The sequence below is a fragment of the Lithobates pipiens genome, unplaced genomic scaffold, assembly GCF_037356315.1.
Source record: "Lithobates pipiens isolate NorthernLeopardFrog02 unplaced genomic scaffold, aLitPip1_a1.2 Scaffold_19, whole genome shotgun sequence".
Taxonomy (NCBI): Eukaryota; Metazoa; Chordata; class Amphibia; order Anura; family Ranidae; genus Lithobates; species Lithobates pipiens.
Window position 1 is genome coordinate 509748951 of NW_027507764.1, and position 72089 is coordinate 509821039.

The following is a 72089-nucleotide window of genomic DNA, read 5'->3' on the forward strand; positions in this document are numbered from 1 at the left end:
AAAGCACTACTGGCAGATGGATGCAGCGGGTGTGCAGTAACCTCCAGAAGGAGACAGGTTGAATAAACAGCCAGCTCCGAATGGGGGATGTATATATATGCCACCAACGCCACACGGTGGGCCAATGGGGGAGATGGAACTGCACCTGGGCTGAATGACCACGGTAACCGGTGCTGAAACTCATCTGTGGGGACACAAGATTTATATGTACAAGGATTGTATTTTGTTTCATGCTTGAGCTTGTGCTAGGAGCTTTAACCACTTGCCGCCCGCCCTATAGCAAATAGATGGCGGCAAAGTGGTTGCATAATCCTGACCGGACGTCATATGACGTGATCAGGATTATGAGCCGCTGCGGCGATCGTTGTTGCGGGGTGTCAGTCTGACACCCGGCAACTAAGATCTCGGTAAAGAGTCTCCGACGGAGACTCTTTACCACATGATCAGCCGTGTCCAATCACGGCTGATCACAGTGTAAATAGGAAAAGCCGGTGATCGGCTTTTCCTCACTCGCGTCTGTCAGAAGCGAGTAGAGGAGAGCCGATCGGCTGCTCCTCTGACAGGGGGGGTCTGTGCTGATCGATTATCAGCACAGCCCCCCCGAGGATGCCCACACTGGACCACCAGGGATGCCACCAGACCACCAGGGATGCCAAGGACAAGGTATGCCACCCTAGACCACCAGGGATTCCAGTCAGTGCCACAATGGATGCCAATCAGTGCCCATAATGGATGCCAATCAGTGCCCACAATGGGCATCACTGATTGGCATGCATTATTGATTGGCACTGATTGGCATCCATTAGTACAATATATTATAATACAATGCCGCCTATCAGTTCCTATCAGTGCCTACCCATGCCCACCTGTGCCGCCTACCCATGCCCACCTGTGCCGCCTACCCATGCCCACCTGTGCCACCTACCCATGCCCACCTGTGCCGCCTACCCATGCCCACCTGTGCCGCCTAACCCATGCCCACCTGTGCCATCTATCCATGCCCATCCATGCCAATCTGTGCCACCTATCAGTGCCCATCCGTGTCGCCCATCAGTGCCACCCATCAGTGCCGCCTATCAGTGCCACATGTCGGTGTCCATCAATGCCACCTCATCAGTGGCACTTCATTGGTGCCACCTCATCGGTGCCCATCAGTGCCGCCTTATCATTGCCCATCAGTGTAACCCCATCAGTGCCCATCAGTGAAGGAGAAAACTTACTTATTTGCAAAGTTTTGAAACTGAAACAAAAAAAAACATTTTTTTTTTCAAAATTTTCGGTATTTTTTTATTTAGCAAAAAATAAAAAACGCAGAGGTGATCAAATACCACCAAAAGAAAGCTCTATTTGTGGGAAAAAAAATGATAAAAAATTTCATTTGGGTACAGTGTAGCATGACCGTGCAATTGTCATTCAAAGTGCGACAGCGCTGAAAGCTCAAAATTGGTCTGGGCAGGAAGGTGTTTAAGTGCCCGGTATTGAAGTGGTTAAGGAAAGCGGTATGATGATACAATGATCCCTGCAGAGTCACTATGGCAACCGCACATCAAAAAGCGGCTTAAAAGTCCCCCACGAGCGTCACCAGGCTCATTTCCCTTGAGAATGTCACGTGACCTGTGACGCAACGCGTCGGGGGAGGAGCCAGTGACACCAATCCCATGGTGTCCAGAAGCACGGGGAGGCTGTGAGGAGGAGTACAATCTGATATTTGCCGTAATTTCATGCTCTAAATAGAGAGGTTTTGTGAGTGGATCGATGTGTATTTATTAGTCTACTTGTGACTGCAGTAGCACACTATGCCTTGTCTTTTCTCTTTCATGGTAAATGTAAATTAAGAAGAGAAAGAGCTAAGAGAGCAAAAGATAAGAGATATACGTAGAACAGCGATTAGAGTTTGTTTGGGTATGGTGTTTGCGGACTTGATATAGGAGACTGCAGGATAGGTCTATGTGAAGTTTTTATTTTGATTGGAAGTCATTATACTAAAGCTTTTTAATCATGTGTATGCGGCATGAGATACATGTAGCACTGACTCCCGAAGGAGCGGCTGATTTAATTGGGCTTACCGTTACCTTCTTAACCTCGTGTGCGTCTAGGGGTTTCCTGAGGTAGATGGCCCAAGAACTGTGAAGGTATCCAGGAGAGGACTCTTCTGGAGAAGGGCACGCAAAGGTTGGCTTCTCAGCAAGAGCCTGGACCAGTTGAAGGACCCCAAGTGAATCTGGTCTCGTGTGGTATCGCCGGACCGGCTGCAAGACACTGGTACCATACGAGGATTCTCCGAGTTGTCTACACCTTTCAGCTTTATTCAAGTGTTCTACAACAAGTCTGTGGCAGAGACTTGGTTTGATTTAAGCACCCTGTTGGCTGCTAGGCCTGGTGAGAGAAGGACTATCCGATAAGGGTGAGGATCCAGTTGTGAATGCCTATTCTCTGGATTTCCTAAGTGAGAGACTTTTTTCCTATTTGACTTAGCACTAAGAGTACCTGGACGTTCCTACCTGAACCCTCTAACCCTATGTTGAGAGACTGTGTTTGTTAACTATTTTTGCAAATAAAAATCTGGCGTCAGTCTCTACAGTTCTTGGGCCATTTACCTCAGGAAACCCCTAGACGCACACAAGGTCAAGAAGGTAAAGGTAAGCCCAATTAAATCAGCTGCTCCTTCGGGGGTCAGTGCTACATACATAAAAGAAAAAAATATCTTATTCACCATTACTCCCTTCCTGCCTCCACGTCCATATAACTTGAATGGGTCGTATACCATGTAGACCCCTTTTATACATACTTACACATACAAGACGGTTGTCTTAGTATTTACTTGATTACCTAAATACAAACCGCTGTTACAGCTGCCAATCAGGTTGGACATTTTAGGGACACCATCACTACTCCCTTTCTGTCTCCATGTCCATATTATTACCTGAATGGGTTGTATACCATGCAGACTCTTTTATACATACTTATACGTACAAGATGGTTTTCATAGTATTTACTTGATTACCTAGATACACACTTCTGTTACAGTTGTCAACCAGGTTGGAAATTGAGAGACACCGAGGGATCCACCATTTGGCTCCCATGTCATGCTTGCCCTCTATTAGTTCCCCAGAGGGTATTCGCTGGTTCCTCTCCTTCAGCTCCCGGATAGGGATGAGCTTCGTGTTCGAGTCGAACGTACGTTCGACTCGAACATTGGCTGTTCGTCCGTTCGGCGACGTCCGAACATTTTGGTCCGTTCGTGCCAAATTCGTGTGGCGCTCACGGCCCACAATGCACTGCGATGGCGCAGTGCATTGCTGGCTCATGATTGGCCAAGCATGCACTGTGACCCCGCATGCTTGGCCAATCGCAGCGCCAGCAGCGAGGAGAGCCATGATTGGCCACAGGCAGGATGCCTGTGGCCAATCATAGCTCAGGCTGTGTAGTGCACGCCCCACACTATATAAGGCCGCCAGCGCCTGTAGTGTGTTGGCGTCTGAAGCAGTGGGTGTTCTGTGTACCTTCAACACAGTACACACCGATCGTTTTCGGCCGATTTTCGATCTTGCTGTTGTGTAGTGGTTATTGTCTGCGTGCCCTGACCGCAGTATACACCGCTATATTCACCTCACCTATATAGCTAGTGATCTATCTTTTATAATAGAGCTTGCAGTCAGTAGTGTTAGGAGTGCGTGCTGTCTGCGTGCTCTGTACCCAGTACATACCGCTATATCCACCTACATAGCTGTTCTCTATTTGAGCCCACTTGCCATCTGCAGGAGTTATTGGAAGTTGTGTGTGCCTCCAGCACTGCACAGTATACATCTGTATATACCCCTTTATCTCTGGTGTTCTCTGGTTATTGTCTGCGTGCCCTGACCGCAGTATACACCGCTATATTCACCTCACCTATATAGCTAGTGATCTATCTTTTATAATAGAGCTTGCAGTCAGTAGTGTTAGGAGATAGTGCGTGCTGTCTGCGTGCTCTGTACCCAGTACATACCGCTATATCAACCTACATAGCTGTTCTCTATTTGAGCCCACTTGCCATCTGCAGGAGTTATTGGAAGTTGTGTGTGCCTCCAGCACAGCACAGTATACATCTGTATATACCCCTTTATCTCTGGTGTTCTATAATAAAGGCATCTGCAGGAGTTAGTGGGTGTTGTGTGCCTCTAGCACAATATACACTACCCAACTGCTTTTTTACCCAACTCCCTTCAGGCCATTACCATGTCTGGAAGGCCAGCAAGGAGAGGCAGACAGGCGCGAGCCGATAAAAGAGGGCAAGCAGGCTCTGTGTCTAGAGATAACAGTGCTGGTCGTGGACGCGGTGCATTGTCATCAGCACGTGGCCATGTCCTTCTTTTCGGCAGCTGGACATGTTGAACCGCAACATGCCAACGACTTGGTAGAGTGGATGACCAAGCCCTCTTCATCCTCCTCATCCTCTCTCACCCAGTCTCAGGGTACTAGCAAAGCAGCTGCCAACGCATCGTCTTCCCTCCTCTCAATGTCATCATCAGTGACTCCTTCCCTAGACCCACCACGTCCTCCTGAGGAGTCTCCTGAACTCTTTGAGCACAGTGTTGGGTACATGCTCCAGGAGGATGCCCAGTGTTTTGTGGGCTCTGATGATGACACTCAGCTAGAGGAAGGCAGTAGCGTGAGCGCAGAGAGAGGGGATGCTCAAGAAGGACAGCAATCTGGCAGTCATGTTCCACAAGCTGCAGCATACTGCCAGGTTTGCTACAGCGATGAAGAGGGAGGGGATGATGAGGGCACTGACTCCACGTGGGTGCCTGGAAGGAGGGAGGAGGAGGAGGAGGCACATGTCCAACGAGGCAGGATGCCCTCCGGGGGCCAGCTTAGGGACAGCACACCGACTGAATCACACCGCAGAGCTCCGCCTGTGCAGAGCGCTGCCTCTGCGCGTTATTCTAAAAGTTCTTTGGTGTGGGCCTTTTTTGAGACGAGTGCATCAGATCGCACCGCTGCTATTTGCAACATATGTCTCAAGCGTATCTCACGTGGCCAAAACATCAGCCGCTTGGGCACCACATGCTTGACCAGACATATGTTGACCTGCCATGCAGCTCGTTGGCAAGCGTACCTCAAAGACCCACACCAAAGAACAAAGCGGACCTCTCCTTGCTCCTCATCAGCTGGCATCTCCAACCCCACTAGACCTTCAGTCCTCTCTGAAACCTGCTCTGAGAGGAATGAAGGTGTAGAATTAGGTGTGTCACAGCCAAGTGCTTCCGGGAACTCTGCTAGCGGTACACCCACGTCCGATTATAGCAGGCAAATGTCCCTGCCCCAGCTGCTGGACCGGCGGAAGAAGTTCACTCCCAGCCATCCACATGCCCAGCGGTTGAATGCTAGCTTGGCTAAATTGCTAGCACTTCAACTGCTGCCTTTTCAGTTGGTAGACTCGGCCCCCTTCCATGAGTTTGTACAATGTGCGGTTCCTCAGTGGCAGGTCCCCAAACGCCACTTTTTCTCACGGAAGGCGATTCCGGCTCTCTACCGGCATGTGGAAGGCAATGTCCTTGCCTCGCTGGACAGGGCGGTCAGCGGTAAGGTGCATATTACCGCTGACTCATGGTCCAGCAGGCATGGACAGGGACGTTACCTGTCTTTCACGGCCCATTGGGTCACTCTTCTGGCAGCTGGGAAGGATGCAGGACAAGGTGCAGAAGTGTTGGAGGTTGTTCCGCCACCACGCCTCCAAAATGCTACTATTGGTTGTGACACACCTCTCTCCTCCACCCCCTCCTCTTCTTCTTCCTCCATGGCCTCTTCCAGTGCTCTGTCCTCAGAACCAGCGGTGTTTCGTAGGCGTTCCAGGGGCTACGCAAGTACGCAGGCAAAACAATGCCATGCCGTGCTTGCGCTGGTTTGTTTGGGGGACAGGAGCCACACTGGGGCGGATGTTTTGTCAGCTCTGCAGGGGCAGGCCGAGAGGTGGTTGACGCCACGCCAGCTTAAGCCAGGAATGGTGGTTTGTGACAATGGCACCAACCTCCTCTCCGCCCTCCGACAGGGACAACTGACCCATGTGCCCTGTGTAGCTCACGTCCTTAACCTGGTGGTGCAGCGGTTCTTGGGCAGGTACCCCGGTTACAGGATGTCCTGAAGCAGGCCAGGAAAGTCTGTGTGCATTTCCGCCAATCATTTAATGCCTGTGCTCGGCTGGCTGAGCTCCAAAAGGAGTTGAACCTGCCCAAGAACCGCCTTATATGTGACATGCCCACCAGATGGAACTCAACATTGGCCATGCTGCAGCGGCTGCACACGCAGCAGAGGGCCATCAATGAGTACCTGTGCGACTACGGCACCAGGACAGGGTCAGGGGAGCTCGGTTTTTTCTCACCACGCCAGTGGGGCATGATCAGGGATGCATGCACTGTCCTGTCACCGTTTGAGGAGGCCACAAGGATGGTGAGCAGTGACAGTGCATGCATCAGTGACACTGTACCTCTTGTCCACCTCTTGGAGCATACGCTGCGTGGAATAATGGACAGGGCACTTGAGGCAGAACAGAGGCAGGAAGAGGAGGACTTCCTTGCCTCTCACGGCCCCCTTTATCCAGACAGTGTTCCTGCTGTGCCACCCATCACACAGGAAGAGGATGAGGAGGAGGAAGAGGAGGAGGAGGAGGATGATTGTATCAGCATGGAGGTGGAGGCTGGCACTCAGCATCAGCAGCAGCAGCAGCAGCAGTCTTGTAGGGATGATTTACAGTCCCAAGAAACACGTGGACTTGTACGTGGCTGGGAGGAGGTAGCTGCGGATCATGTTGTCCTTAGTGACCCAGAGGACTCCGGACCGAATGCCTCAGCTAACCTACGCTGCATGGCCTCCCTGATCCTGCAAAGCCTGCGGAAGGATCCTCGTATTCTTCGGATCAAGGAGAGGGACCATTACTGGCTGGCCACTCTCCTTGATCCACGGTACAAGGGTAAGGTTGCCGACCTTATCTTGCCATCGCAGAGGGAGCAGAGGATGAGACATCTCCGGGAGGCCTTGCAGAAAGGTCTGTGCAACGCGTTCCCAGAGACTGGGAGGTTACAAACTCCTGGTCCTGGACAACGTGTTGCTGAGGCATCGGTCAGAAGGAGCGGTGGAGAAGGTGGCCGTCTGACTGATGCTTTCAGACAATTTTTTAGTCCGCAGCCCCAAGGTATGATCGGTTCCAGCACCCATCGCCAGCGTCTGATTTACATGGTGCAGGAATACCTAGGGGCAAGGTCAGACTTGGACACCTTTCCCACCGAAAATCCTCTGGCTTACTGGGTCTTGAGGATGGATCACTGGCCAGAGCTTGCACAGTATGCAATTGAGCTACTGGCCTGTCCTGCATCCAGCGTTCTTTCGGAACGCACCTTCAGTGCTGCTGGTGGCTTTGTTACCGATCACAGGGTGCGCCTGTCCACCGAATCAGTTGATCGACTGACCTTCATCAAGATGAATCAGTCTTGGATCACCCACAGCTACCAAGCACCTGAAGCTGATGTAACAGAATATTTTTTTTTGAAATATCACATCCCTTCAAGACTGCCTATGCTGATGCTGAGTGACTGTCCTGTTATGTTGATTGTCTATCCTCTTCCTCCTCCGCTGATATGTTGGAAGAACATTTCTGGTTCTGGGTGATGCCTAAGGCCCAATTTTTCTGCCCCTGTTTCACAGGGGCGTTTAAGTACAATTTTTGATGCAATGCTTTGCAGCAGGGCTAATTCCTGCAATCAAACAAGAGTATATGGCAGAGGTTGCAGTGTGGTGGCACCAGCACCAGTGCCTAAGGCCCAATTTTTCTGCCCCTGTTTAACAGGGGCGTTTAAGTACAATTTTTGATGCAATGCTTTGCAGCAGGGCTAATTCCTGCAATAAAACTAGAGTATATGGCAGAGGTTGCAGTGTGGTGGCACCAGCACCAGTGCCTAAGGCCCAATTTTTCTGCCCCTGTTTAACAGGGACATGTAATTACAATTCTTGATATAATATTTCACAGGAGGGCCCCTTCCTGTGCCCACCCAGAGTAACGGTGAGGACTTATAGTGTTGTGGCACCAGCACCACAACCACCAAAGGTCAATTTTTCTACCACTGTTCAACAATGGCATGTAATTACAATTCTTGATATAATCATTCACAGCAGGGCGCTCCAGCGCCCACCAAGAGTCACTTTGAGGGCTTACAATGTTGTGGCAAAACCAACACCTTGTTCCGCCATTTCTGCAGAGCATATAGGGCAGGCCCCTACTTTCAAACATCCAATTTACAAACATCTCCTACTTGCAAACGGAAGGAGACAACAGCAAGTGAGATGAAAAAAGATGGAGGACAAAACAAATTATACAGGGGTGATAACCCTTCCCTATGTTTTCCAAAAAGCTTAAAAATAGTTTTTTTGACTGGAGCTACACTTTAAAAATGTACCAGTTGAAAATTACAAACAGATTCAACTTAACACAACAAACCTACACAGTCCCTGTCTTGTTTGCACCGCCTGTATACTGCTGTTCTGAGTATATAGGGTATGGGGGCCACACGCATTTCCTTTTTTTAATATGGGTACAGGGTTCCCCTTAATATGCGTACAAGACCCAAATAGGCTGGTAATGGGCAGGGAGGGCTACCCATGCCATTTTTCTCAATGATTTTCAACCATATTGCAGGAACCAGATATAACATTAAAACCGCAAGCAGTTTTAAATGGTGTTATTTCCGTTTAATGTCATTTTGTGCAGGGACTGTTCTAAACACGGGAAACACGTGGCACTTCACAGGCATACTACAGACACCCCCCAGGCACCATATTTAAAGGAATATTTCACTTTTTTTTTTCACTTTAATCGTCATTAAAATCAGTGCTCCCGCCAAAACGGCCATTTTAAAAAACATTTTAGGCATTGACCCATGTCCCCTGGGGCAGGAGCCAGGTCCCCAAACCCTTTTTAGGACAGTATCTTGCATATTAGCCGTTAAAAATAGCACTTTTCATTTCGAACGTTCGAGTCCCATAGACTTCAATGGGGTTCTAACGTTCGTACGAATTTGGGGTCCGTTCGAAAGTTCTGGTGCGAACCGAACCGGGGGGGTGTTCGGCTCATCCCTACTCCCGGGATAGACACATCTCGCCGCCACCCTTTGGGAAGCTGCCTTTTTAGACTTTTTTTAGCCTATTTGTAAGAATGGGATCTTTCTGCACAAGGTCCCCAACTATTTTTTTAAATATTTACTATCAAGTTACATATCGCTAATTGACATCTTTATCCTGTACACTGCATATACATCTACTCCTGAAAAAGCGAGCAGTCACTCGCGAAATGCGTCGAGTTTCATGATTCCTGTGTATTATTTTACATTTATCACTGTAACCTATATGAATGTATTTTTGTAGTATTTCATTACCAAGTGGTTTGACACCCTTGTTTATGTCATACGATTTTAATAACTCTATAAACCATGCTTATTTTATATATTCTATATACTTTTATTTGATCTCCCTGTACTCACCTCATTCAAAGTCCCGCGGGCTAAATTTTGTTTGTTTTATTGTCTGAGATATGCTTTATTGCCACATCTGGGAACTCTCCAGATCACCCCAGAGAATCCAAATAATCAATTGGTCTCTTAAGTCTCTGGGCTGCCAAGAGTTCCCCTCCAGCTCTTCCAATACAGACAGACAGGAATATTTATAGCAGTGTTACCTTCTCTGTCCACTAGGAGCCAGGAGCAGCCTGTTATTCTTAACAGCCTCCCTACGCTCCCCTTTACAGTCCATAGCCTGCCCCCCTCTTGCCATTGAGAAAGGGAGGATGCACTAGCTCACTCCCCCCCCCCCCCCGGCGCTCCCCAAATACAGCCACACAAGAGAATTGTAGTGTCTTGGTCAGTGACCGATCTACTTGTCAAAATTTTAATCGAGATGTCAATTTGCAGATATGGAAAACAAGGAGCAGATTGCACTGTAAGTACATAAAAGATGCTGTGCTGGTCTGATAAGGACTGCTGTTAGGATGCAGCTTCTCTAGAAGATTAAGCAACTGTGAGGAAAACCTATTCAATTTCTACCAGAATACTGCCCTTCTAGTGGAGTGCACCCCGTGTCCTCTGGTCTGGGATTCCTGCAGTTGTTTGCCTGTATTACCGAAGCTACTCTGAACTTTGATAGGGCGAATGCTGTTTATGACGATAACAGCAAGAAACTTTTTGTGTTCTGAACTGTTTTTACTGATTCTCAGCTAGAACCTTTGTTGCTATAGAATCTTACAGAAACTATGGCATGCAGCCAACATGTTACCAGCATTGAAGCACAGAGACATTGCTGTGAAGAGTCCATGTTTATACAGCTTTCATACTCTGTTTTGCATTATTCTCTAGTGTATGCATTTTCTTTTTCATTCTGACCCTGTTTTGCATTGTTGATTCTAACTTTGCACCTGTTTAGTAACCCTGCCATGTTATGCTTGGCTGCATTCCCTAGAGGCAATAGATCTATGGGCCACAGTGCTGAAAAGAAGAACTTAAACACATTACAAGTTTCAACAGTTTGTAAAGGACCAGTCAAAGGTGGAACAAGGATAGTTGGAAGCATCAGACTTTGACCATCAACTTGGGGACAGTGCTATTACAATGTAAAGATGCACACTACCTAGGAAAATTGCAAATGCCATTAAAAGAAGTCCATAGAGTTGTCCTACAACAGCCTATTTCAGGTGTGCCAATCCATGATATTCAGAGAGAAGGGATACAAGAAAAAATGATAAGCCTAAACTGTAAACTCACTCCATTGGGACCCACAGAGAGTCCCATAAAAGGGGTTTGAAGAACCTGTCAAGTAAATGTGCCACAAACATCTCTGTCTCTGCCATCTGCTGATGCATTTGAAGTAGACATGTGCATTTTGTTTCGTTACGAAATAAAATTCGGACGAATTTTCATTATTCGGACATTCGGATGCATCCGAATTACCGAATTGCAATGCTAACAAATTCAAACAAAATTCGACCCGAATTTTGGGGCCATGTATCTCGGGGCCACTTATAGCTAGGAACCCCAAATTTGGTATGCAAACACAGTAGAACTAGCACTACAACATATCCATATATGGGGTTTCTAGCTCCAATTGACCCCAAGTTACGGGGCCCCAAAGTCTGGTCGCAAAATGTCATTCTCTTCTGCAGAAAAGTAATATAAATGAAATAAGATGTTGCAACCCGAATTTGGGGCCCCATAACTCGGGGTCACTTGGAGCTAGAAATAAAATAAAATTTGGGGTTGCTAGCTATAATTGGCCCCGAGATACGTGGCCCCAAAGTCGGGTCACAAAATGTCACTCTCTTCTGCAGAAAAGTAATATAAATGAAATAAGATGTGTGTGTTTTTTTGCACTGGTACACTGCAAGTATGAGAAGTTGATGTGACAGATATATATAAGTAACTAACCATCTTCCAAAATGTATAATTCAAATAGAAAAGATTAGAAAAAAATATAATTTAATAGAATGATATAGAAAGAATATACAACCATCTTCTGAAATTCAAATTTCAAATAGAATAAATTTGAATTTCAAATAGTATGAATTCAAAATTTTTAATTAATTAATTTTAAATTTGGATAGAAAAGATTATAATAAAATAGAAAATAGACAAGAAAAATTATAGAACAGAACAGAATATAATATATTATATTTTATTCTGTTCTACTGTTTTTATAGTCTATTCTTTTATATTCTATTAAAATCTTTTCTATTAAAATCAAAATCATTATATACTAAATTCGAATTTCAGAAGATGGTGGTTTTATAATATATATATATTTCTTTCCGACAATCGAATTTCGTATAGAATGAATTCGAATTTGAATAGAAAAGATTAGAATGGAATATAGATACTATCTATTTCATTTTTTATTTCTTTTGCAGATTACTATTTGTTTCCATACGATCTCCTGCAGACTATTAGCATCTATTTTTTTTAGCAGATCTCCTGTAGACTATTAACAGCCATTTCAATTCTTTTTTTTTTTTTTTGCAGATCTCCTGCAGACTGTTTGAATCAATTTCATTTTTTTTTTGGAGATTACTATTTATTTCCATCAGATTTCCTGCAGTATAATAACATATATTTCATTGTTTGCAGATCTCCTGCAGACTATTAGCATCTATATCTAAAGTAAATGGCTGTTCTAATGCAAAAAAATAAAAATGAAATAGATGCTAATAGTCTGCAGGAGATCTGCAAAAAATGAAATAGATGTTAATATACTGCAGGAGATCTGATGGAAATAAATAGTAATCTGCAAAAAAAAAAGAAAAATGAAATTGATTCTAACAGTCTGCAGGAGATCTGCAAAAAAATAAGTGAAATGGCTGTTAATAGTCTACATGAGATCTGCTAAAAAAGAATAGATGCTAATAGTCTGCAGGAGTTCTGCTAAAAAAAATGAAATAGATGCTAATAGTCTGCAGGAGATCTGGTGAAAAAACTAAATAGATACTAATAGTCTGCAGGAGATCTGCAAAAAAATGAAATAGATGCTAATAGTCTGCAGGAGATCTTCTTAAAACAAATTTTAATCTGCAAAAAAATTAAAAATGAAATAGATAGTATCTATATTCTATTCTGTTCTATTGTTCTAGTCTATTCTCTATTTCTATTCTAATCTTTTCTATTCAAATTCAAATTCATTCTATACGAAATTAAAATGTCGGAAATATATAACCATCTTCCGAAATTCGAATTTAGTATGTAATGATTTCGATTTTAATAGAAAAGATTTTAATAGAATATAAAAGAATAGACTAGAAAAACAATAGAACAGAACAGAATAAAATATAATATATTCTATTCTGTTCTGTTCTATCATTTTTCTAGTCTATTTTCTATTTTATTATAATCTTTTCTATCCAAATTTAAAATGAATTCATTTAAAAATTTGAATTCATACTATTCGAAATTCAAATTTATTCTATTCAGATTTGGATTTCAGAAGATGGTTGTATATTCTTTCTATTTTATTCTATTAAATTATAATTTTTTCTATTCTGTTCTACTCTTTTCGATTTGAATTAGAAATTTTGGAATATGGTTAGTTACTTATACTTATTTATATATATCTGTCACATCAACTTTTCATACTTGCAGTGTACCAGTGCAAAAAAACCACACACATCTTATTTCATTTATATTTATGGTATCAATGAAGTTGTCAGCATGCCTGATTGAAGAAGTCACGTATGTTGATCGCAAGGCAAGTGCACATGCTGTACGTCATTGTCCACTTGCCACGTTACCTGCCACAAATTGTGTATTGTCCACTTGCCACGACACCTGCCACGACACCTGCCACGAGTGCCACGTGACCTGCCACGAGTGCCACGTGACCGGCCACGAGTGCCACATGACCTGACACGAGTGCCACGTGGCCAGCCACGAGTGCCATGTGGCCTGACACGAGTGCCACGTGACCTGACACGAGTGCCACGTGACTTAACATGAGTGCCATGTGACCAAGTTGTGGATTGTTCACTTGCCACGTCACCTGCCACCAAGCGACCCCATAATATGGGCAATATGAAAGTACTTTTCTGCAGCAGAGAATGACATTTTGCGACCCGAATTTTGGGCCACATATCTCGGGGTCAATTATAGCTAGAAACACCAAATTTGGTATGCAAACACAATAGAACTAGCACTACAACATATGCAATTTGGGGTTTCTAGCACTAAGTGACCCCTAGATACATGGCCCTAAAGTCGGGTCGCAAAATATTTTCGAATCCGGTTGAAATAGTTTAGAATGCGGTTGAAATAATTTCGAATCATGTTGAAATCATTTCAAATTCGGTAGAAATATTTTCGAATTTGGTTGAAATATTTTCGAATGTGACTGATTTTTCGAATTCGGCAGAAAATTAAACAAAATACGAAAACGAATTTAAAGAATTTAACGAATATAACTAATGAAATTAATTAATTAGCGAATTAAAACGAAACTAAACTAAACAAATTTTTTCCTTTTGCACATGTCTAATTTGAAGACCAAGGCACATCACTGCTTGTTCCAGAAGAATGGAACTTCAGGATACTCTCTGTACACTTTGCACAAGATGAATTTGAATGGTCTGCAAACTTGCCACAGGCAGCAAGTTCAAGAGGGGTGTAATGTAACTAAGTGGCTATTTACTCACCATGTAAATACAAATGCAGGCCATTCCTTTATGTCTTATTTCTACAACTCCCTGGGTTCCTGGCTATATCCAGCCACCTTCAGCCAGATGAGCTGCCCTGCATCAGAACATGTGTGCAGGAAGCCAAGCTACAGCCTAATAATATGCAGCCTCTTCAGCTACTGAGGATAGTACCTCCCCATTTGCTATGAGGGTACTCCGTTTCCAGTGCCCCCCCCATTTCCAGTCGGGTGCCCCCCCCCCATGTCCTAGGGCCTTGGATTCTTCCAAAGATTCACACAAATAGCTGTTTGTGTTTGACTTTTCCAACAAATCTATCATTTTACTTTTTCAGATGATGTACATTGCCTTGAAAATTTATTCATACCCCTTGAAATTGTCCACATTGTGTCATGTTACAACCAAAAAATGTAATGTATTTTATTTGGATTTTATGTGATAGACCAACACAAAGTAGCAAAAAATTGTGAAGTGAAAGGAAAATGATAAATGGTTTTCAATTTTTTTTTACAAATAAATATCTGAAAAGTGTGGCATGTATTTGTATTCAGCCTCCTTTACTCTGACACCCCTAATAAGAATCTAGTGGAACCAATTGCCTTCAGAAGTCACCTAATTATTAAATAGAGTCCACCTGTGTGTAATTTAATCTTAGTATAAATACAGCTGCTCTATGAAGCCCTCAGGAGGTTTGTTAGAGAACTTTAGTAAACAAACAGCTTAATGAAGGCCAAGGAACACACCAGACAGGTCAGGCATAACGTTGGAGAAGTTTAAAACAGGGTGAGGTTATAAAAAAATATCATAAGCTACGAACACTGTTCAATCCTTCATTGGAAAATGAAAAGAGTATGGCACAACTGCAAACCTACCAAGACATGGCCATCCATACATCTAAACGGACAGGCCAGGCAAGGAGAGCATTCATCAGAGAAGCAGCCAAGAGGTCCATGGTAACTCTAGAGAAGCTGCAGAGATCCACAGCTCAGGTGGGAGAATATGTCCACAGGACAACTATTAGTTGCGCACTCCACAAATCTGACCTTGGAAGAGTGGCAAGAAGAAAGCCATTGTTGAAAGAAAGCCATAGGAAGTACTGTTCGCAGTTTGCAACAAGCCATGTGGGGGGCACAGCGAAGAAGGTGCTTTGGTCAGGTCAAACCAAACCTGAACATTTTTCCCTAAAATCAAAATGCTACCTGTGATGGAAAACTAACACTGCACATCACCCTGAACACACCACCCCCACCGTGAAACATGGTGGTGGCAGCATCATGTTGTGGAGTTGCTTTTCCTCAGCATGGACAGGGAAGCTGGTCAGAGTTGATGAGAAGATGGATGGAGTCAAATACAGGGCAATCTTAGAAGAAAACCTGTTAGAGTCTGCAAAAGACTTGAGACTGGGGTGGAGGTTCACCTTTCAGCAGGACAACCACCCTAAACATACAGTCAAAGCTACAATGGAATGGTTTAGATCAAAGCATACTTATGTGTTGGAATGGCCCAGTCAAAGTCCCAGACCTAAATCCAATTGAGAATCTGTGACGAGACTTGAAAATTGCTGTTCACAAACGCTCTCCATCCAATCTGACAGAGCTTGAGCTATTTTGCAAAGAAAAATTGGCAAAAATGTCACTCTCTGGATGTGCAAATCTGGTAGAGATACCCAAAAAGACTTGCAGCTGTAATTGCAGGGAAAGGTGGTTCTACAAAGTATTGACTCGGGGGGACTGAATACAAATGCACGCCACACTTTTCACATATTTATTTGTAAAAAAAATTGAAAACCATTTATCATTTTCCTTCATCTTCACAATTATGTGCCACTTTGTGTTAGTCTATCACAGTGATGGCTAACCTTGGCACCCCAGATGTTTTGGAACTACATTTCCCATGATGCTCATGCACTCTCCAGTGTAGTGAAGCATCATGGGTAATGTAGTTCCAAAACATCTGGGGTGCCAAGGTTTGCCATCACTGGTCTATCACATAATATCTCAATAAAATACATGACAATATGTGGAAAATTTCAAGGGGTGTGAATACTTTTCTCAAGGCACTGTATACCAATTGATTTATGTGACATTCCATTGCCAATAATGGGTACACTTTAAGAAATCTCCCTTTTTTTTTCAGAAAATTTTATACATACAGTAAAAAATTTATCTAAAAAGTTTAAATGTTCAGTGTGGAAGTTCACAATAGTCACAGATCCATCACATTTGTGTACTGTTATCCTCCTACGTACTAACATTGAAGGATTTTATGAACTCTGGCAGACTTGTCTCTCTGGAAATCACGTCTCATTTAGGAAAGAGATACCTTTGGTTTGATTAACACAACCTCAGGCTCTGCTCTCTGCAGGTTCTCATCCGATGAACCTTAATATATCTTTAATGAGTCACCTGTGGCTGAGCCTGTCATTATGTCAGTTCTCTTAAGGAGAAATATGTACAATTCATTCCCTTGTATGGGAACCCTCACTGTAACGCAGAGAGAGCAATGAAACCTTTATTATCTATACTGACGGTTCCCAGGATTTTCTTCCTGCTGCTTGAGTGGTGCCCTATATAAGATACAAAATGTCACCTGCCCGATCACATAGATCAAGCTTCCAAGTTAAACAGTCAGTATCTATAGACATATCTGGGACATGAGGTCAAATGGTTTTGTTTTGCTAAATGTTAAAATTATAAATAACTGGAGTGATTTCAGCAAAATTTATTTCACCATGAACATACCAATTATGTCATCAGTAAAATTTGGCCAAAGTTGAAAATCTTAATTTCGTTCACCAAACTATTTTGGTGGGGAAAAAAATTATCTACTCTTCATTGTTTTCTTTATTTAAAGCATGTCATTTTTTTTTGTGTCTTTAATGACTTACCAAGCCATTTCTCAGCTTTCAGCGTTGTTTCACATTTTTTTTTTTTTTATAAATCTTTTTATTAAATTTCTCAATTACAGACAAAACATACAAAGACACGACAAACCATCATACACTTTAAAAAGAAAATATAGTAATACCTTTTCCGAAATCTGATATTTGAATTATTAATCCAAAATAAAAATAGAAAAATAAATAAGAAGCAAAACAAATTACAATAGACAATAATTCTCCCACCAATAGCCTCAGACATTTCTCACATAGGAGCATGCATATGATACATCCTAGCCCCCATTGACGGTCTATACTGTGTACGACTTATCCAGCCACTTTGCCCACACTTTTTCGTACTTGCTAGGGCAACCCCTATTCATGCAGGTATCGCTATACAGTGGAAGGTTATTATTTACCAATTGCTTTCAATATGAAATTGTGGGGGGATGAGGTTTCATAGTTTCATAGTTAGTAAGGTTGAATAAAGACACCAGTCCAACCTGAGTGAGTGTCTACAATTGTCCCTGTACATTGCACACTCGCATCGGTCCCTACACTCAAGGAGCCCACAATCCAAGGTCCCCATTCATATATTAGGGCCAATTTTGGACAGAAGCCAATTAACCTACCTGCATGTCTTTGGATTGTGGGAGGAAACCGGAGTACCCGGAGGAAACCCACACAGGCACAGGGAGAACATGCAAACTCCAGGCAGGTAGTGTCGTGGTTGGAATTCGAACCAGTGACCCTTCTTGCTGCTAGGTGAGAGTGCTAACCAATACACCACTGTGTAGTGGTTTCTTCCAATGCAATGCAATAGCTTTTCTTGCATAGAATAGTGCTATATTAGCAAAGGTTTTCTCAAACATTGTTGGAAAAATTGTCTCTACCAGACCCAATAGACAGACAGACATTGAAACCGGTAGAGGAGCGGAAGTGAGAGAGTTCAATAAATTCTCCACTTCCGCCCAAAAAATAGCTATATATGAGCAAGTCCAAAAGATATGTGTAAAATCCCCCTGTATTGCTCCACAACGCCAACACTCTGAGGAGTAAAGAGGGCTTATCTTTTTATGTCTGTATGGCGTAATATACACTTTATGTACCAGTTTATATTGGGTCATACGATCTCTCAAGGATATCAAAGAACTGAAAGGATTACCCCACACAGCCCTCCAATCCTCCAAATCTAAATCTGGTATATCTTGCACCCATTTAGCTCTAAGATCCTCTAGTGGCAGGATAGAAATGAATGTAAGATGTGAGTATAGTCTTGATGTAGACTTATCCAGGCACTCAGATCTAAGCACTGATTCTAATGTAGATTGTCTAATCACTAAACTATTCTGTGGGAATTGGGTATGAAAGGTATGGAGAAGCTGAAAATATCTAAATAGATAGGAGCCTGGAATATTAAAAGTTGAGGTAAGTGCAGAGAATGTGGATAATTTCTGATCTGTAATCACTTGGGAGAGTAGTTTAATATTATATTTTGTCCATGCAATAGGCTCTGGTGCTTTAAAAAATTGAGGAAGAGTAGGATTACGCCATAGCTGAGCACTTGAAGAGAACGCATCCTTAGGATAGTGCTCACATCTAAGACCGGCCTCCCAAGCACGAATAGTAATGAGCATTGAAGGAGTCAGCTGATATGGTACCTTACGGCCCCTAAATAAAAGGGCCCTAAGAGCATCTATAGAACCTACTATTGCCACTTCCAGCTGGGTTGAGGAATTATATATGTCAGGATTCAGCCACCATGTGGCCATAACCAGCTGAGTAGCTAGAAAATATTTTTATAGGTCCAGAAAAGCTAATCCTCCCTGGTCACAGGGGCGCATTAAAGTGGTTAATTTATATCTGGGGTTCTTCGAACCCCATAAAAAGGATGAAAAAAGTTGATTTCTTTTTGTAAAGAAGGACATAGGGAGCCACTGAGGGGACTGTCTAAATAAATACATACATTTTGGTATAATTTTCATTTTCAAAAGATTAACCACTTCAATACAGGGCACTTAAACACCTTCCTGCCCAGACCAATTTTGAGTTTTCAGCGCTGTCGCACTTTGAATGACAATTGCGCGGTCGTGCTACACTGTACCCAAATGAAATTTGTATCATTTTTTTCCCACAAATAGAGCTTTCTTTTGGTGGTATTTAATCACCTCTGCGGTTTTTATTTTTTGCTAAACAAATAAAAAAATACCGAAAATTTTGAAAAAAAAAATGTTTTTTTTTGTTTCAGTTTCAAAACTTTGCAAATAAGTAAGTTTTCTCCTTCACTGATGGGCACTGATGGGGTTACACTGATGGGCAATGATAAGGCGGCACTGATGGGCACCGATGAGGTGGCACCAATGAAGTGGCACTGATGAGGTGGCATTGATGGACACCGATATGTGGCACTGATTGGCGGCACTGATGGGTGGCACTGATGGGCGACACGGATGGGCACTGATAGGTGGCACAAATTGGCATGGATTGGCATGGATAAGTGGCACAGGTGGGCATGGGTTAGGCGGCACAGGTGGGCATGGGCAGGCGGCACAGGTGGGCATGGGTAGGTGGCACAGGTGGGCATGGGTAGGTGGCACAGGTGGGCATGGGTAGGCGGCACAGGTGGGCATGGGTAGGCACTGATAGACGGCACAGATGGGAACTGATAGGCGGCATTGTATTATAATATATTGCACTAATGGATGCCAATCAGTGCCAATCAATAATGCATGCCAATCAGTGATGCCCATTGTGGGCACTGATTGGCATCCATTATGGGCACTGATTGGCATCCATTGTGGCACTGACTAGAATCCCTGGTGGTCTAGGGTGGCATACCTTGTCCTTGCCATCCCTGGTGGTCTGGTGGCGTCCCTGGTGGTCCAGTGTGGGCATCCTCGGGGGGGCTGTGCTGATAATCGATCAGCACAGACCCCCCCTGTCAGAGGAGCAGCCGATCGGCTCTCCTCTACTCGCGTCTGACAGACGCGAGTGAGGAAAAGCCGATCACCGGCTTTTCCTATTTACACTGTGATCAGCCGTGATTGGACACGGCTGATCACGTGGTAAAGAGTCTCCGTCGGAGACTCTTTACCGAGATCGTAGTTGCCGGGTGTCAGACTGACACCCCGCAACAACGATCGCCGCGATGCGCGCCCCCGGGGGCGCGCAGCGGCTCATAATCCTGATCACGTCATATGACGTCCGGTCAGGATTATGAAACCACTTTGCCGCCGTCCATTTGCTATAGGGCGGGCAGCAAGTGGTTAATACGCCTCAATAAAGACAGCGGTAAGGACTTCCATGCCTTCAATTTCAATCCAATATCTCCCAGAATCAGAGTCAGATTCAGGGGAATAAATTCAGAAACTTGACAGCAAATAACAACTCCTAAATATTTAAAAAACATATTTACCCTGGGGGTCAGAAAATATATCCTCCACCATACATGGCAATGAATCACTAATCAGTATTGAAACTCCTCTAGAAAACGTTAAATATGTAGCATGAAACGTGGAATATGTCGCATGAAATGTGGAATATGCAGCATGAAGCGTGGAATATGTAGCATGAAACGTGGAATATGTAGCATGTGAAATATGTTGCACATTGAATGACAATTGCGCGGTCATGCTACACTGTACCCAAACAATTTTTTTATCATTTTCTTCAGACAAATAGAGCTTTCTTTTAGTGGTATTTAATCACTGCTGTTTTTTTTATTTTTTACAAAAAAAAAAGACCAAATATTTAAAAACTAATTTATTTTTTTACTTAGTTTCTGTCAGTAAATTTTTTAACTAAGTAATTTTTCTCCTTCACTGATGTGCGCTGATGAGGCGGCACTGATAGGCTGAACTAGTGGGCATTGATGAGGTGGCACTTATTTGCACTGATGAGGTGGCACTTATGGGCACTGATGAGGAGGCACTAAAATGCTGCACTTATGAGCACTGATAGGTGGCACTGATGAGCACGGATAGACGGAACTGATGAGCACTGTTAGGTGGCACTGATGGGCACTAATAGGCAGCACTGGTGGGCACTGATAGGCGGCACGGATAGGCGGTACTGATGGGCATTGATCGACAGAAGTGATGGGCATTGATGTGGAGCACTGATAGGTGGCACTGATAGCCAGCACTGACTGGCATCGCTAATTGGCACTGATTGGTGGCACTTGTGGGCAGTGGTGGGCACTGACTGCTGCCACTTGTGGGCACTGATTACTGCCACTGGTGGGCACTGATTGGTGACAGTGTTGGCACTATATTGTATAGTGATGATGATCACCTGATTACATGTGTAAATGTCCTCCTGCGTGGAGATGCCACTGATCGGCTCTCCTCGCCACACACTCTGTCAGTGTGAGGTGAGGAGCACTGATTACCGGCATCTCCGTGTTTACATGTGACTGGCTGTGTTTGGACACAGCCGAACACATGGTTAAAGAGCCATTTTGGGACGTCGTCAGACGAATGCATTCCATTGTGGTGCATTACCGCATGTATGTTTATGTAGAATGACACCCCAAGGCTGATGTCGTGAGATGTGATGTGCTGGGTTAAAAAAAATGGTGAGGGGAAATGTTCACGTTTTGTTCATTGTTGTGTACTGACAAGCCCATTTTAAACATATGGACTGCATAAAGTACTATGTTATGCCATCTGTTACTACAACACAATAGTTTGAAGCCAGCCTTAAAGGGGTTGTAAAGGTTTGTTTTTATTTTCTAAATAGGTTCCTTTAACCACTTTAAGACCGGACCATTTTGCTGGTAAATGACCAGAGGTCTTTTTACACTTTGGCACTGCGCTGCTTTAACTGGTAATTGCGCGGTCATGCAATGTTGTACCCAAACAAAATTTGCGTCCTTTTCTTCCCACAAATAGAGCTTTCTTTTGATGGTATTTGATTGCCTCTGCGATTTTTATTTTTTGCGATATAAACGTAAAAAGACCGCAAATTTTGAAAAAAAATGATATTTTCTACTTTTTGTTATTAGAAAAATCCAATAAACTCAATTTTAGTCATACATTTAGGCCAAAATGTATTCAGCCACATGTCTTTGGTAAAAAAAAAGTCAATAATTGTATATTTATTGGTTTGCGCAAAAGTTGTCACATCTACAAACTAAGGTACGTTTTCTGGAATTTACGCAGCTTTTAGTTTACGACTGCCTATCTCATTTCTTGAGGTGCTAAAATGGCAGGGCAGTACAAAACCCCCCCAAATGACCCCATTTTGGAAAGTAGACCCCCTAAGGAAATTGATAAGAGGCATGTTGAGCCCATTGAATATTTTATTTTTTTGCCTCAAGCGATTGAATAATGACAAAAAAAAAATTTTTTTTTTTTTTTTACACAAAGTTGTCACTAAATGATATATTGCTCACACATGCTATGGGCGTATGTGAAATGACACCCCAAAATAAATTCTGCTGCTTCTCCTGAGTACGGGGATACCACATATGTGGGACTTTTTGGGAGCCTAGCCGCGTACGGGGCCCCGAAAACCAAGCACCGCCTTCAGGCTTTCTAAGGGCGTAAATTTTTGAGTTCACTTCTCACTACCTATTACAGTTTTGAAGGCCATAAAATGCCAAGATGGCACAAAACCCCCACAAATGACCCCATTTTAGAAAGTAGACACCCCAAGCTATTTACTGAGAGGCATGTTGAGTTCATGGAATATTTTATATTTTGCCACAAGTTGCGGGAAAATTACAAACTTTTTTTTTTTTTTTTTTTTTTCACAAAGTTGTCACTAAATGATATATTGCTCACACATGCCATGGGCATATGTGAAATGACACCCCAAAATAAATTCTGCTGCTTCTCCTGAGTACGGGGATACCACATATGTGGGACTTTTTGGGAGCCTAGCCGCGTACGGGGCCCCGAAAACCAAGCACCGCCTTCAGGCTTTCTAAGGGCGTAAATATTTGACTTCACTCCTCACTACCTATTACAGTTTTGAAGGCCATAAAATGCCAAGATGGCACAAAACCCCCACAAATGACCCCATTTTAGAAAGTAGACACCCCAAGCTATTTGCTGAGAGGCATGTTGAGTCCATGGAATATTTTATATTTTGCCACAAGTTGCGGGAAAATTACAAACTTTTTTTTTTTTTTTTTTTTTTTCACAAAGTTGTCACTAAATGATATATTGCTCACGCATGCCATGGGCATATGTGAAATGACACCCCAAAATAAATTCTGCTGCTTCTCCTGAGTACGGGGATACCACATATGTGGGACTTTTTGGGAGCCTAGCCGCGTACGGGGCCCCGAAAACCAAGCACCGCCTTCAGGCTTTCTAAGGGCGTTACAGTTTTGAAGGCCATAAAATGCCAAGATGGCACAAACCCCCCCCAAATGACCCCATTTTGGAAAGTAGACACCCCTAAATTTAGGGGTACACTAGTGAGACTAGGTAATAAATGGCGGGTGCCCTGAAACTATAAAAAAATAACTAACCAACCAGCGTCACCTGTAACAGTTATATGGTGATCACTGGTGAAAGGGTTAACTAGGGGGCAATCAGGGGGCTTTATGCGGTAGTATATGGGGGTCCCTGGCGCTATAAAAAGCTGCGGCGAACCTAAATACCTACTTGCCTAACTAGCGTCACCTGTGACACTAATACAGCGATCAGAAAAACGATCGCTTATTAGGCTGGGTTCACACTGGAGCGATGCGGGAACGCCACGAATGCGCGGCGGGTTCCCGCATCGCATGCCTCCCGGCGGCAGTTCACACTGCCCTATGCGAACTGCTGGGAGTGTCAGTGAAATGTTACTGACACCCCCAGATCAGTTCGCATATCGCAGTGCGATCTGAAAACTCGGATCGCATGGTGTGAACACCCATGCGATCCGATTCTGCTGCGGGCCAAAAAAAGGGTCCCGTGCGAATTTGCGGCGGGTGTGGCGGGTGCGGCGAATGGCTGAACTCGAATCGCACAGAGATCGGATGTGATTTGCACTGCAGTGCGGTGCGAATCACATCCGTTCTCAAACCGCTGCAATCTGAACCCAGCCTTAGTGACACTGGCGACGGGGGGTGATCACGGGGTTAAACCTTTATTGGGGGGGTTAGGGGGGTACCTTAGAACTAAAGGGGGCTAACCCTAACTGCCCTAACAGTTATTAGTCACAAATGACACCCGCCGGGTGATCAGGGGGTTAAACCTTTATTAGGTAATAAATGGCGGGTGCCCTGAAACTATAAAAAAATAACTAACCAACCAGCGTCACCTGTAACAGTTATATGGTGATCACTGGTGAAAGGGTTAACTAGGGGGCAATCAGGGGGCTTTATGCGGTAGTATATGGGGGTCCCTGGCGCTATAAAAAGCTGCGGCGAACCTAAATACCTACCTGCCTAACTAGCGTCACCTGTGACACTAATACGGCGATCAGAAAAATGATCGCTTATTAGGCTGGGTTCACACTGGAGCGATGCGGAAACGCCGCGAATCCGCGGCGGGTTCCCGCATCGCATGCCTCCCGGCGGCAGTTCACACTGCCCTATGCGAACTGCTGGGAGTGTCAGTGAAATGTTACTGACACCCCCAGATCAGTTCGCATATCGCAGTGCGATCTGCAAACTCGGATCGCATGGTGTGAACACCCATGCGATCCGATTCTGCTGCGGGCCAAAAAAAGGGTCCCGTGCGAATTTGCGGCGGGTGCGGCGGGTGTGGCGGGTGCGGCGGGTGCGGCGAATGGCTGAACTCGAATCGCACAGAGATCGGATGTGATTTGCACTGCAGTGCGGTGCGAATCACATTCGTTCTCATAAACCGCTGCAATGTGAACCCAGCCTTAGTGACACTGGCGACGGGGGGTGATCACGGGGTTAAACCTTTATTGGGGGGGTTAGGGGGGTACATTAGAACTAAAGGGGGCTAACTCTAACTGCCCTAACAGTTATTACAGTCACAAATGACACCAATGCAAAAAAAAAAAAAAAAAAAAAAAAAATGACATTGGTGTCACTGTGACTGGGGGGCAGGGGTAATTGGGGGGGTGATCGGGGGGTAAAGGGGGGGTGTGAGTGTGCCTGGCATGTTCTACTGTGTGTGTAGAGTGTTGGTGCAACTCACCGATCCGCTCTCCTCCGTGTCGGAACGGAAAATACCGACACGGAGGAGAGAATACATCACTTCCTCTCCTGTGTTTACATTACAGGAGAGGAAGTGATGTCACGGGGGATTTCCATTCGTCGAGAGCGATCGCGAGGGGGTGGCCATGAATGAATGGCCGTCCCCTCATCCCTGATCTCTCCCGAACGAATGCCGACCGCCGCAGGCACCGGGGGGGGGCCCGATCGGGCCCCCCACCCGCGGGCAGGCATGGACTTATATATACGCCAATATGCCTGCCCGTGCCATTCTGCCGACGTATATCGTCGTGCGGCGGTCGGCAAGTGGTTAAGCTAGTGCATTGTTGGTTCACTTACCTTTTCCTTCAATTTCTCTTCTAATTGTTTTTTTTCTTTGTTTTCTTTGTCTGAATTTCTCACTTCCTGTTCCTCATCAGTAAGCTGTTCAGTAAGCTGTTCTGGCTGACTAAACACCACTGGAATGATGGTGTGAAGTTTACCGAGGAGAAACAGGAAGTGAGAAATTCAGACAAAGAAAAAAAACATTTAGAAGGGAAATCGAAGGAAAAGGTAAGTGAACCAACAATGCACTACCTTAAAGGAACCTATTTAGAAAATAAAAAATGAAGCTTTACAACCCCTTTAAATTTTGTATCAGGAAAAAAATCCCAACTTTGTATAATATAGTGTAGCACCCTCTAACGTGCTAGGGAAATAGTACAGGTTATTCTAAGAGTAGGTCAATTTCTAGGCTCGGCTGGCAGCCAAGTCTGGGTGTGTTTTTGTGATCTGGGTTGGGAGTGGCTCAGAGTAGTGCTGGGTGACTATAATACAATGATATTCCCATGCTACCAAATGTGTGCGTTTTTTAACAATATGCTGCAACACTGAAGGAAATATCAGAACCCAGAAAATATGTAAAGTGAAGGTAGTGCTGCGCTATGAACCTAAATACTGTGCATAATAAAGTGCAAAGGTGCTCAATGAAAGATATGGTTGAAAGAGGCAATGTTCAAAGGTCAATATATATTCAGTCCTAGGCAGTATAATAACATATCTATACATTACTCTGCACAGGAACCAGGAAGTCACCTATCATCAGCACTTTATGCCAAAGGATTGTCACCAGCATCAGCACTTTGTCATTTTATGCTGACACTGCTAATATACAGCCACTTACCTACTTTGCACCTTATATGGACACTACTTATCTTTTTTTCTTTCACCTATAAGAACATTTGCAGCATATACCTATGTGGAAGAAACTTTTTTATATGCTTTTATATGTCGTTTAGGATTTTACCTATTACTTCAGGATTTATTGCAATTATAGTGCACCTTATTTTGAGCACTGTTTTTTCACTTCATATGCACACCATATGGATATATTTCCTATCACTGGTCTATGAAGAATCATTTGAGTGTTTGATATACTTTTATTGCCTCATTGATACACTTTTATTGTTTTATCTTAAGAAATTGCAGGGTATGCGACACGTTTTTATACAGCCTACATTGCTCTTTAAACCATACCTTTCATTAAGTAACTTTGCACTTTATTACGCACAGTATTTAGGTTCATAGCGCAGGACAACCTCCACTTTATATAGTGCTGGGCGACTCACAGGTGGCATCGCTAGGACATCATATTTCTTTCCAGAATCTTCTAGTGCTTTCTGGAAAGAGAGGCGAAGGTGGAGCCACCTGGGGTGTTCTGAGGAGCCCTGACCAATCCCCAATCTGGACTGGCAGGGGGCAGGCCTCCTTAAATACCCAGGGTCAGTCCAGCTGGGGAGGAGTTGTATCAGGTGGAAGATGGAGTGTTAGGCTGTCTGGACCTTTGAGGGAGCTCCCCAGTCTGGGGGGGTTACTTGGGCCTGGACTCGGGTGCAAACAGGACCCTCTTTCAACACACAGAGGTGTCCTGGACAGGAGGCACAGGAGGAGAAAGAGAGGACAGAGGGAGAACACTGCTAGGCAAGTCTCCAGGAGATCCACAGAGGCAGCTAGGAGGGCTGGTGAGTGTGCACACCTACAAGAGAACTGTGAGGCATGCCTGAGAAGACTGAGATGCAGCAGCTTGGGATGGGTACAGAGCCAGTCTGGAGGATGGTGGTGTCACAGAAAATGGAGCAAGGCAGCTGCAGCCAGGAGGGCTGGCAGTGCCTGAAGAGGTGGTACTGGGAGCAGTAGCCACAGGGACAGCTAGCACTGGGACTAGCTGTCCCAGTGCTAGCTACACCACCATAGGGGCCCGCGGTTCCTGCTTGCAAAGGGCGCTTGCTTTAAGCCTGGCTGAGCCAGTGTCAGGCCTACCAAATCAGTGTTAGCTAGTCTGGAGAGTGCAAGAAAGGAAGCGATGTGCAGGAGGAGAGAGGAGTGATGATCTGTAAGGAAGCGATGCGCAGGAGAAGAGGAATGTATATACTGTGTATATAGGAGTCCCAACACTAACTGTTAATTACCTGGGCATCTCATAAGTTCCCCATCCATATTCAAGTTTAATTCCCCTCAATAAAAATAGAAAAACAAGTGCAAGGACTCTTTCGTGTCTCTTTCACGTCTCTGGATGCTTGAAATTGTGTGCCTGGCTAAGCAGGGTGACAGGGGGACCACAACACTCAGCAGCTCCTACGGGGGGCTACAATGATGCAAAGACATACCTGTTTGGATAAAAAAAACATGAATAGGTGGCTTAGTAATGACACTCATGGGACATTGTAAATCTAGAGGAGGTTATAGTTCTTCATTTTCATTAAATTGTATGGGTGATGCACTGAAGCAGCTGCTGTAATTGTTGATGTGAACATTTCCTTTCTGTTTTAATATGTAACAAAGCATCCATATTTATGATTAGTGATGAGTAGGGGGATCTTGGGTTCAGTCTGAACCTGGATTATAGTAGTCAGTGCTGGGCCAACCAACTACAGTCAGGGAATTTCCTGCCCAACAGATGCATTTGCATAGAAGGGTGATCATGCTTGTGATATAATTGACCTACTAAGGCCACAAAGCCATATTAATTAAGTCAAAAACATTGTGGACATATTAGGTCAAGCACCCTCAACCGTTTTTCATGTGCAGCTGCAGGGCAGTAAATCCCCTCCTGCAGCTAGCCAGGCTCTGAGAGCTACATTCAAATGTCTGAACCCAAGCTAATTTCTAGAGATGACATGATATGGGAACATGGGTGAAAATATGGCCATGTGCTCATATTAGGCCAATAATGCACAAGCATCCCAACCCCACATTGACCTAATATAGTCACATGGCTATATTGGGGAATATATAGGGAATCTCCCATCTGCAGCTTGATGGTCCAGCAATGACAGCTAATGTCTGGATTTGAACCAAACCCAAGCTCATCCGTATTTTTGTTGAATTTTTACCACTAAATATATGCTTACATATGTGCCGATTATTTTACAATCTTCATATTAGCTGGCAGATAGATGAATCTAGCTAAGCACAGGCCAATGCCATGCTGCCTTATATGGTTGCTGATTCATTTATTTTGGATTGGGCGAGTTATAAATTCTAAATGCACCCATGAACAAGGTGGCACATTTATCCCAGGGAGGTCTCAGACGGATTAACTGGCACAATGTTAGATTTATGCTCTTCTGAAAACTCTGCAGATTACACATTACAATTTTTTATCTCTATACACAGTTGTTTTAAATGTCCACTGTAGAACATCGAACATGTGGTAGAAATATACCATATATCACCTATTATAAATGCAGGACAGTATTTTTCCACTTACACCACCATTATTCCCTTGTTACATATTGTCAGGACTCTGAGGAGTTCACAAATAATATCTAAACAAATTCATGTTGTCTCTGATGAAATAATTCCTAGAAAGTGTCACTTATTATAGTCCTGTGATGAATGTCCTGAGTGTCCTCATCCAGCAATGAAATAGGATAGTCCTCTCATGGGATCACTGGAATACATGAAGACGACATTTACACTACTTATACCGCCATGAGTGTAAATTAGGTCTGAATAAACAAATGCGTTAGACCCTTTTGGACCTTTTTTGTTTTTAAAGCATGAAATGCTTTACCAATGGAAATATCATCAAAGGGAGCATATATATTTATTATGATGAGCGTTAAAAAAGAGTAGTTTTGCCTTACCTTTAAATTCTATATCCTGGAGTATGGGTGCTCAACCTTTGGCCCTCCAGCTGTTGCAGAATTACACGTACCATGAGGCATTGCAAGCCACTGACAGTTACAACCATGACTCCCAAAGGCAGAGGCATGATGGGACTTATAGTTCAGCAACAACTGGAGGGTCACAGGTTGAGCACCCATGTGCCTGGATTAAAGCTCAGGACTCAGTCTTGATAGTCATAGACCCTGGGTTATTGGGTAGTACCCGATAGGTGATTGGACACTGGCAAATCTTTGCTGGACACTTTCCATGTAAATCTTTGTAATGTCAAGGTAGTTGTTTAAGGAATTTAGGTCCAGGATAGGACGAATACGCTTGTTAGGTTTTGGCACCATGAACAGGTTTGAATAGAATCATTTGAACCTCTCCTCCAGAGGAAACAAAACAAGGACTTCCTAGGATGAGAGATAATGAAGGTTGGCCTGCAGATCTGACTGTCCTTGATGAGATTTTGGTTGGTTAGAGAGAAGAGTATGATGAGGGGAAAGATTTTACCACAACGTCTGAAAAGTTTAACACTATACAGGTGAATACATTTCCAGTTTTCTTACAATTATAACATAGAACAAATATTATTTTGTAAATCTGTAAATAGTCAGGCTACAGTATCAGTCCAGTACAAAATAAACCGTCTTACCTGTCCATGTTGATGATCCCTAATCAGGGCCCAGACTTCATCTATTATGGTGGGCCATATTCCAGGAGGGGTCTCCAGGGTCTGGTTTCAATAGGGATGGGCCATGACCCCAGACCTGTAAAGCACCCTGTTGCTAACTACATGCATTGCACTAAATGCTGAAGTGAATGTCCAAGCAGAATCCAGTGCCCAAACCAACATTACAGGCTGTCTCCACGCTGTGCTTCAATAACCATATTTATATATTTGAAGTCTTGAGTTCTACTGCCTTATACGGACCTGTGGCATATACATCAGCAACTCCCTACTACCCCCTGATATTAATTGCGGTGTAATTCTTTAGGTTTTGTTTCAGCTATTGAATAGCATGTCTCTGGTGTTGTCTATTAATTGATCTTGTCCTATCGTTGTCTCATACTCACCACTAATGAAATGTGCCCCATCTCTGTCTGCTGCAGTATTTATTAAATCTTTTACTTCTCAATTGGTAGGTAAAGCTGCTCATTCCTCTTGGCAAAAAGCCTCCAGTTCCTGTAAATTATTGGGCTGTCTTGCATGAACTGCATGTTTGAGATCGCCCCAGAGTGACTCAATGATATTGAGGTCAGGAGACTGAGATGGCCACCCCAGAATCTTCACTTCATTCTGCTGTATAAACACAAAAAGTTTGGAGGTAAGGGACTTTTGCGGCACCAAATATTGGAAATAAAAATAAGAAAAGGTGTTCTAAAAAAATATACAAATTTATTTCATATACATTACACAAAATATAAAAAATAGTCAAACATAGACCGGTCCCAGCAACACACATCAATTATTATTTACGTAAATACAAAAATATCATAGTATCAGCACGTTTGAAGGGTACTATTGATGCAAAAACTTTTGAATACCTTGATATGAATGAATTTACCACCCCGACCTTTTATGCACTTCCCAAAGTGCATAAGAGTTTGGTTTGCCCTCCTGGGCGTCCTATAATATCAGGGTGTGGTTCACTAACGGAGAAGGCAAGTGAACTTATTGATGATTATTTATATCCACATGTCAAGGGGTTACCCTCCTATGTAAAAGACATGATCGAGTTATTGAAAATCACTGATGGTTTATCAATACCTGAAAATGCTTGGGTGGTTGCGATAGATATAGAGGCACTGTATAACTTAATACCGCATACAAGGGGTGTGGAGGTCATCCGAGAATTCTTGAAAGAACGAGATGTAGACTCTTGGGGTTACAATGAATTTGTTCTTGAATTACTTGGGTTTCTGCTGACACATAATATATTTGTGTTTAAAGGATCCCACTACCTCCAGGTGCAGGGTGTCGCAATGGGGGCGAAATGTGCGCCCTCATATGCAAACCTGTACCTAGGGGGGTGGGAAAGGGATCTTTTTTCAAATGTGTCAAGATTGACCCATTTGTCTCATGTGATTTCATGGAATCGATACATTGATGATGTATTAATGATTTGGACAGGACCGAGAGAGGACCTGGTGGCCTTTCTGGAGGGTCTACAGGTAAATTCACATAATTTAAAGTTCACTTACAGTTTTGATCGTAAAAGAATCACGCTCCTTGATGTGGAGCTCTTTGTGGACGAGAGAGGGGTGCTGTGCTCTACTTTGTATAGGAAGAGCTCAGCGGGCAACAATCTCTTGCATGCTAACAGCTCACATCTGGGTAGTTTCGTTAAGAGTATTCCATATGGCCAGTTCTTGCGTATTAAACGTAACTGTACACATGATGAGGATTTCCAGAGAGAAGCAAAATCTTTAAGAGACAGGCTTCTAGAGAGAGGTTACAGTAGAACTGGTTTGAGGAAAGCTTACAATAGGGTTAATCAGCTGGATCGGCAATCCTTGCTGTACCAACCTAGACAAAAGAAAGTGTCAACGTCAACATGGGTCATTACTAAATTTAACAAGCAACATAAGAAGATTCGTAACATCTATGAAAAATTTTGGCACCTTCTCACAGCAGATGAGAGGATTTCAAAATTTGTGCAACCCTACCCGGAAATTACCTATAAAAGGTCACGATCATTGAGAGACAGTTTGGTTACCAGCCATTACAGGGTGGAGGGAACCACAAAGGTCACCATACCTGGTACCTATTGGTGCAGTAAGTGTGACTTTTGTCATTTCATTCTAGAGGGGAAAAGTGTAGTGCTCCCAAATGGCAACGTTTGGACACCTAAACAAAGGACTAATTGTCAGTCGGTTGGATCAGTTTACCCCATGAAATGCCTATGTGGAGCTTTCTATGTGGGTAAAACGAAGCGCCCTCTGTTTTGCCGCATAAGGGACCATGTCTCTCTAATATCAAAACGGAAAATGGAAACCCCCATAAGCCGCCACGTGGAGCTGTATGATAATTTCGATCTCAAGTTTATTGGCTTCTTTAGCCTGGAGCACCTCCCTTTACAGGGTCGGGGGGGGCAATCTTAATAAAAAATTATTACAATTTGAAACAAGATGGATTTATTCCTTGCAGGCGACTCGCTTCCCTGGCCTCAATGAGGGTATTAGTTATAAGCCATTTTTGTAAAGAGGTGGCTTTGGTTTTATTTAGGTATATTCTATTCATTTTCATCTTCCATCTCGTTTAGAGATCATCGCTCTGTGGGGGTGGGTCCACTTAGAGGGTAAAACTCGAACGTTTGGTGCCTTTAGCTTAATGTGTGATTATTGTGGGTGTATTTGTGTCATCTGTTATTTGCTTTTAGGGTTTGGCCTTGTTGTCAGGGCCACTCCTTGGTTGTCGAATGTCGGGTCTCATATATACTTACATAACTATTGGGATTTTCTTTGATATTTTGCGGATGTGTGTTTGGATAAAATTACCTCTAACAGAAGTTTAAAAGGAGGAGGTAAAAGAGAGAGGAGAGAAAGGGAATTAACTTTATAATTTTTGATATTATTATTTTTTTTTTCATTGATCTTCTATTGCAGATTTTTCTCCGGAGCTCTCTGGGCCATTTCTAACTGTGTCCAGGAAGTGTCAGCAGAGGTAGTCTTTCTCCCTTCCTGCTGACACCTAGCTGCACCGGAAGTGATGTTCATTTCCGGTTTCTGCGGTAGTTTGATGACCCGGGAAGTCCTCCCATTGTGTCCGCTTGGCGCTATGACGATGTCACATCACATGTCAAGTTTTGGCGCCATGGAGAGGGCTATTTAAACCTGGCCTGCCATGTGATAGGCTGGGAGTGTTTGGAAGCTTGGGAGTTCCATCCTGTATGGTGTTGTCAAGTAAAAAGGCAGTTCTATGGCTACTGTGTATAAGTATTTGCAGAGCATACCTGTTTGTGTGCCCTTACATTGTAAGCTGGATAGGATCTGGTCCAGTTTGGACGCTGTGGGTCTGCTGTGTTTGGGAGCGGGGGTGCTAATCCTCTGCTCCCCTTCCTCCTTTTCCTTCGTTTGCTGTCCTAAATTGTGAGCCAGTGGTTCAATCTGAACATTTATAGCCCAAAACCATGAAGAGGTGAGAGACTTCTATACTTTGAAGTTCATGATGCGTCTTTATGCGTTTTTTGCGTTTTTTCCTTTTTTTCAAAATGCCGTTTGGTATTTCATGGTCTATGGGGCCATAGTAGCACAATAATCCTGAGGGGATTATATATTTGTTTGCTATTTGTTTCCTATTAGATCCAGTGGATATTAACCCTTTGAGGATCTTTTGCCCTTTTCCCGAGCTCCCTGATATACAGCCACTCTATGTAACTGATCCATAAGGTGGGTAGATGTGTTCCCTTTAATGATGACCTGGGTGGGACCCTCACCTGCTTGCATCCTTATGTCTTAATGATCTGGAAAGTAGCTTTATTTCACAGTTCACTCAGGTACTATTTTATGTATATTTTTCAGAGACAGTAGTAATAATTATTACCCTCTCTGCGGGTCCCCCTGGCCATATATGAGGGCAGACTGGCATTGTCTGCGATGTGGATCAATGGAAAACATTGTGTGAGGAAGATCAATCCCATTTGGTGTAGATGTTTCTTTTTTTTCCCCTTTTTTTTTGGAGGTAAGGGGAGGTTTTAATATCTGGGCCTTGGGAGGGATGGGGTTTTGCTCCTTATTTTTTTTTCTCTCTCTCCCCCACTTCATGCACTTGCAATTTTTGATACTATATCATTGTTTTTCACAGTTGTTGTTTTGTTATTTATTAATAATTTGTAACTTTGATGCGTTTTTCTTGTGCATTGATTTTTTTTCTTTTTATGTATAGTTTAAAGAGTAACATATTTGCTGTTCTGTGATATGAATATCTCTACTCCCTTGTTCCTGAAGAAGCCGATCATGGCGAAACTTGTTGAACGTTATGGGATGGAACCTCTTTTGGTCTTTAAAGAAAATGTCACCTGCATTTAGGCAATAGGTGTCAATTATAGAACATAGGGAATTGTATTAAATGTTTGACTATTTTTTATATTTTGTGTAATGTATATGAAATAAATTTGTATATTTTTTTAGAACACCTTTTCTTATTTTTTTTCCAATATTTGGTGCCGCAAAAGTCCCTTACCTCCAAAATTTTTGTGTTGATATTTCCTTTTGGGATGCTGGTATCAGTATTGTATATTATTTGAACAGATCCCTGTCAGAGTACTTTTTTCAATTCATTCTGCTGTAGCCAATGACAGGTCGACTTGGCCTTGTGTTTTGGATCATTCTCATGTTGGAATGTCCAAGTACGTCCCATGTGCAGCTTCCTGGCTGATGAATGCAAATGTTCCTTCGGTATTTTTTGATGACATACTGTGTTCATCTTGCCAACCATGTTGACCAAATTTCCTGTGCCTTTGTAGCTCCCACATCCCCAAAACATCAGCGATCCACCTCCGTACCTTTCATCATAGGCCTTGTTGACTCCTCTCCAATTGTAGCGTTTATTGTTGTGGCCAAAAATCTAAATTTTGGTCTCATCACTCCAAATGACTTTGTGCCAGAAGGTTTGAGGCTTGTCTCTGTGCTGTTTGCTGTATTGTAAGTGGGATACTTTGTGGCATTTGCGTATTAATGCCTTTCTTCTGGCTAGTTTCTGTTGCCATTATGATTTAAAAAGAGTAAACACAGTTGATTGATAATAATGCCTTCAGCCAAACACTAACCATGAGTGAAAGAAATGTTTTTGTGTTATCATTCATATTCTCTGAAAAATGGCCAAGAAATCATAAATTCTGCCAGGGTATGTAAACGTATGAGCACAACTGTAAATAATGATACCAATGTATTATATATTGATTCCCTAAAGGGTACAACTACAAATCTGCACATTGCATTTTTGTACAAATATTGCACACAAGCATATAAGAAAGTTTTATTTACTGTAAAGTTTACTTTAACCAGTTGAAGACCAGGCATTTTCTGGCACTTTGATGTGAAAATAATTTTATTTTTTTTGCTAGAAAACTAGTTAGAACCTCAAAACATAATATATTTTTTAAAGCCCTGTAGAATTGGTGAGTTTGGCGATTTTTTTTAATTCACACGGTATTTGCGAAGCATTTTTTCAAACGCAGTTTTGTGGAAAAAGAATAAATACATTTTTTTTTATGTTTTAAAGCAAAACAAACAATACATAACCCATTTTTTGGTAAAATATAAAAGATGATGTCACGCTGAGTAAATAGATACCAAACATGTCAAGTTTTAAAATTGTGCATGCCCGCACAACGGCTACAAACGATGTAAATTTTACTATTCATAGGCGACGCTTTAAAAGCCTTTATAGGTCACCACTTTAGATGTACAGAGATGATCTAGTGCTAGAATTACTGCCCATGATGTGTCATTTGTGGTAAAACCTCACATGTGAGCGATCACGGTTTGCATGCGTTCAGGGCGACGCACAAATTCACCTTTGTACGCTAGCATAGGCAGACAGGGGCACCATACTTTTCTTTTTCTTTTTTTATATTAATTTATATTATTTGATTTATTTTTTACACTGTTTCTTTAAAAAAAAAAAAGTTTTTTTATCACTTTTATTGTAAACATCCCTTGTGCCAGCAATAGGCACGTGACAGGCATTCTTATGGAGGGATCTGGGGCCTATAAGAGTTGAGTGGGTTATGGAGATGGACCACATTGAGATGATAGAGACACTCCTGTCACGCGAATTGGACACATATGAACAACGTTGTCATATTATGCTCTCTTGGAAGTTGCTCAGGGAATCCCCTGAAATACAAAATATATATACATAGTTACATAGTAGCTGAGATTGAAAAAAGACACAAGTCCATCAAGTCCAACCTATGTGTGTGATTATATGTCAGTATTACATTGTATATCCCTGTATGTTGTGGTCGTTCAGGTTCCTCTCTAATAGTTTCTTGAAACTATCGATGCTCCCCACTGAGACCACCGTCTGTGGAAGGGATTTCCACATCCTTACCGCTCTTACAGTAAAGAACCCTCTACATAGTTTAAGGTTAAACCTCTTTTCCTCTAATTTTAATGAGTGGCCACAAGTCTTGTTAAACTCCCTTCTGCGAAAAAGTTTTATCCCTATTGTGGGGTCACCAGTACGGTATTTGTACATTGAAATCATATCCCCTCTCAAGTGTCTCTTCTCCAGAGAGAATAAGTTCAGTGCTCACAACCTTTCCTCATAACTAATATCCTCCAGACCCTTTATCAGCTTTGTTGCACTTCTTTGTACTCGCTCCATTTCCAGTACATCCTTCCTGAGGACTGGTGCCCAGAACTGGACAGCATATTCCAGGTGCGGACGGACCAGAGTCTTGTAGAGTGGGAGAATTATTGTTTTATCTCTGGAGTCGATCCCCTTTTTAATGCATGCCGATATTCTGTTTGCTTTGTTAGCAGCAGCTTGGCATTGCATGCCATTGCTGAGCCTATCATCTGCTAGGACCCCCAGGTCCTTTTCCATCCTAAATTGCCCCAGAGGTTCTCCCCCAGTGCATAGATTGCAACCCAAATGCATTATTTTACATTTTTCTACAATAAACCTCATTTGCCTTGTAGTTGCCCACCCCATTCAATTGTTCAGATCTTTTTGCAAGGTTTCCACATCCTGCGTAGAAGTTATTGCCCTGCTTATCTTAGTATCATCCGCAAATACAGAGATTGAGGTGTTTACCCCATCCTCCAGGTCATTTATGAACAAATGTGGGTCGGTTGTAAGATTTGAACCTGGTTTAGAGTTGGAACGAGCAGGGCAATGTTGGTCTGAGTGCCCATTCCTGGCTACATGACTTATACTTTCACTCTTTCCTCTTTTTTTCCTTTTTTTTTTTCTTTGTTTGTCTTGTTGTATTTTGTGTCTTCTGCGATGTGTCCCACACCCTTGCAGGAGTTAATTATGAGGTGTAGTAAACCAAAGACTACAACTCTGTTGGGTTGAGGAAGATGGGATATTGTTATTCTTTTCAGGGGTTCATCAACCTGAGTAGTTTGGTGTACCACGGTATTTCTCTTTGCAATATATTCTTATATTTGTAGACCTTCCCCAATAGTATCCTAATTAATTTATGCTATTTTTTGGGGTAAGGGTTCCTGTGGGATGTTTATACTGTATATGTCTATATGTAATATGTTTTATGTTATGTACATTTGTATAATGCAATATGTGTTTTTTTTGATTGTCTGTGTGATGTGGATAACTTAATTTTTTTTTGTTTGTTTTTTTAATTTGTATGGAAATAATTTCAATATAATTAGATTGAACACAAGACCCCAAATTCCTCCTTTGCACTTGAAAGCATTCAAAACGCCAAGATCAGCGCTTTTGAATACTTTTGAGTTTTTAAAACTGGCAGTAAAAACTCCAGTAGACCGGAAGGAATGTCATGAGAACGCTTCAGGGTTACTTCACCCGAGACCCAATCAAAGCCGGCTTTCTTCGCGTTTCCGGCCAGCTGTCGGACGTGCCTGCTGGTCACTCGGGTCTCCTCCCCTCCCTCTACTTGTAATTATGATAGAGTGGCTGCTAAAGAATGGTACCGGGGGTGATGCCTGCAGCTGCAACCACTTGAAGACAGAAGATGTACAGGTATGTGATTTGGCAGCAATCGCTAAATGAATGCTTCATAAGGACACAGTGGTATTCGATAAAAAGTACACCTGTCATTCAGTCCTGGATCACATTGCAGCAGTTTGACATGTCAAATCGCATGCTATATCAGTGGCTATTGCAATGGCACCATCCGAATCGGTGCGACGCCGCATTTACTGCGCTGCACCGATTCCCAAAAGTAGTTTCTGTGCTACTTTTGGACGACTTTGAGGTGCAATTTCAATAGACATCTGTGCAGAAACCCACACAGATGTCTCTGAAATCTCCTCCGAAGTCGGGACTGACATGAGAAAATTAAATTCTGCGAGTTCAGCTGAACTCACACAATTTCATTCCTGCAGTCAGTGTGAACCTAGGCTCACTCAGGCAATTTAATCTCATGAATATATGCAAAAGCAGAGGTTTACCTCACTAAAAAACAACATTCCAAAATGATCTGTAAATCTGGCGATACAGGCAGCTGAAGTTATTTGCACATCTGAACTATTCCTGTAAAAGTTGACCTTAGCCCCAGCCACTCCTAATTTTCCAACCTGCCTATCGGTCAGATAATATGATAAGCAGTACTAATGACCAAAAGAAAGGTGTTAGTTAACAGGGCCAATTTTAACCCTTAGGCAGGCCATACACGGTGCAAATTTCTTTCCTGCAACCACGATTCACCCATCAACACAGACAGTGCTGACAGGGGAATCCCTCCTGCTGAGCAATTGTCTGCTCTCAGCAAGGGATGGGGGGAGCCGTTCCTGCCGGGAGAAGACAGTGATTATCGCTAGCGGCTGGAGTAGCCACTAGCGATAATCGCAAGAGAATCCAGCTGGCTGGTTGTACCCAAGCTGATCGATCGATCAGCTTGGTAAATTCAGCCTGCCTATTAATGGTTTGAATCGCTTTGAATGATTTATCAGGATTTATATAGAACTTCAGCTGCTTTATTTTATTTTTTTTTAATCATTTAAAGTGTGTTTTTTACTGAAGGTAAAGGTTTCAGTTTGAAATGCCCGTGTTATGACATTTTCACTTTGAATAGCTTAACAGACAGCCAAACATAATAAGTGATTTTAACAGGTTGAATAGGTCTCTGCAAAGTTGAGTTTATTTCCTATAATGTGGAAGTAAATACCCCTAAAATATCTGTTTCTGACAAACACATTTGCATTTGCGTAATCATAACTGATCAGAAAGGTCCAGGGGGTCTGCAGAAGTAGCTCACCTTAATGACTCAAAAGGTTTTTGTTCTTTTTTTAGCCTTGGCTGACGTTGAGACCTGCGTGAAAATTGGCTGGTGGGTGTAACACATCATATTCTCATTATAACCATCCAGGTCTTCTGACAATACCACATAGCAGCTCTGATGTTTGACTGCTCCTGATGGAATATACTGTATGTGCTCGTACATTTGGCATGCCAGATTCATGTTTGCTATGTATGTGCTTCTGTAACAGATTTCTCAAAAAAAAAGGAGTTTCTTAAATTCTTACTTTAACCAGTTAACACCCTGCTGTTATGATTTAACCAGCCGTTTGTACACTTCCTAGGGTGAGTCAATTTTTTTGTTTCCCTGCATGTGCATGCCAGGCACACAAACAAAGCCACTGACATTAAAGAGCGGAGAGCATCAGCTAAAGCATGGGTGCCAAACCAGTGGCCCGCGGAGTGCCCTGATGTGGCCCGCGACCTCCTGCTCTGTGATGGAATAGAATACTGTTATTGATAGTAAGTTTATCACTAAAATCACAGTACATATATGGACATATCTGTTCTGCATTGGTTACTGGGCTGCTTTAAAACTGATCCGCAGGTGCAGAGCAGTGCACCTGGAGGTTACCTGCACTGAGCCATAGGCCCCTTTCACACGGTCAGTCTGTTCCTATTGGACCCTCCATTCACCCCTAAAAAGTAGAAGATGTAAATGGACTTGTGTCTGCTTACAAATGCCTACCTCCAATCCTATCCGTAAAAAGAAAAAAAAGTAGAGTGGATGCTAAAGAATGGTCTGCCATGCACCCGCTCCGCTCATTGTGGCCCGCGACCGGTTACCAAGTCGCTTAGGTGGCCCTCGCTCTTCAAAAGGTTGGGCACTCCTGGGCTAAAGGAACAGAGACGATTGGAGCAGCTCTGTGTCATGTGATCACTGTGATGGCCAATCACATATGTTTACATTAAAGAGCCTGTCTGTTCTTCTCACAACAGAGGAGGAGGAGGATTAAATGAATACATTTATTGTATTAAATAATAATGCATTATTTATTGTGTTAATAAAGAAACCTTTATTACTGCAATGCAGTCATCAACTAGAGTAGGCCACTAAAATGATTCCAAACTCAGTGTGGTCATCCACTAATCTGTTCTCTAGACTTTCAGTAACGAGCTGGATGAGCACCCAGTATTTTGTGGGCAAGATTGGACCAGTCTGGAGCAGTACTACGTGTGTCTTGATTATACTGGCCCTACACTAGTTGTTTTCTATACAATTTTGCGATGATATCACTTGAGGGTTAGATTATAAAGTGTTTGGTTGCCAGTTAAAATGACTGTAAACCCTTACAGACTACTTTGACCTACAGGTAAGCCTAGATTAAGGCTTACCTTTAGGTCCATGAAATATCTCCTAAACCTACACGGTTTGGGAGATATTTGCAAAAACACAGGCACCGCTGTCTACGGTGCATATTTTAAAATATTTTTTACTATACACTATACTTTGGTTTTGCCCTCCACAACAGTCACAGTTTCTCATGTGACCCCTTGGGAAAATGAATTGCCCACCCCTGTTGTAGAAGTTACTGTAGTGTAAAATTCGGTTACACTATTCTGGACATGGCAGGAAGGGATACAGGCATTTTTTAAAAGTCAAAATTGCAAAAGCGGATGCTGTGTGTGTGTTTCAGTTAAACACGTTGTTGCAGCTACAATGCGTGTGTAAAATCTGGCTGCTTTGATAACCTTCCCCAATAATAATCCCTCTGACTTAGTCCAATGATCTGGAAAGGTGAGGCCGAGTGTGTAATAACTGCAATGGCAGTTTATTTGTATGTCTTTTAACTGTATACTTAGCTTTCTGCCTAAACCCAGGCCAGGACCCTGCATTCACTATATCTGGTCTCCCACAGTACACAGAACATGAAAATGCAATTATTTTAGTAAATATAAACTGCTAAATACCTTTTCTCATCAGCAGTCTATAGCAGGCTTGTGACTTCTAGCGTGTAGGAGGAGTTTTTATTCACATCTGACTGTCCTATGAGGCTGCAGGACCCTTGGCTGTCTAAACAGTGCTGATTGGCCCTGTGCTGTTCACATGCACCCTCCCAAGAAAAAAAAAAACTTTCTAGCAACACACACTAAATTGAGCATGTGCAGAGTACCTCCAAGGCTCTGTTCTATCAGGAGATGGATTGGGGACAGTAAAAGAAGGGGATGATCAGAGAAGACAGGATCAAACAGCCTTTTTAAACAATGCTGAGGATTAACCCCTTAAGTTCCACAGTGAGTATAACAAGCATGCTTTAGTGTATATACAGACTGATTTTACTGTTGTGGGATTAGTAATACTTTAAAGAGGACGTAAACCCTGATGGGTTTACTTCCTCTTTGATTCCCTTCAAAGGTAAAGCATAATGGGCTACTATGCATTGCATAGTAGTCCATTATGTGTCACTTACCTGATACAGGAGCCAGCAAAGTCACCGCTGTCCCCTGTAGTTCCGAGCACGGGAGCCGACACTCGCAGCATATCGCCGCGAGCTGCGGCTTACCCAGTGCGCCTGCGCGCCGCTGTCTATGGCACATGCGCCGTAGACATCGGTGGCTGTCTTCAGGTAAATATCTCCTAAACCGTATAGGTTTAGGAGATATTTCTTGGACCTACAGGTAAGCCTTAATCTAGGCTTACCTGTAGGTCAAAGTGGTTTGTAAGGGTTTACAACCACTTTAAGTACAGCTGCAGTGATAATAAGGAGTCCTTTGACCACTACAAAATACATTCAAATCTTTATGATTAAAAAAAAAAAATGGTGCCTACCTTACCTATTGTCCTCCTTTGCAGGATGTTCTTTTCTGCAAAATGCCAAGAGCACTTTAAGCTAAAAATACAACTAAACTTGATTTTTACTGCAAGTTTCTGGGAAAGTCTCTTCCTTGTATACTGTCTGCTGTGCACTCAAGCACAAAAATATTCATGATTTTTTTCCCTGTCACAACACCAACCTCCTTTCTTACTTCTCCTCGGGTGAAATTCACCAGGGACAATGACTCAGAGTACCAGGACGCTGCCATCCATCGACTGATGATATCTTCATGTGCGTTTGCTAATCCTGCCAACCTGCTCCATTTAGCAAAGAATGCAGTTTCTGTGTCATTTTGTAGCAAGACAAGAAAAAAGACAGTCCACCATATTTTAGAACAGTGTCATCCTTCCACTTGTCTACTAAAAAATCCTACATTGTTATAGAGTTTTTCGTACATGATCCTACTTTTTTTCATATATAAATTACTTTAGACTATTATTTAATTCCTTTTTTAGAATTTTTTTGTATGCATTTTGTTATGTCTGGTGTTACAGAGATGCCTAAAATGCATTTACTGCCCAATTTATTTTTCTTTTAGTTTTGGATAGAGTTGAGAAGTATTAGGCTACTTTCACACTGGGACGCTCGGCCGTTAGAGCTAAAGCATTTTCGTGGAGCTTTTATATTGTTTTTGCGGCGCTTCTTACCAAAAAAAATTAGTAAAAACTCATGTTTTACAGTGCTTTCAAAGCTCTTTTAAGGCTCTGCCCATTGATTGCAATGGGCAGGGCATTTTGGGAGCTCTAAATACAGCGCTCCCAACCCACCCCAAAGATGCTGCTTGCAGGACTTTTCATAACGTCCCACCAGCGCACCACCCCAGTGTGAAAAGACAATGAATGGGAGGCGGTTTTCAAGGGCTATTTCTAGCGATAAAGGGCCTGAAAACTGCCTCAGTGTGAAAGTAGCCTTAGAGCTTCTGTCAGTTCTTCATTGCTGTCTAAAGCTGGCCATAGATGGATTGAAGTTTAGCTGGTTCAGCAGGGACTGGCCTAAATTTGATCCATTTGTGGCCAGCCTAAATCCCTGCTGGGGAGAGTTACTCTTTCTATTTGTCCTGGTAACCGTTGTAACTAGGGCTCCAAATGTTGTCCAGTTGTCACTAGAACAGACTTTAGGGGACCTTCTAATGGGCATGCCATTTACAGTGACAAGGAAATAATAAGGGGATTTCCCTCACTTTGGAGAGCTTTCCTCTCACTTCCTGTTGTGTCCCTGGCTAAGAGTCTCAATGAGATACAGATAGCAGGAAAAAAAACATCAGCTTTAACCATTCCCTATTCCCTATAGCTATAAAAAAAAGTTTTGGCTTTCGACGTATAGCACTTTAGGTCAGTAATTGTGAAGAACTAAGAACAAGATGAGTTTTCACACAGCTTGCGTATATTGGGACATGTGGCTTATTCTTTCCATTGCTTTGCACCCCATTTTTCCTCCTGGGTCCGAAGCAAATTGCTTACCACTTCAAGGTTTGTGGAGGAAGTGACTCTTTCCTCTTGTTCTCAGTGTTGGTTCTAGTCTAGATGATTGGAGTATTGGTGAAACACGAGGGAAGGGAAATAGTTTTCTACCCTATGTAAGCTCTTAGATACAGTGGGGCAAAAAAGTATTTAGTCAGCCACCAATTGTGCAAGTTCTCCCACTTAAAAAGATGAGAGAGGCCTGTAATTGTCATCATAGGTATACGTCAACTATGAGAGACAAAATGTGGAAACAAATCCAGACAATCACATTGTCTGATTTGGAAAGAATTTATTTGCAAATTATGGTGGAAAATAAGTATTTTGTCAATATCAAAAGTTCATCTCAATACTTTGTTATATATCATTTGTTGGCAATGACAGAGGTGAAAAAATGTTTTCTGTAAGTCTTCACAAGGTTGTCACACAATGTTGCTGGTATGTTGGCCCATTCCTCCATGCAGATCTCCTCTAGAGCAGTGATGTTTTGGGGATGTCGCTGGGCAACACGGACTTTCAACTCCCTCCAAAGGTTTTCTATGGGGTTGAGATCTGGAAACTGGCTAGGCCACTCCAGGACCTTGAAATGCTTCTTACGAAGCCACTCTTTCGTTGCCCGGGTGGATTCGGATAAGGGTCTGGTATGGATTTTGGGGGGACCCCCATGGTGTTTTTTCAGCGTAGGGGGGTTCCCTTTAGAATCCATATCAGACTGAAGGACCTGGTATGCTCTTGGAGGGGAAACCCATGCCGGTTTTTTATTTCAAATTTGGCGTGGAGTTCCTCCTCAAGATCATCAGAGCACAAATCACATGCCAAAGTTGGATCATGCAAAACAGCGATCCGACTTTGATCCAATTTCAATGATAGTCAATGGGCTAAAGTAGGATCAAAGTCAGACCAAAGTAGTACAGGGAGCATTTTCAAAGTCGGACCGACTTGTGTCGGACCAGTTAAGATGGCTCCCATAGGGAAACTTTAATTTTTACTCGTCATGCGACATGAGCTCCCAATATCGGAGCGTTTGTCACACTAGTGTGAACCCGGCCTTATAGAGTCTACAATCTATCGTGCCAATCACTGAAAATTGAAACTTGATCAGACCTTCAGTACATCAGGTGAATCTAATTTCTTGAGGTACTAACAAGTCAGAAAAGTACAAATACCCCCAAATGACCCCTTTTTAGAAAGTAGCATGGTGAGTTTTTTTTTAAGTTGTCATTTTTTTCCCACAATTCTTTGCAAAATGAAGATTCATATTAACTAGGGATGGGGGGAGCCGTTCCTGCCGGGAGAAGACAGTGATTATCGCTAGCGGCTGGAGTAGCCACTAGCGATAATCGCAAGAGAATCCAGCTGGCTGGTTGTACCCAAGCTGATCGATCGATCAGCTTGGTAAATTCAGCCTGCCTATTAATGGTTTGAATCGCTTTGAATGATTTATCAGGATTTATATAGAACTTCAGCTGCTTTATTTTATTTTTTTTTAATCATTTAAATTGTGTTTTTTACTGAAGGTAAAGGTTTCAGTTTGAAATGCCCGTGTTATGACATTTTCACTTTGAATAGCTTAACAGACAGCCAAACATAATAAGTGATTTTAACAGGTTGAATAGGTCTCTGCAAAGTTGAGTTTATTTCCTATAATGTGGAAGTAAATACCCCTAAAATATCTGTTTCTGACAAACACATTTGCATTTGCGTAATCATAACTGATCAGAAAGGTCCAGGGGGTCTGCAGAAGTAGCTCACCTTAATGACTCAAAAGGTTTTTGTTCTTTTTTTAGCCTTGGCTGACGTTGAGACCTGCGTGAAAATTGGCTGGTGGGTGTAACACATCATATTCTCATTATAACCATCCAGGTCTTCTGACAATACCACATAGCAGCTCTGATGTTTGACTGCTCCTGATGGAATATACTGTATGTGCTCGTACATTTGGCATGCCAGATTCATGTTTGCTATGTATGTGCTTCTGTAACAGATTTCTCAAAAAAAAAAGGAGTTTCTTAAATTCTTACTTTAACCAGTTAACACCCTGCTGTTATGATTTAACCAGCCGTTTGTACACTTCCTAGGGTGAGTCAATTTTTTTGTTTCCCTGCATGTGCATGCCAGGCACACAAACAAAGCCACTGACATTAAAGAGCGGAGAGCATCAGCTAAAGCATGGGTGCCAAACCAGTGGCCCGCGGAGTGCCCTGATGTGGCCCGCGACCTCCTGCTCTGTGATGGAATAGAATACTGTTATTGATAGTAAGTTTATCACTAAAATCACAGTACATATATGGACATATCTGTTCTGCATTGGTTACTGGGCTGCTTTAAAACTGATCCGCAGGTGCAGAGCAGTGCACCTGGAGGTTACCTGCACTGAGCCATAGGCCCCTTTCACACGGTCAGTCTGTTCCTATTGGACCCTCCATTCACCCCTAAAAAGTAGAAGATGTAAATGGACTTGTGTCTGCTTACAAATGCCTACCTCCAATCCTATCCGTAAAAAGAAAAAAAAGTAGAGTGGATGCTAAAGAATGGTCTGCCATGCACCCGCTCCGCTCATTGTGGCCCGCGACCGGTTACCAAGTCGCTTAGGTGGCCCTCGCTCTTCAAAAGGTTGGGCACTCCTGGGCTAAAGGAACAGAGACGATTGGAGCAGCTCTGTGTCATGTGATCACTGTGATGGCCAATCACATATGTTTACATTAAAGAGCCTGTCTGTTCTTCTCACAACAGAGGAGGAGGAGGATTAAATGAATACATTTATTGTATTAAATAATAATGCATTATTTATTGTGTTAATAAAGAAACCTTTATTACTGCAATGCAGTCATCAACTAGAGTAGGCCACTAAAATGATTCCAAACTCAGTGTGGTCATCCACTAATCTGTTCTCTAGACTTTCAGTAACGAGCTGGATGAGCACCCAGTATTTTGTGGGCAAGATTGGACCAGTCTGGAGCAGTACTACGTGTGTCTTGATTATACTGGCCCTACACTAGTTGTTTTCTATACAATTTTGCGATGATATCACTTGAGGGTTAGATTATAAAGTGTTTGGTTGCCAGTTAAAATGACTGTAAACCCTTACAGACTACTTTGACCTACAGGTAAGCCTAGATTAAGGCTTACCTTTAGGTCCATGAAATATCTCCTAAACCTACACGGTTTGGGAGATATTTGCAAAAACACAGGCACCGCTGTCTACGGTGCATATTTTAAAATATTTTTTACTATACACTATACTTTGGTTTTGCCCTCCACAACAGTCACAGTTTCTCATGTGACCCCTTGGGAAAATGAATTGCCCACCCCTGTTGTAGAAGTTACTGTAGTGTAAAATTCGGTTACACTATTCTGGACATGGCAGGAAGGGATACAGGCATTTTTTAAAAGTCAAAATTGCAAAAGCGGATGCTGTGTGTGTGTTTCAGTTAAACACGTTGTTGCAGCTACAATGCGTGTGTAAAATCTGGCTGCTTTGATAACCTTCCCCAATAATAATCCCTCTGACTGCTTAGTCCAATGATCTGGAAAGGTGAGGCCGAGTGTGTAATAACTGCAATGGCAGTTTATTTGTATGTCTTTTAACTGTATACTTAGCTTTCTGCCTAAACCCAGGCCAGGACCCTGCATTCACTATATCTGGTCTCCCACAGTACACAGAACATGAAAATGCAATTATTTTAGTAAATATAAACTGCTAAATACCTTTTCTCATCAGCAGTCTATAGCAGGCTTGTGACTTCTAGCGTGTAGGAGGAGTTTTTATTCACATCTGACTGTCCTATGAGGCTGCAGGACCCTTGGCTGTCTAAACAGTGCTGATTGGCCCTGTGCTGTTCACATGCACCCTCCCAAGAAAAAAAAAAACTTTCTAGCAACACACACTAAATTGAGCATGTGCAGAGTACCTCCAAGGCTCTGTTCTATCAGGAGATGGATTGGGGACAGTAAAAGAAGGGGATGATCAGAGAAGACAGGATCAAACAGCCTTTTTAAACAATGCTGAGGATTAACCCCTTAAGTTCCACAGTGAGTATAACAAGCATGCTTTAGTGTATATACAGACTGATTTTACTGTTGTGGGATTAGTAATACTTTAAAGAGGACGTAAACCCTGATGGGTTTACTTCCTCTTTGATTCCCTTCAAAGGTAAAGCATAATGGGCTACTATGCATTGCATAGTAGTCCATTATGTGTCACTTACCTGATACAGGAGCCAGCAAAGTCACCGCTGTCCCCTGTAGTTCCGAGCACGGGAGCCGACACTCGCAGCATATCGCCGCGAGCTGCGGCTTACCCAGTGCGCCTGCGCGCCGCTGTCTATGGCACATGCGCCGTAGACATCGGTGGCTGTCTTCAGGTAAATATCTCCTAAACCGTATAGGTTTAGGAGATATTTCTTGGACCTACAGGTAAGCCTTAATCTAGGCTTACCTGTAGGTCAAAGTGGTTTGTAAGGGTTTACAACCACTTTAAGTACAGCTGCAGTGATAATAAGGAGTCCTTTGACCACTACAAAATACATTCAAATCTTTATGATTAAAAAAAAAAAATGGTGCCTACCTTACCTATTGTCCTCCTTTGCAGGATGTTCTTTTCTGCAAAATGCCAAGAGCACTTTAAGCTAAAAATACAACTAAACTTGATTTTTACTGCAAGTTTCTGGGAAAGTCTCTTCCTTGTATACTGTCTGCTGTGCACTCAAGCACAAAAATATTCATGATTTTTTTCCCTGTCACAACACCAACCTCCTTTCTTACTTCTCCTCGGGTGAAATTCACCAGGGACAATGACTCAGAGTACCAGGACGCTGCCATCCATCGACTGATGATATCTTCATGTGCGTTTGCTAATCCTGCCAACCTGCTCCATTTAGCAAAGAATGCAGTTTCTGTGTCATTTTGTAGCAAGACAAGAAAAAAGACAGTCCACCATATTTTAGAACAGTGTCATCCTTCCACTTGTCTACTAAAAAATCCTACATTGTTATAGAGTTTTTCGTACATGATCCTACTTTTTTTCATATATAAATTACTTTAGACTATTATTTAATTCCTTTTTTAGAATTTTTTTGTATGCATTTTGTTATGTCTGGTGTTACAGAGATGCCTAAAATGCATTTACTGCCCAATTTATTTTTCTTTTAGTTTTGGATAGAGTTGAGAAGTATTAGGCTACTTTCACACTGGGACGCTCGGCCGTTAGAGCTAAAGCATTTTCGTGGAGCTTTTATATTGTTTTTGCGGCGCTTCTTACCAAAAAAAATTAGTAAAAACTCATGTTTTACAGTGCTTTCAAAGCTCTTTTAAGGCTCTGCCCATTGATTGCAATGGGCAGGGCATTTTGGGAGCTCTAAATACAGCGCTCCCAACCCACCCCAAAGATGCTGCTTGCAGGACTTTTCATAACGTCCCACCAGCGCACCACCCCAGTGTGAAAAGACAATGAATGGGAGGCGGTTTTCAAGGGCTATTTCTAGCGATAAAGGGCCTGAAAACTGCCTCAGTGTGAAAGTAGCCTTAGAGCTTCTGTCAGTTCTTCATTGCTGTCTAAAGCTGGCCATAGATGGATTGAAGTTTAGCTGGTTCAGCAGGGACTGGCCTAAATTTGATCCATTTGTGGCCAGCCTAAATCCCTGCTGGGGAGAGTTACTCTTTCTATTTGTCCTGGTAACCGTTGTAACTAGGGCTCCAAATGTTGTCCAGTTGTCACTAGAACAGACTTTAGGGGACCTTCTAATGGGCATGCCATTTACAGTGACAAGGAAATAATAAGGGGATTTCCCTCACTTTGGAGAGCTTTCCTCTCACTTCCTGTTGTGTCCCTGGCTAAGAGTCTCAATGAGATACAGATAGCAGGAAAAAAAACATCAGCTTTAACCATTCCCTATTCCCTAAAGCTATAAAAAAAAGTTTTGGCTTTCGACGTATAGCACTTTAGGTCAGTAATTGTGAAGAACTAAGAACAAGATGAGTTTTCACACAGCTTGCGTATATTGGGACATGTGGCTTATTCTTTCCATTGCTTTGCACCCCATTTTTCCTCCTGGGTCCGAAGCAAATTGCTTACCACTTCAAGGTTTGTGGAGGAAGTGACTCTTTCCTCTTGTTCTCAGTGTTGGTTCTAGTCTAGATGATTGGAGTATTGGTGAAACACGAGGGAAGGGAAATAGTTTTCTACCCTATGTAAGCTCTTAGATACAGTGGGGCAAAAAAGTATTTAGTCAGCCACCAATTGTGCAAGTTCTCCCACTTAAAAAGATGAGAGAGGCCTGTAATTGTCATCATAGGTATACGTCAACTATGAGAGACAAAATGTGGAAACAAATCCAGACAATCACATTGTCTGATTTGGAAAGAATTTATTTGCAAATTATGGTGGAAAATAAGTATTTTGTCAATATCAAAAGTTCATCTCAATACTTTGTTATATATCATTTGTTGGCAATGACAGAGGTGAAAAAATGTTTTCTGTAAGTCTTCACAAGGTTGTCACACAATGTTGCTGGTATGTTGGCCCATTCCTCCATGCAGATCTCCTCTAGAGCAGTGATGTTTTGGGGATGTCGCTGGGCAACACGGACTTTCAACTCCCTCCAAAGGTTTTCTATGGGGTTGAGATCTGGAAACTGGCTAGGCCACTCCAGGACCTTGAAATGCTTCTTACGAAGCCACTCTTTCGTTGCCCAGGTGGATTCGGATAAGGGTCTGGTATGGATTTTGGGGGGACCCCCATGGTGTTTTTTCAGCGTAGGGGGGTTCCCCTTAGAATCCATATCAGACTGAAGGACCTGGTATGCTCTTGGAGGGGAAACCCATGCCGGTTTTTTATTTCAAATTTGGCGTGGAGTTCCTCCTCAAGATCATCAGAGCACAAATCACATGCCAAAGTTGGATCATGCAAAACAGCGATCCGACTTTGATCCAATTTCAATGATAGTCAATGGGCTAAAGTAGGATCAAAGTCAGACCAAAGTAGTACAGGGAGCATTTTCAAAGTCGGACCGACTTGTGTCGGACCAGTTAAGATGGCTCCCATAGGGAAACTTTAATTTTTACTCGTCATGCGACATGAGCTCCCAATATCGGAGCGTTTGTCACACTAGTGTGAACCCGGCCTTATAGAGTCTACAATCTATCGTGCCAATCACTGAAAATTGAAACTTGATCAGACCTTCAGTACATCAGGTGAATCTAATTTCTTGAGGTACTAACAAGTCAGAAAAGTACAAATACCCCCAAATGACCCCTTTTTAGAAAGTAGCATGGTGAGTTTTTTTTTAAGTTGTCATTTTTTTCCCACAATTCTTTGCAAAATGAAGATTCATATTAACTAGTTATTTCTCTCACAGAGCATATGCATACAACAAATTACACCCCAAAATACATTCTGCTACTCCTCCTGAGTATGGCGATACCACATATGTGGGACTTTTACAAAGGCCCAACACTGAAGTAGCACCATAAGGTGATCTACGAGCATAAATTGCACATCTCATTTCTCAACCACCTATTAAAATTTTGAAGGCCCTGGAGCACCAGAACAATGGATTTTCCCACAAAATGCCCCCATTTTGGAAAGCAAACACCCCAATGTATAATCTATGAGGCATAATGAGTCTTTTGAATGGTTATTTTTTTTCAGAAGCTTTTGGAAAATGTGGGGAAAAAAAATGAAAACGCAACACAAAGTTGTCCATTTATAAGATATTTCCAACACCTAGCAAAAATGACACCCCAAAATACATTCTGCCACTCCTCCTCATGGGGATACCACATGTGTGAGACTTTTACACAGCTTGGCCACATACAGAGGCCCAACATCCAAGTATCACCATCAGGCATTCTAGGGGCATACATTACATAGATAATTTCCTGGCAACCTATCATTTTTGAAGGCCCTTCATATTTCTTTTCAAAATAATTTATTGAGAATAATACAATACAAGTTAATAATACACGTTTTAACATTGTACAGGGCGATCAAACTTGAATAAAGGAACTTCTCAGTTATTCATTTGGAATAACAATAGTACAGTTACCATATAGAGAGTAATATAGGAATCTTTTATCAGTAAATATATGTGAAGAATATAATCATAACAATTAATAAACCTGGTATAATTTGCATAAAGGAAAATTAATAATATGTCATATATTAAAGAATTAGACATAGAGATACAACTATGTTGGATAAATCGGTCTGTATTGGGATGTCCTGGAGGCCCTTCATATTTCTAACAAATAGCATGTACATACCAAGAATTACAATCCAAAATAAATTCTATTGCAGAAAGGGTAAAAAAAAAAGTATTACCGTATATACTCGAGTATAGGCCGACCCGAATATAAGCCGAGGCCCCCAATTTACCCCCAAAAAACTGGAAAACTTATTGACTCGTGTATAAGCCGAGGGTGAGACATGGCTGTCCATCCCTGTGTGTCCGTCCATCCCTGTGTGTGTGTCCGTCCATCCATCCCTGTGTGTGTGTCCATCCATCCATCCATCCATCCATCCCTGTGTGTGTGTCCGTCCATCCATCCCTGTGTGTGTATCCATCCATCCATCCATCCCTGTGTGTGTGTGTGTGTGTGTGTGTGTGTGTGTATTCATCCATCCATCCATCCCTGTGTGTGTGTATCCATCCATCCGTGTGTGTGTGTGTGTGTGTGTGTGTGTGTGTGTGTGTGTGTGTGTGTGTGTGTGTGTGTGTCCGTGCAGCCTTGTGTGTGTGTCCAGCCTACCTGTGTCCCAAGCCTCCGTCCCGAGCCGCCGTCGTCCCGAGCCTCCTCTGTCCCGTGCCTCCTCTGTCCCGTCCCTCCTCTGTCCCGTGCCTCCTCTGTCCCGTGCCTCCTCTGTCCCGTGCCTCCTCTGTCCCGTGCCTCCTCCGTCCCGTGCCTCCTCCATCCCGTGTCGTGCCGATGGATCGCCGCTCTTCTCGGCGGCCATTCTACAATTCAAAAGCCGCGCCTCCTTCTCCGCCTCCGCCTGTGATAGGCGGAACACTCAATTTCCCAGCAGCCTGTGTTCCGCCTATCACGGACATCCTCTCATACTCGTCCGTAGTATGAGAATGAACGGATGTCCGTGATAGGCGGAACACTGACTGCTGGGAAATTCAGTGTTCCGCCTATCACAGGCGGAGGCGGAGAAGGAGGCGCGGCTTTTGAATTTTAATGTCCGCCGTCTGTCTGCTCGATACGCTGATCGAGCAGTCAGACAGCGGTGACTCGAGTATAAGCCGAGGGGGCACTTTCAGCCTCAAAAAAGAGGCTGAAAATCTCGGCTTATACTCGAGTATATACGGTACCTGTGCTTTTAGTAGTGTCCACAGAAGAGAGCACTGGTCCAGGCAGCAGTCAGGGATGTGCTTAGTGACAGCAATAGTAATTATCCAGGCAGCAGGCAGGAATATTGTCTGTGGTCAGCACAAGGATATTGTCAGCACAGCCAAAGCATTTGTCCATAGAAATTGTCCAGGCAGAGACAATCACCACAGCCATAATATTGGTCCTGGTACACTGTTACCTGCAGACACTCATTATTGCACTGCTCTCCAGCCCTTCATAAACATACTGCGTCTTGCTACAGCTAATTATTTGCATAGTCCAGGTAGCAGGCAGAGGTGTGGTCCATTCATACGGCAGGCAAAGGCATGATGGCAGTAAGTCAGCAGCAGGCTGAGGGCCACAATTGAGTAAGACCTGTGCACAGGGGCACAGGGGTAGAGGCTTTCGACCCACACAAATCTCTATGAAGCCTCCGGACTCCAGACCCTAGTCCAGAAATTACGAAACCTGGAGAAAACAAAATGTTTTCTCCATCCAGAAAAACTATTCTGGAGCCCCTCACATATGTGAAACCCCTGTATACTACAGTAGCAGGGCAACAGATCAGTCCAAGTGGTAGGCAAAAGCATCGTCCATAAAACAGGCCAGGGTCAGTTCACATGCAAGCAGTCCATGCGGTGGGCAGAAGCATAGTCACAAAACAGGCCAGGGTCAGTTCACTTAGAAGCAGTCCAAATGGTAGGCAGAGACATAGTCAAAAAGCAGGCCAGGGTCAGTTCACGTGGAAGGCAGTGGCATGGTTATTTGGGGAAGCATGGAAAATCGTCGGCACAGATGATGAAAATGGGGAAAATATGGGCTAATATTTTAGGGATGTATGATAAAGTTTGAAGCATTCACCAATGCAAAGGCCAGGTTGGGAGGGGCACTGGGGACATAGGTAGCTGGTACCTTTTCGAAATCCTCTTCAGCTGCACACGCAACATCTCTTTTACCATCTTCGGCCTGCTTCAGATGGTGGAATGTTGTACCGGAAGTGGCGTTCATGAAGTCAGTTAACAGCATCAGAGTGAAGGTCTTCTGGGGGGGGGGGGGTTCTTTGTTGATAGATGAGGGACATGACTACTTCTTCTATGAATTTTAGGAAGGGGGCGGGGCTTTCTGTGGATTTGGTGTAGACTATGTAGGAATTATAAATGGCCAAATAGGTGAGATAAATTGGTACCTTCTTGTACCAGAATTGGGACCTCCTTATTGACAAATAGGGCTGAATCATTTGATCATTGAAATCCACCCCCCCATGTAGAGATTATAATCTTGGACACATGTCGGCTTTTCAATGGGACCTCGTCTTCGCTGAACTACAACTGTAGTGTCATCGTGACTCTATATCCACCTCAAGGCCAGCACTTCATTGCATCTCAGTGTTGCTCTTTCCCCCCCCCCTTCACAGCTTTTTGTTTACTATGGATTGTGGGAAGCCCTTCCTATTTTTTTCTGGAAGCCCTTCCTGTTTTTTTCATCACGGCCGATCACATGGTAAACAGCCATGCCCAGTGGCTGTTCGCCCCTGTCAGTGACGAGCAGTGTCTCGGCGACACGCCACCACCGGCAGTGCAGGACTGCGCGCACACGATCGCGCGCATTCCCTGTTTAAATGGGCTCATGCCATATGACATCTTGGAAGTGCAGTCGCTGTAGATCTGAGGAGGACATGCAAGGAAAAGAAAAAACAGCATTTATACTTGTACATGATTGGATGATAGAAATCAGAAGAGCTTAATTTCAGAGCTTCTCCTCAGATCTACAGCGACCGCACTTCCAAGTGCACTTGTAGTGCACAATGGATTTGCCTTTAGTAAATCAAGCCCAAAGTCCAATCCAAGTCTACGTATGGGGGGGGGGGGGGGTGGGGGGGAGAGTCGCAGCACCCGTCTGAACACATCGAGGAAAAATGGACCCCTAAGTCTCAGTGGGCCCTTTTGCAGCTGTGCAGTCTGCATAAATGGTATGTCCCCTGGCTGAAATACTAAGAAGAAAGCACAGCCCACATTTGTAATATAGCTTCCCCATCAACATATATAAATCATTAAACCAACTGATATGAGTTTATACAGTAAGCTTACCTCCTTTATCTGTATATCTAAAACAATCTTAAAAACAGACTGAATTTCTCCTTCAAATGAGAAATAAAGTCATTGCTTTTATGGATTGTGATGGAAGGGATGGCACGTAAAATGCTTACTGTTTTAGGAAAGCAAAGCTGTACATGTATAAAATGTGAAAAATGTGAACCTGGGCTTTGAAGTCTGGGGATTTCATACACTGATACACTTAATAAATTATGTTCTAAAATGCCTTTGTTCTTGCAGCATTCCAGATGTAAACTGCAGTGAAACAGATTAATGAACACTGTAAATTTTAGGAGAAGACAGTGGATGGAATCAGAGTGCGTATACGTTATCGCCATGGAAACTGGCGCACACTGTTGTCTGCTCTCTAGTGATCAACCTTTGTTTTATTACCTTACAGAATTAGTGTAACTTCCTCTATAATACTGACAATTCTCCGGAGGTGCCAGCACTGCTTTTATAATAGTCAGTTAGTAAGGTTGAATAAAGACCCCAGTCCATCCAGTTCAACCTGAGTATCATCGGTCCCTACCCTCAAGGAGCCCACCATCCAAGGTCCCCAACTCACATTCATATACTAGGGACAGTTTTTTATTTTTTTTGACAGAAGCCAATTAACCTACCAGCATGTCTTTGGAGTGTGGGAAGAAACTGGAGTACTCGGAGGAACCCCACGCAGGCACAGAGAGAAAATGCAAACTCCAGGCAGGTAGTGTCATGGTTAGAATATGAACCAGCGACCCCTTTTACTGCTAGGCAAGCGTGCTAGCCACCACACCACTGTGCTGCTCAAAGTCACACAGAATGTCACTTTTTTGTGTATTGCAGAAGAAGAAATAAAACAGATTAGTAGATATAAAAGTGAATTACCATATCCTTAGATTGTAGCAATGTGATATTGATAGTCCTGTATTGATATTCTGGTCTAGGGATAACTGTAAGCAATTACAGAAGAGGATCTTTGTTGAATAAAATTGTGCAAATATCAATATGTTTTATACAAGGTCTTTAACCGGTTCCCGACCAGCACACGCCGATGTACGTCGGCAGAATGGCACGGGCAGGCATATTGGCAAACAGGTACGTCCAATCTTCAATGCCGCCCTGCCATCTCGCCACCGGCGGCGCGCTCGCTTGCCGGTCAAGACCCCCGTGAGTCCGGTCGCGGGCCCCGCAGACTCGATCGCAGTGGGCATACCCGCGATCGTCTCATGGGACGGCTGAATGGAGAAGTGCCGTTGTAAACAGCATTTCTCCATTCTGCCTAGCAACTAGTGACGCTGATCTCTGCTCCATGTGATTGGAGCAGAGATTAGTGTTCACTAAATGAAAGCCCAACCCCCCACAGTTAGTAACACACCCCTAGGAACACTTAACCCCTACACTGCCACCCACTGGTTAACCCCTTCACTGCCAGTGTCATTTACACAGGAATCACTGCATTTATATAGCAATGATTGCTGTAGAACTGACAATGGTCCCAAAAATGTATCAAAAATGTCCGATATGTCCGCCATAATGTCGCAGTCACAATAAAAATTGCTGATCGCCACCATTACTAGTAAAAAAAAAAAAAAAATTATTAATAAAAAATGCCATAAAACTATCCCTATTTTGTAAATGCTATAACTTTTGCGCAAAAAATTTTTTATTTTATACATTTTTGGGGGATATTTATTATAACAAAAAGTAAAAAATAATGCGTTTTTTTCAAAAAAAATTATATTTTTGTTTATAGCGCAAAAAATAAAAACCGCAGAAGTGATCAAATACCACCAAAAGAAAGCTCTATTTGTGGGAAAAAAAGGACGTAAATTTTGTTTGGGAACCACGTCGCATGACTGCGCAATTGTCAGTTAAAACGACGCAGTGCCGAATCGCAAAAAGTGGTCTGGTCTTTGACCAGCAAAATGGTCCGGTTTGTAAGTGGTTAATGACAGCCCCCAAAATAAAAACATTTTGCTAGAAAAAACAGCATTAGACGTACACAGTAAAGCCTTCATAAAACAAAATGTATTCACATGTCTCATTCCATCACATATCCCAAAATAAGAAGATTCATCATTTCACACCAGTGGACAAAGCCAAGCCAATCATTGCTTTACAATCCACTGGTCAGATGCACATTCAGAATCGGTGGCAGTGGCGGGTGGTGCTCTATTTTTTTGGGGGAGGAACAGAATGGTAATTCTATGCATTTATGGTGCCACATCTAGTATTAGAGACAAAACAAGGAAAATCCCCTATGATCTACCATGTCACCAAAAAATATATGTAAGTATATCCTTAAACTGACCTTACAACTGTTATTTACAATATATTTCCACATTGTTAGATACTAACTGTTTTTCAAATCATATTACAGATATATTTTCCTCTTCAATATACCACCCTGAAGAAGGAGATATCTGTACTCCGAAATGCGTTGGGTGCAAGAGGATCATATTTGTCATTTTAGGATATGGTGATAATGTTATGAATTGATAATACATTCAATCTTCATATGTATATTTTAGTTAATGTGTTTAACACTTAATAACATTTCTTACTCAATACTCTCAAATACTTTCAATTTTAATTAGGTGTGCATTTAAAGTCATAGGGGATTTTCCTTGTTTTGTTTTTATTTTTTTGGGGGGGTGGCAAACAAGCCACCCGACCCCTCCCCCATTCAGTCACAAGCCCCCCCCACTCGCCTGTTGCTTGGTTGATCAGCCAACATATCCTCCACTCCGGCTCTCCCGTCTGTCTGCCCATCAGCCGCGCACTTAGCCCATCCAGGTCACGGGCAGCTTCCCCCTGCGTCTCCTCCTCTGCGCCTCCCCCCCCATGCCCAGCCAATACGGTTTCTTCTCCTCTTGGCCAATCGACCCACTTCCTAATTGGCCGGGAGGAGAAGCAGGAAGACAATAGCCAAAATGAATTCGCTATTGTCGCACAAATGGGTGGGCTCAGGGTGCAGTGCTCTGTGCCCCAAGCCCAACCTTTTTTGAAGCAAATTAGAGCCTCAGGCTCACCTCAAAAAAACTGAAATACATGCATCTGTATGTATATAAGGGGCGGGGCACATGGATTAGGCCACCCAATGGAGTGGCCCCCACTGATCGGTGGTTTAGTGTAAATACAGCCTAATATTATAGAGCCATTCATTTCAAACTGCATACAGCTGTTTTTGGCCATCATCAGTGCACTCTATGAAAACCATGGCTTTTATGGGGGGAGCAAGAATGTGCAAGAACGTGCTCCCGCGTTTGCCTTGGATGAATTTTTAAAGGAGGCAGCGCCACCCCCAGGCAGGAGGGCAGAGGCGGCTCTTTAATTACTTCCTGTCCTCAGCAGGATGGCATCACTCCATTATAGTTTTTTTAGAGACAGAAGTTGGTGATGTCCTCCCCTCCCACCACTATCTGCGGCTCTCCCGTCCCACAGGGAAACCCGAGCGACCAGCCAGCGTGTCCACCGACTGACTGGACAGCTGAGCAAAGCCAGGATCGGCTTTGCTCGGCTGTTCGTAACAGTAAACTGGACATGACATCACTTCCGGTTTATGCGAAAACCATCAGTGCCAGTTTTTAAGATTCAAAAGCATTAAAAAATATAAATCTTGGTGTTTTGAATGCTCTTAAAGCGGGGTTCCACCCTAAAGTGGAACTTCCGCTCATCGGAACCCTCCCCCCCTCCGGTGTCATAATTGGCACCTTTCAGGGGGGAAGGGGGTGCAGATACCTGTCAAAGACAGGTATTTACACCCACTTCCGGGCATAGACTCCCATGGGAGTCTATGTCTCTTCCTGTCCCTGCGTGCTGTCTGTTGGGACACACACGGGTCCCAGAGACAGCACGGACAATTCCTATTGCGTTACGCGATTCGCGCAATGCGCAATAGGAAACCGGGAAGTGAAGCCGCAATGCTTCACTTCCTGATTCCCTCACCTAGAATGGTGGCGGCAGCAGCCGAGAGCCGAGCGATCGATCGGCTTCGGCTGCCGACATCGCTGGACCCTGGGACAGGTGAGTGTCCATTTATTAAAAGTCAGCAGCTGCAGTATTTGTAGCTGCTGGCTTTTAATATTTTTTTTCACAGTGAAATCCCTCTTTAAGTGCAGAGGAGGGATTTGGGGTCTTAAAGACTCCATATCTTTCCATAAAGAGTACCTGCCACATGCCTGTTTACATTGCTTGTGACAGCAATAAAAGCAATAAAATAAAAAAAAACTAAAATAAAGCAAGTGTAAAAAAATATTTTCAAAAATCTGTAATAAAAAAAAAATAAAAAAAATAAAAAGGAAAAGTGCCCCCCGTCATCCTGTGAAAAGGCAAACGCACGTGTCGGTCCCATGCGCATGGAAACAGCAATTGTCCCACACATGTGAGGTATCATCATGGAAGTCAGATCATGGGCAGTGATTCTATATATGGCACTTGGACGAATCATGTCTCAGGGTCTGATGAGGAAGCCACAGCTGTTCACTGTGAATAGCTGCAGCTTCCCCGTTAGACCCTGAGATAAGAACGGTATACTGCAGCAGGGGTGCGACAAATTTAGATGTGGGGGGGGCGGCCGATCTTAGTCTTGCCTAGGGCAGCACAAAACCAAAATACACCACTGCCCACCCCATGAGACCAGGAGGTGGGAGATGGTTGTAGTATACTAAAATTCTAGCTATGTCATTGAATGTATGTGATGGAATAAGATGTGAATACCTTCTGCTACAGTGAAAATATACCAGTTTTTAATCTGATTTCTATTAAATTGTGTTGCTGGATTTACACTATTGTAGGCATTTTCGCTTATGCTTTTGTGTATGTTACCATTATAGGCTGCAGGGGATGCCTGGGATGAGGATAACCATTCTGTGACTGATGGTCATGACGCTCGGGTAACTGATTCTTCTACTTCACCTGAGAATGTGGATTTCACTGCAGTGAGTATTATGTGAATTGCTCTTATTGGAGTAATATCTTCACTGGGTTTGTGGATTGTACAGTGTTGGGCACTTCCGTGCACTTGGAATACCTCATTTGAATATTTTTTTTGCACATCGTGTTTTTTTTATGAACATAGATATTGGCTTTTTTTTTTAATAGCACTCATTTTTTTTCATAGCATGTGTGTTTGAGTATGCACATTCTATGTAACTAATTGATTCTGTTTAGGATTACTTTTTTGAGCATGTACAGTAGGATGAGCTCGACGTTCGAGTCAAACGTAAGCTCGACTCAAACATCGTGTGTTTGCCTGTTCGCCGAATAGCGAACAATTTGGTGTGTTTGCAGCAAATTCAAAAGCCGCAAAACACCCTTTAAAAGTCTATGGGAGGAATCAAAAGTGCTAATTTTAAAGTCTTATATGCATGGTATTGTCATAAAAAGTGTTTGGGGATCTGGGTCCTGCCCCAGGGGACATGTATCAATGCAAAAAAAAGTTTTAAAAATGTCAATTTTTTCAGGAGCAGTGATTTTAATAATGCTTAAAGTGAAACAATAAAAGTGTAATATTCCTTTAAATTTCTTTCTTTTTTTTTAATTATTTATTTCTTTGCAAGAACAAAAACAGTACATAAACAGTACATAAGTTATTAACAACAGTTCAAATTTATTTCATACCTGGGGGGTGTCTCTAGTATGCCTGTAAAGTTACATAGTTAGTAAGGTTGAATAAAGACACCAGTCCATCCTGAGTGAGTGTCTAAAATTGTCCCTATCCCTGTACATTGCACACTGACATTGGTCCCTACCCTCAAGGAGCCCATGATCCAAGGTCCCCATTCATTTACCTGGGCCAATTTTGGACAGGAGCCAGTTAACCTACCTGCATGTCTTTGGTGTGTGGGAGGACACCCACACAGGCACAGGGAGAACATGCAAACTCCATGCAGGTAGTGTCATGGTTGGGATTTGAACCAGCAACCCTATTGTGCTAACCACTACACCAAAGTGGCACCTGTTTCCCATGTTTAGAACAGTCCGAGAGCAAAATTACATTTCTAAAGGAAAAAAAGTAATTTAAAAGTATTCGTGGCTATAATGAATTGTCGGTCCCGGCAATACACATAAAAGTCAGGTCCTTCGGGTCTGGTATGAGTATTAAGGGGAACCCCAAACCAAAATTAAAAAATAAAATGTGTGGGGGTCCCCCTCAAAATCCATACCAGACCCTTCAGGTCTGGTATGGATTTTAAGGGGAACACTGCACCCAAAAAAATGGCGTGCGGTCCCCACAAAAATCCATACCCGACCCTTATCCGAGCACGCAACCTGGCAGGCCGCAGGAAAAGAGGGGATGAGGGAAAAGAGGGACGAGAGAGCGCCCCCCCTCCTGAACCATACGAGGCCACATGCCCTTAACATGGGGAGGGTGCTTTGGGGTAGTGGCCCCCCAAAGCACCTTGTCCCCATGTTGATGGTGAGAAAAGCCTCATCCCTACAACCCTTGCCCAGTGGTTGTGGGGTCTGCGGTCGGTGGGCTTATCTGAATCTGGAAGCCCCCTTTAACAAGGGGATCCCCAGACCCCCCCCCCCCCATGTGAAATGGTAACGGAGTACAAATGTACCCGTACCATTTCTCAAAAAAAATGTGTGAAAATGGTAAAAAGTCCTTTCTTAAAAAATAAAACTGTCCCACAAAGTCCATTCATCCTCTTCTTCTCTCGCTCCGAAAAGCAGCACACCGCCTATGATCTGCCTCCATGGGAGGCACCTGCATAATGATTGGCCTCTCAGGTGACAGCTCTTTTATAACTGAGGGCGGGGCCACACGATGATGTCGTCGGGTATTACGTAACCTAGTGACTCCGCCCCCTCTGACACTATGGGAAAGACATAGGGATGTTCCTGTGCGTCAGAGGGGGGCGGGATCACCCGCCAACATGTCAAATCGCATGCCAAATCGCTTCAATGTGAACCTAGGCTTAAAGTGAATTAGCAAACCACAGGTCCACTCTAAGCTGATCACATCCACAAACATATCTTAAAAAAAAATTGAAAGGCCACTAGGGTCTTGAGAAGAAATACAGTATGATATGTGACTTCTGTTGCCTAATAAGTTAACCTAACAAGGTGAGAACCGCTTGTCATAAATATTGTCACCTAACATGAATATTCCACCATTCAGCTCTCTTAGTTTTTAGAAATCATTTCAAAGTTCCAACTTCATTGATTGCTTCATCGCATGAAAGAGTTCCAAACTATGTGCGAAGAAGAGGTCACTCCAATCACAGATCACACAAATCACTTCTATATTCGATACAAGTGGTGTTCAACTTTCTTCATAAGGGGGGGGGGGCTTAATGTGTGTTCCGTGACATCCGTGTATCTAGTTCTGTTCCTGAATATTATTATTATTTTAGTTTTTTTCATTCTATAGCACCATCTTCTACATTTACATTTTCTGCAAGTTAATTGTTTAAAGTTTCACAACAGGGACCAAAAGTCTGGAGCACCGAGACTGTGAAAGCAAGATTTGGAAACATGCCTGATTGCTTGCTTGGAGTTACTCCCTTAGTTTACCTGGGAGATTGAGTTGTTGCCTTCATGTTGTGAATGTTCATAGGAAAAAAGCCAACACTTGCCCCGATTGTCCATCCTGCGGCTAATCATATATTGCTCTGCCTTCTTATCCGGGGACCCCCTCTGCTGAGTCTAAATTGGACCTTAATCTCTTAGTTGAAAAAACCTTGTCTTTGCCTTTTGGATTGGTATTCAGAATTCAGATAGTTACATTGAATTGGTGTGGTAGCATATATCTCCTGAGGAAGCCTATAATTTGGCGAAACATGTCAGGATTGCTACACCATGACAACCATCTGTAAGTAATCATATTGTGGCTATCCAATTAGAAATGATTATTGTTTTTAGCAAATCCTATATTTTTCTTTAATGTTTTTAACATGAATAAAATAAACAATGAATTTTATTGGATGTTGGAGCCTAGGTTATTGGCACCTAAAAAATCTCAGCTCTTTCCCAGAGCATCTTTCTTGTCTTGATGAATATTTATATGGGATGCAGTGCCAGCAAGATTTCCTCTGATCAATTATTTCTTGTGTGAATTGTTTAAAGTGTCACTAAATGATATCTTTATTCTACAAAAAAAATCCATACACATCGACTACTTAATCAGCACAAACTGAGGAAGAGAGCTTTTTCGCTGAAACATATCAGTATGTGCATGACGGCTAGGTCTTGGTGACACATTCCACACCTCTCCATCTTCCTGTCACTTGGGTTTCATTTTATTCAATGTTACTGAATATTTATATTTTTGAATGATGTGATATGTCTTATATATCTGCACCCTCACATTTGACAAAGATTATACTTACAACAATGGTATGCCATTAATCTTTTGTTAAAGTGGTTCTAAAGGCAGAAATCTTTTTCTTAATGCATTAAGATAAAAAAAAAACCTTCTGTGTGCAGCACCCCCCCAATACTTACCTGAGCCCCATCTCGATCCAGCGATGTTGCACAAGAGTCTTGGCTGTTCGGGGCTCCCGCTGCTGTCAAAGTCAGTGAGCCAATGAGAAAAGAAAGGGAGTGGGGCTGAGCCGCGGCTCCATGTCTAAATGGACACAGAGCAGCAGCTCGGCTTGGGTAACCCCATAGCAAGCTGCTTGCTGAGGGGACACTCAGCAGGGGAGATCTGAGAAGAGGAGGATCTGGGCTGCTCCGTGCAAAACCACCATACAGAGCAGGTAAGCATAACATGTTTTTTTTTTTTTATTTAATAACAAACAAGGCTTTAATATTACTTTCAGTAAAGAATTTATGAAAAAAAAAAAAATTATTATATGCATGGGAACAGTTGTAGGATTATTACACACTAGACTGTCAAATGGACCAGTAATGGCACCTAAGTGGATATTTCAAATTGGAGGCTGTTCTATTATGGCTGTCAAATGAGCAGTGCCGGGACAAGATCATCCAGCGCCCAGGGCAAAGACGCCAAACTGCGCCCCCCTTTCCCTTAGGGTTGGGGTCAGGGTGCCCCCTGCCCCTGCAATAAACCATTGTGCCAGGGGCAGCCGTCCCTCCTGCCCACCCCTTGTCCCAGCCCTGCAAATGAGACAGCTGTGCAGAGGTGAGCTGAGCAACACAGGCCCCTGTGCATGTGCAGTCTCCCCAGGCTGCAGCTTTGACAGTCTCATGTTTCATGCCCAGGGAGTCGGTGGTGTTTGGGCAGCACTTTAAGTTCAGGCATGTGCCAGAGAATATCACAGAAAAAGTGCAGACTTAGAAAAAGCAGACATTCATGTAGCATTAAGGTTATCACATTTGAAGGTCAGTAATTGTAGTTTCATTGCACCTGATCACCTACAGGGAGCGCCATACAGGGGACATAGTCATGCAGACGTTCTTAGTGATGCAGTACTGTTCAGGCTCATGTCAATGCTGCATTTGATTGCCTTTGTTTGCAATACAAATGCATGTTAGTAGAATCTGCCTTATCCACAGAAGCAAATCAGGTCAAACACAGCCTCAGAACATTCATCCACACACCATTGAAGTAAATGGTAATCTGCAGAATTGTATGTCATTTTGCATATGTATATCCTGAATGATACCTGCTTTGTAAATTTGCATTCTGCAGTGTAAACCGACAGTCACACTGCAAGGATACATAAACTGCACTTTCTGCATCTGCTCAAACTTTTGGGAGTACAAAGTGAATGAAGTGTATACCCATCTTAGTTTAAATGCGGTTCTACTGCCACCTGCTGGTAGCATGTGCCTTTTTCATCACACCTACCGATTAAAAAAAGGTCAAGATTGATCAGGTAATTTTTTGAACAGGACTTTATTTCATGTGACTACCCAATGTGTAATACATATCTGAGAAGTAAAATAACAGATCCCTGATAAGCACCGTAACGGCTATTGCACACAGGCCCAAAAAAAGACAAGTTTTTAGGCATACTTTTCTTTTTTTAAAATCTCAATAGAGCACATCGCTTGAATGCATGTAAATGCACACACTACAGGGGGGGGCTGATAAGTATTGAGCCTTACCCAGAAAAAAATTGAGCTAGGAAGCTGTGTTTTTTTTGGGAAGGAACTATCTGTAAGGGTTCTAAAAGATAACTGACAAAAGTGTTATTTACATAACTGCTTAAACTTAAAACACAATTTTCATGAAAAATGTAGAAGACTTTCTTATGAGTCTGTACATAATTAAAGTAGAACTATGGGCAAAGGGTACAATTCAGTATAGAAAAAAGGATTTAATTTGCATTTCACTTTTATTCTAAGTGTCTGACAGCAAACTGTCAGAGATCAACTATTCATACCACAGAATGCAACTCCATAAACAGATAACACCTCCACCAACCCAGTCTTCTGATTAAAAATGAGGTTGAGCTGCTAGACATTGGTATAGAACATTCCTTGTAGGTATCGCTGAAGCTACATAATGAAATAAAATAACCTCTTACGCCGACCGTACACAAATTTGCATTCATGGCTTGAAGGGGTTGTAGTGCCGGCTCCTGAAGAGCAAGCTCTATGTGTTTTGTCATTTAATATTCCTGGAACCGCAGTTTTCTTTTGGGTTCAATTATACAAAATTTTGATCTCAGTACCAGTCTAGCTGGATTGCATTGTGTTCTGCTTGACCACAGGTGGCGCTGTCATCTCTGGCAGGTGCTAGAACGCAGTCCAATTAGGTGCATTGAGTGAAAATTCTTTCTCGGAACCAGCCCAGTGGGAGTGTCGTCCTGCTGTGCATTCTGGGAGAGGGTACTTAAGGTGCTTATGTCACACGCTTTGGGGTTCCGGTCCAGAAGTGCTTTCTGTCTGTTTGGTCATGGTCCTCCTGACCAGCCCCCAGGGCTCTCATGGCCTGGGTTGCGAATCCACCCAATTCCGAGTCTCGGAGTTGGCTGGCCCGGGGCAAAGTAAATGGAAGGAGGATTCGGATGTGGTCCGGTGCCATCCCAGTTTGTGGAGAGGCCCAGCAACTGGAGAAGCATCCAGGGGAGGACTCTTTGGGAGAAGACCACGCAAAAGGTTGGCTTCTCAGGAGCCTGGAGGCTTAGTTGAAAGACCCCAAGCAAATCTGGTCTCATATGGTATCGCCGGACCGTCTGCAAGATACTGGTACCGTACAAGGGTTCTCTAAGTTTGCCTACATCCTTCAGTTATTCAAGTGTTCTACAACAAGTCTGTGGCAGAGACTTTATTCAAGTGTCCTGTAGCAATTCTGTGGCAGAGGCTTTGCTTAGTTGAGCACTCTATCGGCTGCTAGGCCCAGTGAGAGAAGGACTATCCGATAAGTGTGAGGATCCAGCTGTGAATGGCTATTCTCTGGATTTCCTAATGTGAGAGACTTTTTTCTATTTGACTAGAGTACCTGGACCTTCTACCTAAACACTCTAACCCTTATTTGAGAGACTGTGTTTTGTTCATTCCTTCTTGCAAATAAAAATCCCTCAAGCAGATCTGGTGTCAGTCTCTACAGTTCTTGGGCCATCTACCATGGGAAACCCCTAGACATACATGAGGTCAAGAAGGTAACGGTAAGAGCCCAATTACATCAGCCGCTCCTTTGGGGATCAGTGCTACAGGTTATATTGGTGTGATGCCTGCAGCTTAAAGGGGGGTTGGCTCCTTAGTGATAACAACTGATAAAAGACATTTAGCTGTTATCCTAAAGGAGCAGGAGACCCCCCCCCCCCCGCCACTCCTCCGGGCCTCCTGTCCCACCAGGAGACCAAAGCCACCAGCCGGAATGTCCGCCGGCCAGGCTGAGACCCAAACAAAGCTGGATTTGGCTCTGATGCAAAATCCCTGAAGCGACATCACTTCCTATTTACTCATCTGCCAATGTTGTCGATTTAAAAAAAAAAAATTACAGTATTCAGAATCACCCATTTTGGCGATCTGAATACATTTCAGTGCAAAGGAGGGATTTGTGGTCTTTTAGACCCCTGATCCCTCCATAAAGAGTACCTGTCACCATCTATTTTTTTAATTCATGAAAGTGTCTTTTTTCCCCCAAAAAATTGCATTTGAAATATCGCTGCACAAATACCGTGTGATATAAAATATTGCAAGAATCGCCATTTTATTCTCTAGGGTCTTTGCTAAACAATTATATATATATATATATATATATATATATATATATATATATATATATATATATTGTTTGGGGGTTCTAAGTCATATTCTAACAAAAAATATGGACATTAACTTGTAAGCATCAACTGTCAGAAATAGGCTTAGGCATGAAAGGGTTAATGAGCACCCAGTTCCAGTATAGATGCTTACTGATGATTGTATATATATATATATATATATATATATATATATATATATATACACATACACATATATATATACATACACATACACACACAAACACACACACACACTGTCAGGTCACCATGAGGCCAGGTGACAGATGCACACCGTAGGGATCAGGAGTGCACCGCAAGGTTGTGAACTCTATGGCTGACTGCTGCGAACGGGAGTCAAGGTGATAAGGAAGGCAGGGCTGCCAGAACACCAAGACAGATCCCACTGGGGTTAGAGCGTAAGATTCCCTGGGGCGCGGAGTCTAAGAGCCAGCAGGTGTTCACCAGAGCCTCTAGCTGTAACGGAACAACAGAAGAGCACACGGCAGGTAACAGGAAGCCAAACACACAAAGGTTGATCAGCAGGGTTGGCCTGCAGTGCACAGGTTAATATAGAGTTCTCTGATAGGAGCTAGGGTGGAGCCATGCCAGAGGATGGATTACAAAAGCAGTCAGGTGAGGGTCAGCTGGTCTCTAGAGATGAACACATGGAAACAGGTAAGCAGACAAACTCTATTGCATAACCATGACAGTACCCCCCCCCCCCCCTCTTACGAGGCCTCCCCTTTCCCTGCCTGGGACCAGGTTTAGAGGGGAACTTCAAATGAAACTCCCTCAACAGACGAGGTGCAAAGACCTTGGAAGCCGAAATCCACAACCGCTCCTCAGGACCAAAGCCTTTCCAGTGCATGAGGTACTGGAGCGGAGAATGCCTCTACAGAGTCGGGAATCCAAAATTTGGCTAACCTCATACTCCTGATCATCCTCAGAGACTGGTGCTACAGTAGAGAGAGGACGAGAGAACTTATTGAGGACTAAAGGCTTCAGAAGGGCAACATGGAAGGAGTTAGAGATTTTGAGGCTTTTGGGAATCTGGAGCTTGATACAAAGCAACAAAGCTCAGTTTAGAAGTTATGGTGTACAGACCAATGAATCTTGGGGCAAATTTGAGAGAAGGAACCCAGAGTTTGATGTTCCTGGTGGAGAGCCAGACTTTGTCTCCTGGCTGAAGAGAAGGTGGCTTACGCCTGCGACGGTCAGCAAAACTCTTGAATTTGTTGGCAGCTTTCTGGAGGGAATCATGAACGTCAGCCCACATGGAATTGAATGATTCCTGAACAGTAGCCAAAGCTGGAATGTCAGAAGAACAAGTCATAGGAAGAGGGAGTTGAGGATGTCTTCCATAAACAGGGACAAAGGGTGTTTTCTGAGAACTGACGTTGACATGATTATTGTGGGAGAACTCAGCCCACGGTAATAGTGATGCCCAATCATCATGATGGGCTGAGACCAAGGTACGGAGAAAGACCTCCAACTCCTGATTAACTCTCTCAGTCTGACCATTGGATTGGGGATGATAAGAAGAGGTAAAATCCAAGGTATTGTTGAGGGATTTGCAAAAGGCTCTCGAAAAACTAGAAGTAAACTGCACACCCCTGTCCGAAACGACATGAGAAGGAACACCACGAAGGCAGAAAATCTCTCGTACAAAAATGGGAACCAAGACAGGGGCAGAAGGAAGACCAGGAAGAGGAACAAAATGAGCCATCTTGGAGAACTGATCGATTACCACCCAAATGGCCTTATTATTCTCCGACAGTGGAAGATCAGTAATAAAATCCATGGCGATATGAGACCAGGGCTCCTTAGGAATGGGCAAGGGCATGAGAAGACCAGCAGGGGCTTGAGTGGAAGATTTAGACTGAGCACAGACGTGACAAGCCTTAACGTAGTCTTTAACATCTGAGCGGAGATTAGGCCACCAGTAGTGACGACTGATGAGCAGGAAGAATCGGAGGAACCCAGAATTACCTGCCACCTTGGAATCATGTTCTTAACGAAGGATCTTAGCTCTTAGCTTCGTGGGAACAAAGGTCTTGCCAGGAGGAATTTTTGATTCCAGGGTGGTAGAATGGGCAGCAATGCATGAGGTAGGAATGATCGGCTCAGGATCAGGGGTGGACTCCTTGTCCAAAGTGTCAAATGACCTAGAGAGCGCATCAGCTCGACCGTTGCAGGAACCAGGTTTGTACGTAATCGTGAATTTAAAACGGGAAAAGAAGAGACTCCACCTGGCCTGTCTGGGGTTCAGACGTTTAGCATTCTGTAGGTACTGTAGATTCTTGTGATCAGTAAAGATCGTTATGGAGTGAGGGGAACCTTCAAAGAGATGACGCCACTCCTCCAACGCCAATTTAATTGCGACAAGTTCCCGATCACCAATGGCCTCATTTCTCTCTGCCTGAGAATTTTTTTTGGAGAACGCACATGGTTGGCATTTCTTCTCAAAGAACTGAAGAAGCACAACTCCCACCCCCATCGAAGAAGCGTCTACTTCAATAAAAAATGGGTCCCCAGGATTTGGTCTCCTCAAGAGAGGTCCAGAGACGAAGGCCTGTTTCAGATCGTGAAACGCAGAGACAGCCTCGGGAGGCCAGTCTTTGGCATTCGCACCCTTCTTGGTCAAAGCGATAATAGGCACGGCAATAGAAGAGTAATTCCTTATGAACTGCCTATAATAATTTGTGAAGCCAAGAAAGCGCTGTGTGTCCTTGAGGCTAGCGGGAAGGGGCCAGTTGGTAATGGCTGAGACCTTTCCGGAATCCATGCGAAGACCCGCACTAGAAACAAAACATCCCAGAAACAGGACCTCGGAACATTCAAAGGAACATTTCTCCATCTTGGCATAGAGATTGTTCTCTCTAAGGCGCTGAAGTAATGTGCGTACATGGTTTCTGTGAGCAGCCAGATTTTCAGAAAAGATGAGAATATCATCCAGATAGATGAAACAAACTGGTACAGTAGATCCCTGAATATTTCATTGACGAAGTTCTGGAACACAGCTGGAGCATTACACAAACCAAAAGGCATAACCAGGTATTCGTAATGCCCGTCACTAGTGTTAAACGCAGTCTTCAATTCGTCACCTTCCCGTATTCGAATGAGATTGTATGCACCTCTGAGATCCAACTTAGTGAAAATGGAAGCCCCCTTCAACCTGTCGAATAGCTCAGATATTAGAGGTAAAGGGTATCGGTTTTTAATAGTCATTGCGTTTAAACCTCTATAGTCGATGCAGGGTCTGAGGGTACCATCCTTTTTTTTTTTTTTTTTTTTTTTTTTGCTACATCAGCGAATTTATCGGCGAGGCTCCAATCAACTTGACATTCATTTAGTTTTCGTCTTCACATCATTGTAGCCCGTCTTTTTACATTAGCATTACCAACAATAGTCTTTATTCAATCATGTATAAAAGGAAGAGCCCAACTATTCCGTACTATCCCTGATAGTTGACCCAAACAACCCTCACACTTCATCTTTACATTATTTTACCCCCCCCCCTCTCCCCCCGCCCCCCCCCCCCCTCTTTTATTTCCTATGCGGGTTGAAGAAAGAAAATGAAAGCCCAAAGAAAGAAACAAGAAAATAAACATCAAAACAACAATCAGGCCTCCTCCCATTATCCCTTTATATTCTGACCTGCTCAGCGTAGCTCCAGGTTCTTTTAAACTTTTTCCACTTCTGCCAGTTATCTATTGCCAGGTCTTTATCGTCATATCTATCCCTACGTCTGACCATTTGGTAAGTTTCTTCTACCGCGTCAATCCATTCCCAGATTGGTGGACTTTCCTCTTTTTGCCAGTTCTTAGGAATCACTCTTTTTGCGGCATTCAAAAGATGCGGGACTAATGACTCTTGATATTTTTTTATTTCTCCTTTAGTGCCATGGAATAGAACGATCCACGAATCCTCCGGGATTATGGTATTAGTAATTTCTTTTACATAATATAAAATCTTTTTCCAATATGTGTTAATTTTTGGACAACTCCACCACAAATGAGTCATCGTCCCTGCCACTTTACACCCTCGCCAGCAATCCCCTGACCTACTCGGCTGGAATTTATGAATTTTATCTGGTGTAGCGTACCATCTTGAAATACATTTATAATTCATTTCTGCAGTAAAGCTATCCGCTGCCGATCTATGGACAAGTTTAAAAAATTTTCCCTGTGTACCTTTATCACATTGTGAACCTAGTTCCCTTTCCTATTTTTGTATATAAGGTGGGCTCTCCAGCCCCTCCCCCTCGGTCAGGAGCTCATACAGCCTGGAGACAATCCTCTTTGGGTTGTCGGTTAAACACAGCCTCTCCAGAGGAGAAAGCTCGCTTTCCATTTTCAGTGGCTGCGGTAGGCTCCCCACAAAGTGGGCCAGCTGGAGATACCTCCACTCATCTATTTTCCCTATTTCTCCTTTATATTTTAACTCATATAGTGACCTCATCCTCCCGTTTTTTATAATATCTTTTACCCGTACCCTCCCCTTTTTTAACCAATTCCCACTATTAATTTTTAATCCCGGAGGGAAATATTCGTTCTCTGTTAACTCAATAAGTGGCGAGTTATACTGACCATTCAATTTCTTATATGCCCTATTCCAAACCTTAAAGCGGAGGTCCACCCTAAAGTGGACCTTCCACTCATCGGAACCCTCCCCCCCTCCGGTGCCACAATCGGCACCTTTCAGGGGGGAGGGGGGTGCAGTTACCTGGATAATCCAGGTAACTGCACCCACTTCCGGGATAGCTCTCTGCGGAAAGGGGCGTAACTTACGCCCCTTTCCGCACGTGCCCGCCCCTTCCCGCAAGTGCCCCGCTGCCTGCTGGGAAACACACAGATCCCAGAGGCAGCGGGGACCGTCCTCATTGCGCAGCGCGGCTCGCGCATGCGCAGTAGGGAACCGGGAAATTAAGCCGAAAGGCTCCATTTCCTGATTCCCATACCCAAGAT